Source organism: Cyanistes caeruleus, chromosome 4 (assembly GCF_971803275.1).
Source record: "Cyanistes caeruleus chromosome 4, bCyaCae1.hap1.1, whole genome shotgun sequence".
Taxonomy (NCBI): domain Eukaryota; kingdom Metazoa; phylum Chordata; class Aves; order Passeriformes; family Paridae; genus Cyanistes; species Cyanistes caeruleus.
The window spans coordinates 72,169,313-72,241,401 of NC_141704.1; positions in this window are offsets into that span (position 1 = coordinate 72,169,313).

A 72,089-nucleotide genomic window follows, 5' to 3' on the forward strand; every position below is an offset into this window, starting at 1 on the left:
ACATCTCACAAAATCTCAACAAATTTCCACAAAATTCAAGAAGACTCTCACAAAATACTTGAAAGCTGCTGAAAATTCCACGAAAATCCCACAAAAATCCCTAAATCTTCTCAAAACCCAACCACATTCCTGCAGCATCTCACAAAATCTCCACCAATATCCAAAAAATTCAAGAAAATTCCCTCCAAATTCTTCAAGTCTCCTCCAAATCCCACAAAATTCAAGACAAATCCTCAAAATCCCACAAAAATCCCACCAAATTCCAGAACCATCTCACAAAATCTCAACAAATTTCCACTAAATTCAAGAAAACTCTCACAAAGTTCTTGAAAGCCCCTCAAAATTCCAGAAAAATGCCACAAACTTCCCTACATCTTCTCAGAACCCAAACAAACTCCTGCAACATCTCACAAAATCTCCACCAATTTCCAAACAATTCAAGAAAAATCCCGCAAAATTCTTCAAGTCTCGTACAAATCCCAGAAAAATCCCACAAAATTCCAGAAACATCCCACCAAATCACCTCAATATCACCAAACATTCTGGAAAAGCCTCACAAAATTGCAGAAAAATGCCACAAAATTCCCTAAACCTTCTCAAAACCCTACCCAATTCCTGCAACATCCCACAAAACCTCCAACAATTTCCACAAAATTCAAGAAAAATCCCTCAAAATTCACTGAATTTCCTCAATATCCCACCAAACTCCAGAACCATCTCACAAAATCTCAACAAATTTCCACAAAATCTAAGAAAATTCCGCAAAATTCTTCAAGTCTCCTCCAAATCCCACAAAATTCAAGACAAATCCTCAAAATTCCAGAAAATCCAACAAAATTCCTTCCATCTTCTCAGAACGCAAACAAACTCCTGCAACATCTCACAAAATCTCCACCAATTTCCAAACAATTCAAGAAAAATCCCGCAAAATTCTTCAAGTCTCCTCCAAATACCACAAACATCTCACAAACATCCCACAAACATCCCACAAACATCCCACAAAATTCAAGAGAAATCCCACAAAATTCAAAAGAAATCGCACAAAATCCTGTACAAGCCCCACACAATTCCCTAAATCTTCTCAGAACCCAACCACATTCCTGCAACATCCCACAAAATCTCTGGAAATTTCCGCAAAATTCAAGAAGACTCACACAAAAAACTTGAAAGCTGCTGAAAATTCCACGAAAATCCCACAAAAATCCCTAAATCTTCTCAAAACCCAACCACATTCCTGCAGCATCTCACAAAATCTCCACCAATATCCAAAAAATTCAAGAAAATTCCCTCCAAATTCTTCAAGTCTCCTCCAAATCCCAAAAAATTCAAGACAAATCCTCAAAATCCCACAAAAATCCCACCAAATTCCAGAACCATCTCACAAAATCTCAACAAATTTCCACTAAATTCAAGAAAACTCTCACAAAGTTCTTGAAAGCCCCTCAAAATTCCAGAAAAATGCCACAAACTTCCCTACATCTTCTCAAAACCCAAACAAACTCCTGCAACATCTCACAAAATCTCCACCAATTTCCAAACATTTCAAGAAAAATCCCGCAAAATTCTTCAAGTCTCCTCCAAATACCACAAACATCCTACAAACATCTCACAAACATCCCACAAACATCCCATAAAATTCAATAGAAATCCCACAAAATTCAAGAGAAATCCCACCAAATTCTGTACAATCCCCACACAATTCCCTAAATCTTCTCAGAACCCAACCACATTCCTGCAACATCCCACAAAATCTCCAACAATTTCCACAAAATTCAAGAAAATTCCCTCCAAATTCACTGAATTTCCTCAATATCCCACCAAACTCCAGAACCATCTCACAAAATCTCAACAGATTTCCAAAAAATTCAAAAAAACTCTCACAAATTTCTTGAAAGACCCTCAAAATTCCAGAAAAATGCCACAAAATTCCCTACATCTTCTCAAAACATTACAAAATTCTACAGACATCTCACAAAATCTCCACACATTTCCACAAAATCTAAGAAAATTCCCTCCAAATTCTTCAAGTCTCCTCCAAATCCCACAAAATTCAAGAGAAATCCTCAAAATTCCACAAAAAACCAACAAAATTCCCTTCATCTTCTCAAAATCCAAACAAATTCCTGAAACATCTCACAAAATCTCCACCAATTTCCCCAACATTTAGGAAAAATCCCTCCAACTTCTTCAAGTCTCCTCCAAATCCCACAAAATTCAAGAGAATTCCTCAAAATTCCACAAAAATCCCATCAAATTCCTGCAACATCTCACAAAATCTCAACAAATTTCCACAAAATTCAAGAAGACTCTCACAAAATACTTGAAAGCTGCTGAAAATTCCACGAAAATCCCACAAAAATCCCTAAATCTTCTCAAAACCCAACCACATTCCTGCAGCATCTCACAAAATCTCCACCAATATCCAAAAAATTCAAGAAAATTCCCTCCAAATTCTTCAAGTCTCCTCCAAATCCCACAAAATTCAAGACAAATCCTCAAAATCCCACAAAAATCCCACCAAATTCCAGAACCATCTCACAAAATCTCAACAAATTTCCACTAAATTCAAGAAAACTCTCACAAAGTTCTTGAAAGCCCCTCAAAATTCCAGAAAAATGCCACAAACTTCCCTACATCTTCTCAGAACCCAAACAAACTCCTGCAACATCTCACAAAATCTCCACCAATTTCCAAACAATTCAAGAAAAATCCCGCAAAATTCTTCAAGTCTCGTACAAATCCCAGAAAAATCCCACAAAATTCCAGAAACATCCCACCATATCACCTCAATATCACCAAACATTCTGGAAAAGCCTCACAAAATTGCAGAAAAATGCCACAAAATTCCCTAAACCTTCTCAAAACCCTACCCAATTCCTGCAACATCCCACAAAACCTCCAACAATTTCCACAAAATTCAAGAAAAATCCCTCAAAATTCACTGAATTTCCTCAATATCCCACCAAACTCCAGAACCATCTCACAAAATCTCAACAAATTTCCAAAAAATTCAAAAAAACTCTCACAAAGTTCTTGAAAGACCCTCAAAATTCCAGAAAAATGCCACAAAATTCCCTACATCTTCTCAAAACATTACAAAATTCTACAGACATCTCACAAAATCTCCACACATTTCCACAAAATTTAAGAAAATTCCCGCAAAATTCTTCAAGTCTCCTCCAAATCCCACAAAATTCAAGAGAAATCCCCAAAATTCCACAAAAAACCAACAAAATTCCCTACATCTTCTCAAAATCCAAACAAATTCCTGAAACATCTCACAAAATCTCCACCAATTTCCCCAACATTTAGGAAAAATCCCTCCAACTTCTTCAAGTCTCCTCCAAATCCCACAAAATTCAAGAGAATTCCTCAAAATTCCACAAAAATCCCACCAAATTCCTGCAACATCTCACAAAATCTCAACAAATTTCCACAAAATTCAAGAAGACTCTCACAAAATACTTGAAAGCTGCTGAAAATTCCACGAATATCCCACAAAAATCCCTAAATCTTCTCAAAACCCAACCACATTCCTGCAGCATCTCACAAAATCTCCACCAATATCCAAAAAATTCAAGAAAATTCCCTCCAAATTCTTCAAGTCTCCTCCAAATCCCACAAAATTCAAGACAAATCCTCAAAATCCCACAAAAATCCCACCAAATTCCAGAACCATCTCACAAAATCTCAACAAATTTCCACTAAATTCAAGAAAACTCTCACAAAGTTCTTGAAAGCCCCTCAAAATTCCAGAAAAATGCCACAAAATTCCCTACATCTTCTCAAAACCCAAACAAACTCCTGCAACATCTCACAAAATCTCCACCGATTTCCAAACAATTCAAGAAAAATCCCGCAAAATTCTTCAAGTCTCGTACAAATCCCAGAAAAATCCCACAAAATTCCAGAAACATCCCACCAAATCACCTCAATATCACCAAACATTCTGGAAAAGCCTCACAAAATTGCAGAAAAATGCCACAAAATTCCCTAAACCTTCTCAAAACCCTACCCAATTCCTGCAACATCCCACAAAATCTCCAACAATTTCCACAAAATTCAAGAAAAATCCCTCAAAATTCACTGAATTTCCTCAATATCCCACCAAATTCCAGAACCATCTCACAAAATCTCAACAAATTTCCACAAAATCTAAGAAAATTCCGCAAAATTCTTCAAGTCTCCTCCAAATCCCACAAAATTCAAGACAAATCCTCAAAATTCCAGAAAATCCAACAAAATTCCTTCCATCTTCTCAGAACGCAAATAAACTCCTGCAACATCTCACAAAATCTCCACCAATTTCCAAACAATTCAAGAAAAATCCCGCAAAATTCTTCAAGTCTCCTCCAAATACCACAAACATCTCACAAACATCCCACAAACATCCCACAAACATCCCACAAAATTCAAGAGAAATCCCACAAAATTCAAAAGAAATCGCACAAAATCCTGTACAAGCCCCACACAATTCCCTAAATCTTCTCAGAACCCAACCACATTCCTGCAACATCCCACAAAATCTCTGGAAATTTCCGCAAAATTCAAGAAGACTCACACAAAAAACTTGAAAGCTGCTGAAAATTCCACGAAAATCCCACAAAAATCCCTAAATCTTCTCAAAACCCAACCACATTCCTGCAGCATCTCACAAAATCTCCACCAATATCCAAAAAATTCAAGAAAATTCCCTCCAAATTCTTCAAGTCTCCTCCAAATCCCACAAAATTCAAGACAAATCCTCAAAATCCCACAAAAATCCCACCAAATTCCAGAACCATCTCACAAAATCTCAACAAATTTCCACTAAATTCAAGAAAACTCTCACAAAGTTCTTGAAAGCCCCTCAAAATTCCAGAAAAATGCCACAAACTTCCCTACATCTTCTCAAAACCCAAACAAACTCCTGCAACATCTCACAAAATCTCCACCAATTTCCAAACATTTCAAGAAAAATCCCGCAAAATTCTTCAAGTCTCCTCCAAATACCACAAACATCCTACAAACATCTCACAAACATCCCACAAACATCCCATAAAATTCAATAGAAATCCCACAAAATTCAAGAGAAATCCCACCAAATTCTGTACAAGCCCCACACAATTCCCTAAATCTTCTCAGAACCCAACCACATTCCTGCAACATCCCACAAAATCTCCAACAATTTCCACAAAATTCAAGAAAATTCCCTCCAAATTCACTGAATTTCCTCAATATCCCACCAAACTCCAGAACCATCTCACAAAATCTCAACAGATTTCCAAAAAATTCAAAAAAACTCTCACAAATTTCTTGAAAGACCCTCAAAATTCCAGAAAAATGCCACAAAATTCCCTACATCTTCTCAAAACATTACAAAATTCTACAGACATCTCACAAAATCTCCACACATTTCCACAAAATCTAAGAAAATTCCCTCCAAATTCTTCAAGTCTCCTCCAAATCCCACAAAATTCAAGAGAAATCCTCAAAATTCCACAAAAAACCAACAAAATTCCCTACATCTTCTCAAAATCCAAACAAATTCCTGAAACATCTCACAAAATCTCCACCAATTTCCCCAACATTTAGGAAAAATCCCTCCAACTTCTTCAAGTCTCCTCCAAATCCCACAAAATTCAAGAGAATTCCTCAAAATTCCACAAAAATCCCACAAAATTCCTGCAACATCTCACAAAATCTCAACAAATTTCCACAAAATTCAAGAAGACTCTCACAAAATACTTGAAAGCTGCTGAAAATTCCACGAAAATCCCACAAAAATCCCTAAATCTTCTCAAAACCCAACCACATTCCTGCAGCATCTCACAAAATCTCCACCAATATCCAAAAAATTCAAGAAAATTCCCTCCAAATTCTTCAAGTCTCCTCCAAATCCCACAAAATTCAAGACAAATCCTCAAAATCCCACAAAAATCCCACCAAATTCCAGAACCATCTCACAAAATCTCAACAAATTTCCACTAAATTCAAGAAAACTCTCACAAAGTTCTTGAAAGCCCCTCAAAATTCCAGAAAAATGCCACAAACTTCCCTACATCTTCTCAGAACCCAAACAAACTCCTGCAACATCTCACAAAATCTCCACCAATTTCCAAACAATTCAAGAAAAATCCCGCAAAATTCTTCAAGTCTCGTACAAATCCCAGAAAAATCCCACAAAATTCCAGAAACATCCCACCAAATCACCTCAATATCACCAAACATTCTGGAAAAGCCTCACAAAATTGCAGAAAAATGCCACAAAATTCCCTAAACCTTCTCAAAACCCTACCCAATTCCTGCAACATCCCACAAAACCTCCAACAATTTCCACAAAATTCAAGAAAAATCCCTCAAAATTCACTGAATTTCCTCAATATCCCACCAAACTCCAGAACCATCTCACAAAATCTCAACAAATTTCCAAAAAATTCAAAAAAACTCTCACAAAGTTCTTGAAAGACCCTCAAAATTCCAGAAAAATGCCACAAAATTCCCTACATCTTCTCAAAACATTACAAAATTCTACAGACATCTCACAAAATCTCCACACATTTCCACAAAATCTAAGAAAATTCCCGCAAAATTCTTCAAGTCTCCTCCAAATCCCACAAAATTCAAGAGAAATCCTCAAAATTCCACAAAAATCCAACAAAATTCCCTACATCTTCTCAAAATCCAAACAAATTCCTGAAACATCTCACAAAATCTCCACCAATTTCCACAACATTTAGGAAAAATCCCTCCAACTTCTTTAAGTCTCCTCCAAATCCCACAAAATTCAAGAGAATTCCTCAAAATTCCACAAAAATCCCACCAAATTCCTGCAACATCTCACAAAATCTCCGGAAATTTCCACAAAATTCAAGAAGACTCTCACAAAATACTTGAAAGCTGCTGAAAATTCCACGAATATCCCACAAAAATCCCTAAATCTTCTCAAAACCCAACCACACTCCTGCAGCATCTCACAAAATCTCCACCAATATCCAAAAAATTCAAGAAAATTCCCTCCAAATTCTTCAAGTCTCCTCCAAATCCCACAAAATTCAAGACAAATCCTCAAAATCCCACAAAAATCCCACCAAATTCCAGAACCATCTCACAAAATCTCAACAAATTTCCACTAAATTCAAGAAAACTCTCACAAAGTTCTTGAAAGCCCCTCAAAATTCCAGAAAAATGCCACAAACTTCCCTACATCTTCTCAAAACCCAAACAAACTCCTGCAACATCTCACAAAATCTCCACCAATTTCCAAACATTTCAAGAAAAATCCCGCAAAATTCTTCAAGTCTCCTCCAAATACCACAAACATCCTACAAACATCTCACAAACATCCCACAAACATCCCATAAAATTCAATAGAAATCCCACAAAATTCAAGAGAAATCCCACCAAATTCTGTACAAGCCCCACACAATTCCCTAAATCTTCTCAGAACCCAACCACATTCCTGCAACATCCCACAAAATCTCCAACAATTTCCACAAAATTCAAGAAAATTCCCTCCAAATTCACTGAATTTCCTCAATATCCCACCAAACTCCAGAACCATCTCACAAAATCTCAACAAATTTCCAAAAAATTCAAAAAAACTCTCACAAAGTTCTTGAAAGCCCCTCAAAATTCCAGAAAAATGCCACAAAATTCCCTACATCTTCTCAAAACATTACAAAATTCTACAGACATCCAACAAAATCTCCACACATTTCCACAAAATCTAAGAAAATTCCCGCAAAATTCTTCAAGTCTCCTCCAAATCCCACAAAATTCAAGAGAAATCCTCAAAATTCCACAAAAATCCAACAAAATTCCCTACATCTTCTCAAAATCCAAACAAATTCCTGAAACATCTCACAAAATCTCCACCAATTTCCACAACATTTAGGAAAAATCCCTCCAACTTCTTCAAGTCTCCTCCAAATCCCACAATATTCAAGAGAATTCCTCAAAATTCCACAAAAATCCCACCAAATTCCTGCAAAATCTCACAAAATCTCCGGAAATTTCCACAAAATTCAAGAAGACTCACACAAAATACTTGAAAGCTGCTGAAAATTCCACGAATATCCCACAAAAATCCCTAAATCTTCTCAAAACCCAACCACACTCCTGCAGCATCTCACAAAATCTCCACCAATATCCAAAAAATTCAAGAAAATTCCCTCCAAATTCTTCAAGTCTCCTCCAAATCCCACAAAATTCAAGACAAATCCTCAAAATCCCACAAAAATCCCACCAAATTCCAGAACCATCTCACAAAATCTCAACAAATTTCCACTAAATTCAAGAAAACTCTCACAAAGTTCTTGAAAGCCCCTCAAAATTCCAGAAAAATGCCACAAACTTCCCTACATCTTCTCAAAACCCAAACAAACTCCTGCAACATCTCACAAAATCTCCACCAATTTCCAAACAATTCAAGAAAAATCCCGCAAAATTCTTCAAGTCTCGCACAAATCCCAGAAAAATCCCACAAAATTCCAGAAACATCCCACCAAATCACCTCAATATCACCAAAAATTCTGGAAAAGCCTCACAAAATTGCAGAAAAATGCCACAAAATTCCCTAAACCTTCTCAAAACCCTACCCAATTCCTGCAACATCCCACAAAATCTCCAACAATTTCCACAAAATTCAAGAAAAATCCCGCAAAATTCACTGAATTTCCTCAATATCCCACCAAATTCCAGAATCATCTCACAAAATCTCAACAAATTTCCACAAAATTCAAGAAAACTCTCACAAAGTTCATGAAAGCCCCTCAAAATTCCAGAAAAATGCCACAAAATTCCTTCCATCTTCTCAAAACCCAAACAAATTCCTGCAACATCTCACAAAATCTCCACCAATTTCCAAACATTTCAAGAAAAATCCCGCAAAATTCTTCAAGTCTCCTCCAAATACCACAAACATCCTACAAACATCTCACAAACATCCCACAAACATCCCATAAAATTCAATAGAAATCCCACAAAATTCAAGAGAAATCCCACCAAATTCTGTACAAGCCCCACACAATTCCCTAAATCTTCTCAGAACCCAACCACATTCCTGCAACATCCCACAAAATCTCCAACAATTTCCACAAAATTCAAGAAAATTCCCTCCAAATTCACTGAATTTCCTCAATATCCCACCAAACTCCAGAACCATCTCACAAAATCTCAACAAATTTCCAAAAAATTCAAAAAAACTCTCACAAAGTTCTTGAAAGCCCCTCAAAATTCCAGAAAAATGCCACAAAATTCCCTACATCTTCTCAAAACATTACAAAATTCTACAGACATCCCACAAAATCTCCACACATTTCCACAAAATCTAAGAAAATTCCCGCAAAATTCTTCAAGTCTCCTCCAAATCCCACAAAATTCAAGAGAAATCCTCAAAATTCCACAAAAATCCAACAAAATTCCCTACATCTTCTCAAAACCCAAACAAACTCCTGCAACATCCCACAAAATCTCTGGAAATTTCCACAACATTTAGGAAAATTCCCTCCAACTTCTTCAAGTCTCCTCCAAATCCCACAAAATTCAAGAGAAATCCTCAAAATTCCACAAAAATCCTACCAAATTCCAGAACCATCTCACAAAATCTCCGGAAATTTCCACAAAATTCAAGAAGACTCTCACAAAGTTCTTGAAAGCCCCTCAAAATTCCAGAAAAATGCCACAAACTTCCCTACATCTTCGCAAAACCCAAACAAACTCCTGCAGCATATCACAAAATCTCCACCAATATCCAAAAAATTCAAGAAAATTCCCTCCAAATTCTTCAAGTCTCCTCCAAATCCCACAAAATTCTAGACAAATCCTCAAAATCCCACAAAAATCCCACCAAATTCCAGAACCATCTCACAAAATCTCAACAAATTTCCACAAAATTCAAGAAGACTCTCACAAAGTTCTTGAAAGCCCCTCAAAATTCCAGAAAAATGCCACAAACTTCCCTACATCTTCTCAAAACCCAAACAAACTCCTGCAACATCTCACAAAATCTCCACCAATTTCCAAACAATTCAAGAAAAATCCCGCGAAATTCTTCAAGTCTCGTACAAATCCCAGAAAAATCCCACAAAATTCCAGAAACATCCCACCAAATCACCTCAATATCACCAAAAATTCTGGAAAAGCCTCACAAAATTGCAGAAAAATGCCACAAAATTCCCTACATCTTCTCAAAACATTACAAAATTCTACAGACATCTCACAAAATCTCCACACATTTCCACAAAATCTAAGAAAATTCCCGCAAAATTCTTCAAGTCTCCTCCAAATCCCACAAAATTCAAGAGAAATCCTCAAAATTCCACAAAAATCCAACAAAATTCCCTACATCTTCTCAAAATCCAAACAAATTCCTGAAACATCTCACAAAATCTCCACCAATTTCCACAACATTTAGGAAAAATCCCTCCAACTTCTTCAAGTCTCCTCCAAATCCCACAAAATTCAAGAGAATTCCTCAAAATTCCACAAAAATCCCACAAAATTCCTGCAACATCTCACAAAATCTCCGTAAATTTCCACAAAATTCAAGAAGACTCTCACAAAATACTTGAAAGCTGCTGAAAATTCCACGAATATCCCACAAAAATCCCTAAATCTTCTCAAAACCCAACCACATTCCTGCAGCATCTCACAAAATCTCCACCAATATCCAAAAAATTCAAGAAAATTCCCTCCAACTTCTTCAAGTCTCCTCCAAATCCCACAAAATTCAAGAGAATTCCTCAAAATTCCACAAAAATCCCACAAAATTCCTGCGACACCTCACAAAATCTCCGGAAATTTCCACAAAATTCAAGAAGACTCTCACAAAAAAATTGAAAGCTGCTGAAAATTCCACGAATATCCCACAAAAATCCCTAAATCTTCTCAAAACCCAACCACATTCCTGCAGCATCTCACAAAATCTCCACCAATATCCAAACAATTCAAGAAAATTCCCTCCAAATTCTTCAAGTCTCCTCCAAATCCCACAAAATTCAAGACAAATCCTCAAAATCCCACAAAAATCCCACCAAATTCCAGAACCATCTCACAAAATCTCAACAAATTTCCACTAAATTCAAGAAAACTCTCACAAAGTTCTTGAAAGCCCCTCAAAATTCCAGAAAAATGCCACAAAATTCCTTCCATCTTCTCAAAACCCAAACAAATTCCTGCAACATCTCACAAAATCTCCACCAATTTCCAAACAATTCAAGAAAAATCCCGCAAAATTCTTCAAGTCTCCTCCAAATACCACAAACATCCTACAAACATCTCACAAACATCCCACAAACATCCCATAAAATTCAAGAGAAATCCCACAAAATTCAAGAGAAATCCCACCAAATTCTGTACAAGCCCCACAAAATTCCCTAAATCTTCTCAGAACCCAACCACATTCCTGCAACATCCCACAAAACCTCCAATAATTTCCACAAAATTCAAGAAAATTCCCTCCAAATTCACTGAATTTCCTCAATATCCCACCAAACTCCAGAACCATCTCACAAAATCTCCGGAAATTTCCACTAAATTCAAGAAAACTCTCACAAATTTCTTGAAAGCCCCACAAAAATCCAGAAAAATGCCACAAACTTCCCTACATCTTTGCAAAACCCAAACAAACTCCTGCAGCATCTCACAAAATCTCCACCCATATCCAAAAAATTCAAGAAAATTCCCTCCAAATTCTTCAAGTCTCCTCCAAATCCCACAAAATTCAAGACAAATCCTCAAAATCCCACAAAAATCCCACCAAATTCCAGAACCATCTCACAAAATCTCAACAAATTTCCACTAAATTCAAGAAAACTCTCACAAAGTTCTTGAAAGCCCCTCAAAATTCCAGAAAAATGCCACAAACTTCCCTACATCTTCTCAAAACCCAAACAAACTCCTGCAACATCTCACAAAATCTCCAACAATTTCCAAACAATTCAAGAAAAATCCCGCAAAATTCTTCAAGTCTCGTACAAATCCCAGAAAAATCCCACAAAATTCCAGAAACATCCCACCAAATCACCTCAATATCACCAAAAATTCTGGAAAAGCCTCACAAAATTGCAGAAAAATGCCACAAAATTCCCTAAACCTTCTCAAAACCCTACCCAATTCCTGCAACATCCCACAAAATCTCCAACAATTTCCACAAAATTCAAGAAAAATCCCTCCAAATTCACTGAATTTCCTCAATATCCCACCAAATTCCAGAACCATCTCACAAAATCTCAACAAATTTCCACAAAATCTAAGAAAATTCCGCAAAATTCTTCAAGTCTCCTCCAAATCCCACAAAATTCAAGACAAATCCTCAAAATTCCACAAAAATCCCACAAAATTCCTCCCATCTTCTCAGAACCCAAACAAACTCCTGCAACATCTCACAAAATCTCCACACATTTCCAAACAATTCAAGAAAAATCCCGCAAAATTCTTCAAGTCTCCTCCAAATACCACAAACATCCCACAAGCATCCCACAAAATTCAAGAGAAATCCCACAAAATTCAAAAGAAATCGCACAAAATCCTGTAGAAGCCCCACACAATTCCCTAAATCTTCTCAAAACCCAACCACATTCCTGCAACATCCCACAAAATCTCTGGAATTTTCCACAAAATTCAAGAAGACTCACACAAAAAACTTGAAAGCTGCTGAAAATTCCACGAAAATCCCACAAAAATCCCTAAATCTTCTCAAAACCCAACCACATTCCTGCAGCATCTCACAAAATCTCCACCAATATCCAAAAAATTCAAGAAAATTCCCTCCAAATTCTTCAAGTCTCCTCCAAATCCCACAAAATTCAAGACAAATCCTCAAAATCCCACAAAAATCCCACCAAATTCCAGAACCATCTCACAAAATCTCAACAAATTTCCACAAAATTCAAGAAGACTCTCACAAAGTTCTTGAAAGCCCCTCAAAATTCCAGAAAAATGCCACAAACTTCCCTACATCTTCTCAAAACCCAAACAAACTCCTGCAACATCTCACAAAATCTCCACCAATTTCCAAACAATTCAAGAAAAATCCCGCAAAATTCTTCAAGTCTCGTACAAATCCCAGAAAAATCCCACAAAATTCCAGAAACATCCCACCAAATCACCTCAATATCACCAAAAATTCTGGAAAAGCCTCACAAAATTGCAGAAAAATGCCACAAAATTCCCTAAACCTTCTCAAAACCCTACCCAATTCCTGCAACATCCCACAAAATCTCCAACAATTTCCACAAAATTCAAGAAAAATCCCTCCAAATTCACTGAATTTCCTCAATATCCCACCAAATTCCAGAACCATCTCACAAAATCTCAACAAATTTCCACTAAATCTAACAAAATTCCCTCCAAATTCTTCAAGTCTCCTCCAAATCCCACAAAATTCAAGACAAATCCTCAAAATCCCACAAAAATCCCACCAAATTCCAGAACCATCTCACAAAATCTCAACAAATTTCCACTAAATTCAAGAAAACTCTCACAAAGTTCTTGAAAGCCCCTCAAAATTCCAGAAAAATGCCACAAACTTCCCTACATCTTCTCAAAACCCAAACAAACTCCTGCAACATCTCACAAAATCTCCACCAATTTCCAAACAATTCAAGAAAAATCCCGCAAAATTCTTCAAGTCTCGTACAAATCCCAGAAAAATCCCACAAAATTCCAGAAACATCCCACCAAATCACCTCAATATCACCAAAAATTCTGGAAAAGCCTCACAAAATTGCAGAAAAATGCCACAAAATACCCTAAACCTTCTCAAAACCCTACCCAATTCCTGCAACATCCCACAAAACCTCCAACAATTTCCACAAAATTCAAGAAAAATCCCTCAAAATTCACTGAATTTCCTCAATATCCCACCAAACTCCAGAACCATCTCACAAAATCTCAACAAATTTCCACAAAATCTAAGAAAATTCCGCAAAATTCTTCAAGTCTCCTCCAAATCCCACAAAATTCAAGACAAATCCTCAAAATTCCACAAAAATCCCACAAAATTCCTTCCATCTTCTCAGAACCCAAACAAACTCCTGCAACATCTCACAAAATCTCCACCAATTTCCAAACAATTCAAGAAAAATCCCGCAAAATTCTTCAAGTCTCCTCCAAATACCACAAACATCCCACAAGCATCCCACAAAATTCAAGAGAAATCCCACAAAATTCAAAAGAAATCGCACAAAATCCTGTACAAGCCCCACACAATTCCCTAAATCTTCTCAGAACCCAACCACATTCCTGCAACATCCCACAAAATCTCTGGAAATTTCCACAAAATTCAAGAAGACTCACACAAAAAACTTGAAAGCTGCTGAAAATTCCACGAAAATCCCACAAAAATCCCTAAATCTTCTCAAAACCCAACCACATTCCTGCAGCATCTCACAAAATCTCCACCAATATCCAAAAAATTCAAGAAAATTCCCTCCAAATTCTTCAAGTCTCCTCCAAATCCCACAAAATTCAAGACAAATCCTCAAAATCCCACAAAAATCCCACCAAATTCCAGAACCATCTCACAAAATCTCAACAAATTTCCACAAAATTCAAGAAGACTCTCACAAAGTTCTTGAAAGCCCCTCAAAATTCCAGAAAAATGCCACAAACTTCCCTACATCTTCTCAAAACCCAAACAAACTCCTGCAACATCTCACAAAATCTCCACCAATTTCCAAACAATTCAAGAAAAATCCCGCAAAATTCTTCAAGTCTCGTACAAATCCCAGAAAAATCCCACAAAATTCCAGAAACATCCCACCAAATCACCTCAATATCACCAAAAATTCTGGAAAAGCCTCACAAAATTGCAGAAAAATGCCACAAAATTCCCTAAACCTTCTCAAAACCCTACCCAATTCCTGCAACATCCCACAAAATCTCCAACAATTTCCACAAAATTCAAGACAAATCCCTCCAAATTCACTGAATTTCCTCAATATCCCACCAAATTCCAGAACCATCTCACAAAATCTCAACAAATTTCCACTAAATCTAACAAAATTCCCTCCAAATTCTTCAAGTCTCCTCCAAATCCCACAAAATTCAAGACAAATCCTCAAAATCCCACAAAAATCCCACCAAATTCCAGAACCATCTCACAAAATCTCAACAAATTTCCACTAAATTCAAGAAAACTCTCACAAAGTTCTTGAAAGCCCCTCAAAATTCCAGAAAAATGCCACAAACTTCCCTACATCTTCTCAAAACCCAAACAAACTCCTGCAACATCTCACAAAATCTCCACCAATTTCCAAACAATTCAAGAAAAATCCCGCAAAATTCTTCAAGTCTCGTACAAATCCCAGAAAAATCCCACAAAATTCCAGAAACATCCCACCAAATCACCTCAATATCACCAAAAATTCTGGAAAAGCCTCACAAAATTGCAGAAAAATGCCACAAAATTCCCTAAACCTTCTCAAAACCCTACCCAATTCCTGCAACATCCCACAAAACCTCCAACAATTTCCACAAAATTCAAGAAAAATCCCTCAAAATTCACTGAATTTCCTCAATATCCCACCAAACTCCAGAACCATCTCACAAAATCTCAACAAATTTCCACAAAATCTAAGAAAATTCCGCAAAATTCTTCAAGTCTCCTCCAAATCCCACAAAATTCAAGACAAATCCTCAAAATTCCACAAAAATCCCACAAAATTCCTTCCATCTTCTCAGAACCCAAACAAACTCCTGCAACATCTCACAAAATCTCCACCAATTTCCAAACAATTCAAGAAAAATCCCGCAAAATTCTTCAAGTCTCCTCCAAATACCACAAACATCCCACAAGCATCCCACAAAATTCAAGAGAAATCCCACAAAATTCAAAAGAAATCGCACAAAATCCAGTAGAAGCCCCACACAATTCCCTAAATCTTCTCAGAACCCAACCACATTCCTGCAACATCCCACAAAATCTCTGGAAATTTCCACAAAATTCAAGAAGACTCACACAAAAAACTTGAAAGCTGCTGAAAATTCCACGAAAATCCCACAAAAATCCCTAAATCTTCTCAAAACCCAACCACATTCCTGCAGCATCTCACAAAATCTCCACCAATATCCAAAAAATTCAAGAAAATTCCCTCCAAATTCTTCAAGTCTCCTCCAAATCCCACAAAATTCAAGACAAATCCTCAAAATCCCACAAAAATCCCACCAAATTCCAGAACCATCTCACAAAATCTCAACAAATTTCCACAAAATTCAAGAAGACTCTCACAAAGTTCTTGAAAGCCCCTCAAAATTCCAGAAAAATGCCACAAACTTCCCTACATCTTCTCAAAACCCAAACAAACTCCTGCAACATCTCACAAAATCTCCACCAATTTCCAAACAATTCAAGAAAAATCCCGCAAAATTCTTCAAGTCTCGTACAAATCCCAGAAAAATCCCACAAAATTCCAGAAACATCCCACCAAATCACCTCAATATCACCAAAAATTCTGGAAAAGCCTCACAAAATTGCAGAAAAATGCCACAAAATTCCCTAAACCTTCTCAAAACCCTACCCAATTCCTGCAACATCCCACAAAATCTCCAGCAATTTCCACAAAATTCAAGAAAAATCCCTCAAAATTCACTGAATTTTTTCAATATCCCACCAAAATCCAGAACCATCTCACAAAATCTCAACAAATTTCCACAAAATCTAAGAAAATTCCGCAAAATTCTTCAAGTCTCCTCCAAATCCCACAAAATTCAAGACAAATCCTCAAAATCCCACAAAAATCCCACCAAATTCCAGATCCATCTCACAAAATCTCAACAAATTTCCACAAAATTCAAGAAGACTCTCACAAAGTTCTTGAAAGCCCCTCAAAATTCCAGAAAAATGCCACAAACTTCCCTACATCTTCTCAAAACCCAAACAAACTCCTGCAACATCTCACAAAATCTCCACCAATTTCCAAACAATTCAAGAAAAATCCCGCAAAATTCTTCAAGTCTCGTACAAATCCCAGAAAAATCCCACAAAATTCCAGAAACATCCCACCAAATCACCTCAATATCACCAAAAATTCTGGAAAAGCCTCACAAAATTGCAGAAAAATGCCACAAAATTCCCTAAACCTTCTCAAAACCCTACCCAATTCCTGCAACATCCCACAAAATCTCCAACAATTTCCACAAAATTCAAGAAAAATCCCGCAAAATTCACTGAATTTCCTCAATATCCCACCAAATTCCAGAACCATCTCACAAAATCTCAACAAATTTCCACAAAATCTAAGAAAATTCCCTCCAAATTCTTCAAGTCTCCTCCAAATCCCACAAAATTCAAGACAAATCCTCAAAATTCCTCAAAAATCCAACAAAATTCCTTCCATCTTCTCAAAACCCAAACAAATTCCTGCAACATCTCACAAAATCTCCACCAATTTCCAAACATTTCAAGAAAAATCCCGCAAAATTCTTCAAGTCTCCTCCAAATACCACAAACATCCTACAAACATCTCACAAACATCCCACAAACATCCCATAAAATTCAAGAGAAATCCCACAAAATTCAAGAGAAATCCCACCAAATTCTGTACAAGCCCCACACAATTCCCTAAATCTTCTCAGAACCCAACCACATTCCTGCAACATCCCACAAAATCTCCAACAATTTCCACAAAATTCAAGAAAATTCCCTCCAAATTCACTGAATTTCCTCAATATCCCACCAAACTCCAGAACCATCTCAAAAATCTCAACAAATTTCCACAAAATCTAAGAAAATTCCCTCCAAATTCTTCAAGTCTCCTCCAAATCCCACAAAATTCAAGAGAAATCCTCAAAATTCCACAAAAATCCCACAATTTTCCTTCTATCTTCTCAGAACCCAAACAAACTCCTGCAACATCTCACAAAATCTCCACCAATTTCCAAACAATTCAAGAAAAATCCCACAAAATTCTTCAAGTCTCCTCCAAATACCACAAATATCCCACAAACATCCCACAAAATTCAAGAGAAATCCCACAAAATTCAAAAGAAATCCCACAAAATCCTGTACAAGCCCCACACAATTCCCTAAATCTTCTCAGAACTCAACCACATTCCTGCAACATCCCACAAAATCTCCGGAAATTTCCACAAAATTCAAGAAGACTCACACAAAAAACTTGAAAGCTGCTGAAAATTCCACGAAAATCCCACAAAAATCCCTAAATCTTCTCAAAACCCAACCACATTCCTGCAGCATCTCACAAAATCTCCACCAATATCCAAAAAATTCAAGAAAATTCCCTCCAAATTCTTCAAGTCTCCTCCAAATCCCACAAAATTCAAGACAAATCCTCAAAATCCCACAAAAATCCCACCAAATTCCAGAACCATCTCACAAAATCTCAACAAATTTCCACTAAATTCAAGAAAACTCTCACAAAGTTCTTGAAAGCCCCTCAAAATTCCAGAAAAATGCCACAAACTTCCCTACATCTTCTCAAAACCCAAACAAACTCCTGCAACATCTCACAAAATCTCCACCAATTTCCAAACAATTCAAGAAAAATCCCGCAAAATTCTTCAAGTCTCGTACAAATCCCAGAAAAATCCCACAAAATTCCAGAAACATCCCACCAAATCACCTCAATATCACCAAAAATTCTGGAAAAGCCTCACAAAATTGCAGAAAAATGCCACAAAATTCCCTAAACCTTCTCAAAACCCTACCAAATTCCTGCAACATCCCACAAAATCTCCAACAATTTCCACAAAATTCAAGAAAAATCCCGCAAAATTCACTGAAATTCCTCAATATCCCACCAAATTCCACAACCATCTCACAAAATCTCAACAAATTTCCACAAAATCTAAGAAAATTCCCTCCAAATTCTTCAAGTCTCCCCCAAATCCCACAAAATTCAAGACAAATCCTCAAAATTCCACAAAAATCCCACAAAATTCCTTCCATCTTCTCAAAACCCAAACAAATTCCTGCAACATCTCACAAAATCTCCACCAATTTCCAAACATTTCAAGAAAAATCCCGCAAAATTCTTCAAGTCTCCTCCAAATACCACAAACATCCTACAAACATCTCACAAATATCCCACAAACATCCCATAAAATTCAATAGAAATCCCACAAAATTCAAGAGAAATCCCACCAAATTCTGTACAAGCCCCACACAATTCCCTAAATCTTCTCAGAACCCAACCACATTCCTGCAACATCCCACAAAATCTCCAACAATTTCCACAAAATTCAAGAAAATTCCCTCCAAATTCACTGAATTTCCTCAATATCCCACCAAACTCCAGAACCATCTCACAAAATCTCAACAAATTTCCAAAAACTTCAAAAAAAACTCTCACAAAGTTCTTGAAAGCCCCTCAAAATTCCAGAAAAATGCCACAAACTTCCCTACATCTTCTCAAAACCCAAACAAACTCCTGCAACATCTCACAAAATCTCCACCAATTTCCAAACAATTCAAGAAAAATCCCGCAAAATTCTTCAAGTCTCGTACAAATCCCAGAATAATCCCACAAAATTCCAGAAACATCCCACCAAATCACCTCAATATCACCAAAAATTCTGGACAAGCCTCACAAAATTGCAGAAAAATGCCACAAAATTCCCTAAACCTTCTCAAAACCCTACCAAATTCCTGCAACATCCCACAAAATCTCCAACAATTTCCACAAAATTCAAGAAAAATCCCGCAAAATTCACTGAAATTCCTCAATATCCCACCAAATTCCAGAACCATCTAACAAAATCTCAACAAATTTCCACATAATCTAAGAAAATTCCCTCCAAATTCTTCAAGTCTCCCCCAAATCCCACAAAATTCAAGACAAATCCTCAAAATTCCACAAAAATCCCACAAAATTCCTTCCATCTTCTCAAAACCCAAACAAATTCCTGCAACATCTCACAAAATCTCCACCAATTTCCAAACATTTCAAGAAAAATCCCGCAAAATTCTTCAAGTCTCCTCCAAATACCACAAACATCCTACAAACATCTCACAAACATCCCACAAACATCCCATAAAATTCAAGAGAAATCCCACAAAATTCAAGAGAAATCCCACCAAATTCTGTACAAGCCCCACACAATTCCCTAAATCTTCTCAGAACCCAACCACATTTCTGCAACATCCCACAAAATCTCCAACAATTTCCACAAAATTCAAGAAAATTCCCTCCAAATTCACTGAATTTCCTCAATATCCCACCAAACTCCAGAACCATCTCACAAAATCTCAACAAATTTCCAAAAACTTCAAAAAAAACTCTCACAAAGTTCTTGAAAGCCCCTCAAAATTCCAGAAAAATGCCACAAAATTCCCTACATCTTCTCAAAACCCAAACAAACTCCTGCAACATCCCACAAAATCTCTGGAAATTTCCACAAAATTCAAGAAGACTCACACAAAAAACTTGAAAGCTGCTGAAAATTCCACGAAAATCCCACAAAAATCCCTAAATCTTCTCAAAACCCAACCACATTCCTGCAGCATCTCACAAAATCTCCACCAATATCCAAAAAATTCAAGAAAATTCCCTCCAAATTCTTCAAGTCTCCTCCAAATCCCACAAAATTCAAGACAAATCCTCAAAATCCCACAAAAATCCCACCAAATTCCAGAACCATCTCACAAAATCTCAACAAATTTCCACAAAATTCAAGAAGACTCTCACAAAGTTCTTGAAAGCCCCTCAAAATTCCAGAAAAATGCCACAAACTTCCCTACATCTTCTCAAAACCCAAACAAACTCCTGCAACATCTCACAAAATCTCCAACAATTTCCAAACAATTCAAGAAAAATCCCGCAAAATTCTTCAAGTCTCGTACAAATCCCAGAAAAATCCCACAAAATTCCAGAAACATCCCACCAAATCACCTCAATATCACCAAACATTCTGGAAAAGCCTCACAAAATTGCAGAAAAATGCCACAAAATTCCCTAAACCTTCTCAAAACCCTACCCAATTCCTGCAACATCCCAAAAAATCTCCAACAATTTCCACAAAATCCAAGAAAAATCCCGCAAAATTCACTGAATTTCCTCAATATCCCACCAAATTCCAGAACCATCTCACAAAATCTCAACAAATTTCCATTAAATCTAAGAAAATTCCCTCCAAATTCTTCAAGTCTCCTCTAAATCCCACAAAATTCAAGACAAATCCTCAAAATTCCACAAAAATCCCACAAAATTCCCTACATCTTCTCAAAACCCAAACAAATTTCTGCAACATCTCACAAAATCTCCACCAATTTCCAAACATTTCAAGAAAAATCCCGCAAAATTCTTCAAGTCTCCTCCAAATACCACAAACATCCTACAAACATCTCACAAACATCCCACAAACATCCCATAAAATTCAAGAGAAATCCCACAAAATTCAAGAGAAATCCCACCAAATTCTGTACAAGCCCCACACAATTCCCTAAATCTTCTCAGAACCCAACCACATTCCTGCAACATCCCACAAAATCTCCAACAATTTCCACAAAATTCAAGAAAATTCCCTCCAAATTCACTGAATTTCCTCAATATCCCACCAAACTCCAGAACCATCTCACAAAATCTCAACAAATTTCCAAAAAATTCAAAAAAACTCTCACAAAGTTCTTGAAAGCCCCTCAAAATTCCAGAAAAATGCCACAAAATTCCCTACATCTTCTCAAAACATTACAAAATTCTACAGACATCTCACAAAATCTCCACACATTTCCACAAAATCTAAGAAAATTCCCGCAAAATTCTTCAAGTCTCCTCCAAATCCCACAAAATTCAAGAGAAATCCTCAAAATTCCACAAAAATCCAACAAAATTCCCTACATCTTCTCAAAATCCAAACAAATTCCTGAAACATCTCACAAAATCTCCACCAATTTCCACAACATTTAGGAAAAATCCCTCCAACTTCTTCAAGTCTCCTCCAAATCCCACAATATTCAAGAGAATTCCTCAAAATTCCACAAAAATCCCACAAAATTCCTGCAACATCTCACAAAATCTCCGGAAATTTCCACAAAATTCAAGAAGACTCACACAAAAAACTTGAAAGCTGCTGAAAATTCCACGAATATCCCACAAAAATCCCTAAATCTTCTCAAAACCCAACCACATTCCTGCAGCATCTCACAAAATCTCCACCAATATCCAAAAAATTCAAGAAAATTCCCTCCAAATTCTTCAAGTCTCCTCCAAATCCCACAAAATTCAAGACAAATCCTCAAAATCCCACAAAAATCCCACCAAATTCCAGAACCATCTCACAAAATCTCAACAAATTTCCACTAAATTCAAGAAAACTCTCACAAAGTTCTTGAAAGCCCCTCAAAATTCCAGAAAAATGCCACAAACTTCCCTACATCTTCTCAAAACCCAAACAAACTCCTGCAACATCTCACAAAATCTCCAACAATTTCCAAACAATTCAAGAAAAATCCCGCAAAATTCTTCAAGTCTCGTACAAATCCCAGAAAAATCCCACAAAATTCCAGAAACATCCCACCAAATCACCTCAATATCACCAAACATTCTGGAAAAGCCTCACAAAATTGCAGAAAAATGCCACAAAATTCCCTAAACCTTCTCAAAACCCTACCAAATTCCTGCAACATCCCACAAAATCTCCAACAATTTCCACAAAATTCAAGAAAAATCCCTCAAAATTCACTGAATTTCCTCAATATCCCACCAAATTCCAGAACCATCTCACAAAATCTCAACAAATTTCCATTAAATCTAAGAAAATTCCCTCCAAATTCTTCAAGTCTCCTCTAAATCCCACAAAATTCAAGACAAATCCTCAAAATTCCACAAAAATCCCACAAAATTCCCTACATCTTCTCAAAACCCAAATTCCTGCACCATCTCACAAAATCTCCACCAATTTCCAAACATTTCAAGAAAAATCCCGCAAAATTCTTCAAGTCTCCTCCAAATACCACAAACATCCTACAAACATCTCACAAACATCCCACAAACATCCCATAAAATTCAATAGAAATCCCACAAAATTCAAGAGAAATCCCACCAAATTCTGTACAAGCCCCACACAATTCCCTAAATCTTCTCAGAACCCAACCACATTCCTGCAACATCCCACAAAATCTCCAACAATTTCCACAAAATTCAAGAAAATTCCCTCCAAATTCACTGAATTTCCTCAATATCCCACCAAACACCAGAACCATCTCACAAAATCTCAACAAATTTCCAAAAAATTCAAAAAAACTCTCACAAAGTTCTTGAAAGCCCCTCAAAATTCCAGAAAAATGCCACAAAATTCCCTACATCTTCTCAAAACATTACAAAATTCTACAGACATCTCACAAAATCTCCACACATTTCCACAAAATCTAAGAAAATTCCCGCAAAATTCTTCAAGTCTCCTCCAAATCCCACAAAATTCAAGAGAAATCCTCAAAATTCCACAAAAATCCAACAAAATTCCCTACATCTTCTCAAAATCCAAACAAATTCCTGAAACATCTCACAAAATCTCCACCAATTTCCACAACATTTAGGAAAAATCCCTCCAACTTCTTCAAGTCTCCTCCAAATCCCACAATATTCAAGAGAATTCCTCAAAATTCCACAAAAATCCCACAAAATTCCTGCAACATCTCACAAAATCTCCGGAAATTTCCACAAAATTCAAGAAGACTCACACAAAAAACTTGAAAGCTGCTGAAAATTCCACGAATATCCCACAAAAATCCCTAAATCTTCTCAAAACCCAACCACATTCCTGCAGCATCTCACAAAATCTCCACCAATATCCAAAAAATTCAAGAAAATTCCCTCCAAATTCTTCAAGTCTCCTCCAAATCCCACAAAATTCAAGACAAATCCTCAAAATCCCACAAAAATCCCACCAAATTCCAGAACCATCTCACAAAATCTCAACAAATTTCCACTAAATTCAAGAAAACTCTCACAAAGTTCTTGAAAGCCCCTCAAAATTCCAGAAAAATGCCACAAACTTCCCTACATCTTCTCAAAACCCAAACAAACTCCTGCAACATCTCACAAAATCTCCAACAATTTCCAAACAATTCAAGAAAAATCCCGCAAAATTCTTCAAGTCTCGTACAAATCCCAGAAAAATCCCACAAAATTCCAGAAACATCCCACCAAATCACCTCAATATCACCAAACATTCTGGAAAAGCCTCACAAAATTGCAGAAAAATGCCACAAAATTCCCTAAACCTTCTCAAAACCCTACCCAATTCCTGCAACATCCCAAAAAATCTCCAACAATTTCCACAAAATTCAAGAAAAATCCCGCAAAATTCACTGAATTTCCTCAATATCCCACCAAATTCCAGAACCATCTCACAAAATCTCAACAAATTTCCATTAAATCTAAGAAAATTCCCTCCAAATTCTTCAAGTCTCCTCTAAATCCCACAAAATTCAAGACAAATCCTCAAAATTCCACAAAAATCCCACAAAATTCCTTCCATCTTCTCAAAACCCAAATTCCTGCACCATCTCACAAAATCTCCACCAATTTCCAAACATTTCAAGAAAAATCCCGCAAAATTCTTCAAGTCTCCTCCAAATACCACAAACATCCTACAAACATCTCACAAACATCCCACAAACATCCCATAAAATTCAATAGAAATCCCACAAAATTCAAGAGAAATCCCACCAAATTCTGTACAAGCCCCACACAATTCCCTAAATCTTCTCAGAACCCAACCACATTCCTGCAACATCCCACAAAATCTCCAACAATTTCCACAAAATTCAAGAAAATTCCCTCCAAATTCACTGAATTTCCTCAATATCCCACCAAACTCCAGAACCATCTCACAAAATCTCAACAAATTTCCAAAAAATTCAAAAAAACTCTCACAAAGTTCTTGAAAGCCCCTCAAAATTCCAGAAAAATGCCACAAAATTCCCTACATCTTCTCAAAACATTACAAAATTCTACAGACGTCTCACAAAATCTCCACACATTTCCACAAAATCTAAGAAAATTCCCGCAAAATTCTTCAAGTCTCCTCCAAATCCCACAAAATTCAATAGAAATCCTCAAAATTCCACAAAAATCCAACAAAATTCCCTACATCTTCTCAAAATCCAAACAAATTCCTGAAACATCTCACAAAATCTCCACCAATTTCCACAACATTTAGGAAAAATCCCTCCAACTTCTTCAAGTCTCCTCCAAATCCCACAATATTCAAGAGAATTCCTCAAAATTCCACAAAAATCCCACAAAATTCCTGCAACATCTCACAAAATCTCCGGAAATTTCCACAAAATTCAAGAAGACTCTCACAAAATACTTGAAAGCTGCTGAAAATTCCACGAATATCCCACAAAAATCCCTAAATCTTCTCAAAACCCAACCACATTCCTGCAGCATCTCACAAAATCTCCACCAATATCCAAAAAATTCAAGAAAATTCCCTCCAAATTCTTCAAGTCTCCTCCAAATCCCACAAAATTCAAGACAAATCCTCAAAATCCCACAAAAATCCCACCAAATTCCAGAACCATCTCACAAAATCTCAACAAATTTCCACTAAATTCAAGAAAACTCTCACAAAGTTCTTGAAAGCCCCTCAAAATTCCAGAAAAATGCCACAAACTTCCCTACATCTTCTCAAAACCCAAACAAACTCCTGCAACATCTCACAAAATCTCCACCAATTTCCAAACAATTCAAGAAAAATCCCGCAAAATTCTTCAAGTCTCGTACAAATCCCAGAAAAATCCCACAAAATTCCAGAAACATCCCACCAAATCACCTCAATATCACCAAACATTCTGGAAAAGCCTCACAAAATTGCAGAAAAATGCCACAAAATTCCCTAAACCTTCTCAAAACCCTACCCAATTCCTGCAACATCCCACAAAATCTCCAACAATTTCCACAAAATCCAAGAAAAATCCCGCAAAATTCACTGAATTTCCTCAATATCCCACCAAATTCCAGAACCATCTCACAAAATCTCAACAAATTTCCATTAAATCTAAGAAAATTCCCTCCAAATTCTTCAAGTCTCCTCTAAATCCCACAAAATTCAAGACAAATCCTCAAAATTCCACAAAAATCCCACAAAATTCCTTCCATCTTCTCAAAACCCAAATTCCTGCAACATCTCACAAAATCTCCACCAATTTCCAAACATTTCAAGAAAAATCCCGCAAAATTCTTCAAGTCTCCTCCAAATACCACAAACATCCTACAAACATCTCACAAACATCCCACAAACATCCCATAAAATTCAATAGAAATCCCACAAAATTCAAGAGAAATCCCACCAAATTCTGTACAAGCCCCACACAATTCCCTAAATCTTCTCAGAACCCAACCACATTCCTGCAACATCCCACAAAATCTCCAACAATTTCCACAAAATTCAAGAAAATTCCCTCCAAATTCACTGAATTTCCTCAATATCCCACCAAACACCAGAACCATCTCACAAAATCTCAACAAATTTCCAAAAAATTCAAAAAAACTCTCACAAAGTTCTTGAAAGCCCCTCAAAATTCCAGAAAAATGCCACAAAATTCCCTACATCTTCTCAAAACATTACAAAATTCTACAGACATCTCACAAAATCTCCACACATTTCCACAAAATCTAAGAAAATTCCCGCAAAATTCTTCAAGTCTCCTCCAAATCCCACAAAATTCAAGAGAAATCCTCAAAATTCCACAAAAATCCAACAAAATTCCCTACATCTTCTCAAAATCCAAACAAATTCCTGAAACATCTCACAAAATCTCCACCAATTTCCACAACATTTAGGAAAAATCCCTCCAACTTCTTCAAGTCTCCTCCAAATCCCACAATATTCAAGAGAATTCCTCAAAATTCCACAAAAATCCCACAAAATTCCTGCAACATCTCACAAAATCTCCGGAAATTTCCACAAAATTCAAGAAGACTCACACAAAAAACTTGAAAGCTGCTGAAAATTCCACGAATATCCCACAAAAATCCCTAAATCTTCTCAAAACCCAACCACATTCCTGCAGCATCTCACAAAATCTCCACCAATATCCAAAAAATTCAAGAAAATTCCCTCCAAATTCTTCAAGTCTCCTCCAAATCCCACAAAATTCAAGACAAATCCTCAAAATCCCACAAAAATCCCACCAAATTCCAGAACCATCTCACAAAATCTCAACAAATTTCCACAAAATTCAAGAAGACTCTCACAAAGTTCTTGAAAGCCCCTCAAAATTCCAGAAAAATGCCACAAACTTCCCTACATCTTCTCAAAACCCAAACAAACTCCTGCAACATCTCACAAAATCTCCACCAATTTCCAAACAATTCAAGAAAAATCCCGCAAAATTCTTCAAGTCTCGTACAAATCCCAGAAAAATCCCACAAAATTCCAGAAACATCCCACCAAATCACCTCAATATCACCAAACATTCTGGAAAAGCCTCACAAAATTGCAGAAAAATGCCACAAAATTCCCTAAACCTTCTCAAAACCCTACCCAATTCCTGCAACATCCCAAAAAATCTCCAACAATTTCCACAAAATTCAAGAAAAATCCCGCAAAATTCACTGAATTTCCTCAATATCCCACCAAATTCCAGAACCATCTCACAAAATCTCAACAAATTTCCATTAAATCTAAGAAAATTCCCTCCAAATTCTTCAAGTCTCCTCTAAATCCCACAAAATTCAAGACAAATCCTCAAAATTCCACAAAAATCCCACAAAATTCCCTACATCTTCTCAAAACCCAAATTCCTGCAACATCTCACAAAATCTCCACCAATTTCCAAACATTTCAAGAAAAATCCCGCAAAATTCTTCAAGTCTCCTCCAAATACCACAAACATCCTACAAACATCTCACAAACATCCCACAAACATCCCATAAAATTCAATAGAAATCCCACAAAATTCAAGAGAAATCCCACCAAATTCTGTACAAGCCCCACACAATTCCCTAAATCTTCTCAGAACCCAACCACATTCCTGCAACATCCCACAAAATCTCCAACAATTTCCACAAAATTCAAGAAAATTCCCTCCAAATTCACTGAATTTCCTCAATATCCCACCAAACTCCAGAACCATCTCACAAAATCTCAACAAATTTCCAAAAAATTCAAAAAAACTCTCACAAAGTTCTTGAAAGCCCCTCAAAATTCCAGAAAAATGCCACAAAATTCCCTACATCTTCTCAAAACATTACAAAATTCTACAGACGTCTCACAAAATCTCCACACATTTCCACAAAATCTAAGAAAATTCCCGCAAAATTCTTCAAGTCTCCTCCAAATCCCACAAAATTCAATAGAAATCCTCAAAATTCCACAAAAATCCAACAAAATTCCCTACATCTTCTCAAAATCCAAACAAATTCCTGAAACATCTCACAAAATCTCCACCAATTTCCAAAACATTTAGGAAAAATCCCTCCAACTTCTTCAAGTCTCCTCCAAATCCCACAATATTCAAGAGAATTCCTCAAAATTCCACAAAAATCCCACAAAATTCCTGCAACATCTCACAAAATCTCCGGAAATTTCCACAAAATTCAAGAAGACTCTCACAAAATACTTGAAAGCTGCTGAAAATTCCACGAATATCCCACAAAAATCCCTAAATCTTCTCAAAACCCAACCACATTCCTGCAGCATCTCACAAAATCTCCACCAATATCCAAAAAATTCAAGAAAATTCCCTCCAAATTCTTCAAGTCTCCTCCAAATCCCACAAAATTCAAGACAAATCCTCAAAATCCCACAAAAATCCCACCAAATTCCAGAACCATCTCACAAAATCTCAACAAATTTCCACTAAATTCAAGAAAACTCTCACAAAGTTCTTGAAAGCCCCTCAAAATTCCAGAAAAATGCCACAAACTTCCCTACATCTTCTCAAAACCCAAACAAACTCCTGCAACATCTCACAAAATCTCCACCAATTTCCAAACATTTCAAGAAAAATCCCGCAAAATTCTTCAAGTCTCGTACAAATCCCAGAAAAATCCCACAAAATTCCAGAAACATCCCACCAAATCACCTCAATATCACCAAACATTCTGGAAAAGCCTCACAAAATTGCAGAAAAATGCCACAAAATTCCCTAAACCTTCTCAAAACCCTACCCAATTCCTGCAACATCCCACAAAATCTCCAACAATTTCCACAAAATCCAAGAAAAATCCCGCAAAATTCACTGAATTTCCTCAATATCCCACCAAATTCCAGAACCATCTCACAAAATCTCAACAAATTTCCATTAAATCTAAGAAAATTCCCTCCAAATTCTTCAAGTCTCCTCTAAATCCCACAAAATTCAAGACAAATCCTCAAAATTCCACAAAAATCCCACAAAATTCCCTACATCTTCTCAAAACCCAAATTCCTGCAACATCTCACAAAATCTCCACCAATTTCCAAACATTTCAAGAAAAATCCCGCAAAATTCTTCAAGTCTCCTCCAAATACCACAAACATCCTACAAACATCTCACAAACATCCCACAAACATCCCATAAAATTCAATAGAAATCCCACAAAATTCAAGAGAAATCCCACCAAATTCTGTACAAGCCCCACACAATTCCCTAAATCTTCTCAGAACCCAACCACATTCCTGCAACATCCCACAAAATCTCCAACAATTTCCACAAAATTCAAGAAAATTCCCTCCAAATTCACTGAATTTCCTCAATATCCCACCAAACTCCAGAACCATCTCACAAAATCTCAACAAATTTCCAAAAAATTCAAAAAAACTCTCACAAAGTTCTTGAAAGCCCCTCAAAATTCCAGAAAAATGCCACAAAATTCCCTACATCTTCTCAAAACATTACAAAATTCTACAGACATCTCACAAAATCTCCACACATTTCCACAAAATCTAAGAAAATTCCCGCAAAATTCTTCAAGTCTCCTCCAAATCCCACAAAATTCAAGAGAAATCCTCAAAATTCCACAAAAATCCAACAAAATTCCCTACATCTTCTCAAAATCCAAACAAATTCCGGAAACATCTCACAAAATCTCCACCAATTTCCACAACATTTAGGAAAAATCCCTCCAACTTCTTCAAGTCTCCTCCAAATCCCACAATATTCAAGAGAATTCCTCAAAATTCCACAAAAATCCCACAAAATTCCTGCAACATCTCACAAAATCTCCGGAAATTTCCACAAAATTCAAGAAGACTCTCACAAAAAACTTGAAAGCTGCTGAAAATTCCATGAATATCCCACAAAAATCCCTAAATCTTCTCAAAACCCAACCACATTCCTGCAGCATCTCACAAAATCTCCACCAATATCCAAAAAATTCAAGAAAATTCCCTCCAAATTCTTCAAGTCTCCTCCAAATCCCACAAAATTCAAGACAAATCCTCAAAATCCCACAAAAATCCCACCAAATTCCAGAACCATCTCACAAAATCTCAACAAATTTCCACTAAATTCAAGAAAACTCTCACAAAGTTCTTGAAAGCCCCTCAAAATTCCAGAAAAATGCCACAAACTTCCCTACATCTTCTCAAAACCCAAACAAACTCCTGCAACATCTCACAAAATCTCCACCAATTTCCAAACAATTCAAGAAAAATCCCGCAAAATTCTTCAAGTCTCGTACAAATCCCAGAAAAATCCCACAAAATTCCAGAAACATCCCACCAAATCACCTCAATATCACCAAACATTCTGGAAAAGCCTCACAAAATTGCAGAAAAATGCCACAAAATTCCCTAAACCTTCTCAAAACCCTACCCAATTCCTGCAACATCCCAAAAAATCTCCAACAATTTCCACAAAATTCAAGAAAAATCCCTCCAAATTCACTGAATTTCCTCAATATCCCACCAAATTCCAGAACCATCTCACAAAATCTCAACAAATTTCCATTAAATCTAAGAAAATTCCCTCCAAATTCTTCAAGTCTCCTCTAAATCCCACAAAATTCAAGACAAATCCTCAAAATTCCACAAAAATCCCACAAAATTCCTTCCATCTTCTCAAAACCCAAATTCCTGCAACATCTCACAAAATCTCCACCAATTTCCAAACATTTCAAGAAAAATCCCGCAAAATTCTTCAAGTCTCCTCCAAATACCACAAACATCCTACAAACATCTCACAAACATCCCACAAACATCCCATAAAATTCAAGAGAAATCCCACAAAATTCAAGAGAAATCCCACCAAATTCTGTACAAGCCCCACACAATTCCCTAAATCTTCTCAGAACCCAACCACATTCCTGCAACATCCCACAAAATCTCCAACAATTTCCACAAAATTCAAGAAAATTCCCTCCAAATTCACTGAATTTCCTCAATATCCCACCAAACTCCAGAACCATCTCACAAAATCTCAACAAATTTCCAAAAAATTCAAAAAAACTCTCACAAAGTTCTTGAAAGCCCCTCAAAATTCCAGAAAAATGCCACAAAATTCCCTACATCTTCTCAAAACATTACAAAATTCTACAGACATCTCACAAAATCTCCACACATTTCCACAAAATCTAAGAAAATTCCCGCAAAATTCTTCAAGTCTCCTCCAAATCCCACAAAATTCAAGAGAAATCCTCAAAATTCCACAAAAATCCAACAAAATTCCCTACATCTTCTCAAAATCCAAACAAATTCCTGAAACATCTCACAAAATCTCCACCAATTTCCACAACATTTAGGAAAAATCCCTCCAACTTCTTCAAGTCTCCTCCAAATCCCACAATATTCAAGAGAATTCCTCAAAATTCCACAAAAATCCCACAAAATTCCTGCAACATCTCACAAAATCTCCGGAAATTTCCACAAAATTCAAGAAGACTCTCACAAAAAACTTGAAAGCTGCTGAAAATTCCACGAATATCCCACAAAAATCCCTAAATCTTCTCAAAACCCAACCACATTCCTGCAGCATCTCACAAAATCTCCACCAATATCCAAAAAATTCAAGAAAATTCCCTCCAACTTCTTCAAGTCTCCTCCAAATCCCACAAAATTCAAGACAAATCCTCAAAATCCCACAAAAATCCCACCAAATTCCAGAACCATCTCACAAAATCTCAACAAATTTCCACTAAATTCAAGAAAACTCTCACAAAGTTCTTGAAAGCCCCTCAAAATTCCAGAAAAATGCCACAAACTTCCCTACATCTTCTCAAAACCCAAACAAACTCCTGCAACATCTCACAAAATCTCCACCAATTTCCAAACAATTCAAGAAAAATCCCGCAAAATTCTTCAAGTCTCGTACAAATCCCAGAAAAATCCCACAAAATTCCAGAAACATCCCACCAAATCACCTCAATATCACCAAACATTCTGGAAAAGCCTCACAAAATTGCAGAAAAATGCCACAAAATTCCCTAAACCTTCTCAAAACCCTACCCAATTCCTGCAACATCCCAAAAAATCTCCAACAATTTCCACAAAATTCAAGAAAAATCCCGCAAAATTCACTGAATTTCCTCAATATCCCACCAAATTCCAGAACCATCTCACAAAATCTCAACAAATTTCCATTAAATCTAAGAAAATTCCCTCCAAATTCTTCAAGTCTCCTCTAAATCCCACAAAATTCAAGACAAATCCTCAAAATTCCACAAAAATCCCACAAAATTCCCTACATCTTCTCAAAACCCAAATTCCTGCAACATCTCACAAAATCTCCACCAATTTCCAAACATTTCAAGAAAAATCCCGCAAAATTCTTCAAGTCTCCTCCAAATACCACAAACATCCTACAAACATCTCACAAACATCCCACAAACATCCCATAAAATTCAATAGAAATCCCACAAAATTCAAGAGAAATCCCACCAAATTCTGTACAAGCCCCACACAATTCCCTAAATCTTCTCAGAACCCAACCACATTCCTGCAACATCCCACAAAATCTCCAACAATTTCCACAAAATTCAAGAAAATTCCCTCCAAATTCACTGAATTTCCTCAATATCCCACCAAACTCCAGAACCATCTCACAAAATCTCAACAAATTTCCAAAAAATTAAAAAAAACTCTCACAAAGTTCTTGAAAGCCCCTCAAAATTCCAGAAAAATGCCACAAAATTCCCTACATCTTCTCAAAACATTACAAAATTCTACAGACGTCTCACAAAATCTCCACACATTTCCACAAAATCTAAGAAAATTCCCGCAAAATTCTTCAAGTCTCCTCCAAATCCCACAAAATTCAAGAGAAATCCTCAAAATTCCACAAAAATCCAACAAAATTCCCTACATCTTCTCAAAATCCAAACAAATTCCTGAAACATCTCACAAAATCTCCACCAATTTCCACAACATTTAGGAAAAATCCCTCCAACTTCTTCAAGTCTCCTCCAAATCCCACAATATTCAAGAGAATTCCTCAAAATTCCACAAAAATCCCACAAAATTCCTGCAACATCTCACAAAATCTCCGGAAATTTCCACAAAATTCAAGAAGACTCTCACAAAATACTTGAAAGCTGCTGAAAATTCCACGAATATCCCACAAAAATCCCTAAATCTTCTCAAAACCCAACCACATTCCTGCAGCATCTCACAAAATCTCCACCAATATCCAAAAAATTCAAGAAAATTCCCTCCAAATTCTTCAAGTCTCCTCCAAATCCCACAAAATTCAAGACAAATCCTCAAAATCCCACAAAAATCCCACCAAACTCCAGAACCATCTCACAAAATCTCAACAAATTTCCACTAAATTCAAGAAAACTCTCACAAAGTTCTTGAAAGCCCCTCAAAATTCCAGAAAAATGCCACAAACTTCCCTACATCTACTCAAAACCCAAACAAACTCCTGCAACATCTCACAAAATCTCCACCAATTTCCAAACATTTCAAGAAAAATCCCGCAAAATTCTTCAAGTCTCGTACAAATCCCAGAAAAATCCCACAAAATTCCAGAAACATCCCACCAAATCACCTCAATATCACCAAACATTCTGGAAAAGCCTCACAAAATTGCAGAAAAATGCCACAAAATTCCCTAAACCTTCTCAAAACCCTACCCAATTCCTGCAACATCCCAAAAAATCTCCAACAATTTCCACAAAATTCAAGAAAAATCCCGCAAAATTCACTGAATTTCCTCAATATCCCACCAAATTCCAGAACCATCTCACAAAATCTCAACAAATTTCCATTAAATCTAAGAAAATTCCCTCCAAATTCTTCAAGTCTCCTCTAAATCCCACAAAATTCAAGACAAATCCTCAAAATTCCACAAAAATCCCACAAAATTCCCTACATCTTCTCAAAACCCAAATTCCTGCAACATCTCACAAAATCTCCACCAATTTCCAAACATTTCAAGAAAAATCCCGCAAAATTCTTCAAGTCTCCTCCAAATACCACAAACATCCTACAAACATCTCACAAACATCCCACAAACATCCCATAAAATTCAATAGAAATCCCACATAATTCAAGAGAAATCCCACCAAATTCTGTACAAGCCCCACACAATTCCTTAAATCTTCTCAGAACCCAACCACATTCCTGCAACATCCCACAAAATCTCCAACAATTTCCACAAAATTCAAGAAAATTTCCTCCAAATTCACTGAATTTCCTCAATATCCCACCAAACTCCAGAACCATCTCACAAAATCTCAACAAATTTCCAAAAAATTAAAAAAAAACTCTCACAAAGTTCTTGAAAGCCCCTCAAAATTCCAGAAAAATGCCACAAACTTCCCTACATCTTCTCAAAACCCAAACAAACTCCTGCAACATCCCACAAAATCTCCAGAAATTTCCACAAAATTCAAGAAGACTCTCACAAAATACTTGAAAGCTGCTGAAAATTCCACGAATATCCCACAAAAATCCCTAAATCTTCTCAAAAACCAACCACATTCCTGCAGCATCTCACAAAATCTCCACCAATATCCAAAAAATTCAAGAAAATTCCCTCCAAATTCTTCAAGTCTCCTCCAAATCCCACAAAATTCAAGACAAATCCTCAAAATTCCACAAAAATCCAACAAAATTCCTTCCATCTTCTCAAAACCCAAACAAATTCCTGCAACATCTCACAAAATCTCCACCAATTTCCAAACATTTCAAGAAAAATCCCGCAAAATTCTTCAAGTCTCCTCCAAATACCACAAACATCCTACAAACATCTCACAAACATCCCACAAACATCCCATAAAATTCAATAGAAATCCCACAAAATTCAAGAAAAATCCCACCAAATTCTGTACAAGCCCCACACAATTCCTTAAATCTTCTCAGAACCCAACCACATTCCTGCAACATCCCACAAAATCTCCAACAATTTCCACAAAATTCAAGAAAATTTCCTCCAAATTCACTGAATTTCCTCAATATCCCACCAAACTCCAGAACCATCTCACAAAATCTCAACAAATTTCCAAAAAATTAAAAAAAAACTCTCACAAACTTCTTGAAAGCCCCTCAAAATTCCAGAAAAATGCCACAAAATTCCCTACATCTTCTCAAAACCCAAACAAACTCCTGCAACATCCCACAAAATCTCTGGAAATTTCCACAAAATTCAAGAAGACTCTCACAAAATACTTGAAAGATGCTGAAAATTCCACGAAAACCCCACAAAAATCCCTAAATCTTCTCAAAACATTACAAAATTCTACAGACATCTCACAAAATCTCCACACATTTCCACAAAATCTAAGAAAATTCCCGCAAAATTCTTCAAGTCTCCTCCAAATCCCACAAAATTCAAGAGAAATCCTCAAAATTCCACAAAAATCCAACAAAATTCCCTACATCTTCTCAAAATCCAAACAAATTCCTGAAACATCTCACAAAATCTCCACCAATTTCCACAACATTTAGGAAAAATCCCTCCAACTTCTTCAAGTCTCCTCCAAATCCCACAATATTCAAGAGAATTCCTCAAAATTCCACAAAAATCCCACAAAATTCCTGCAACATCTCACAAAATCTCCGGAAATTTCCACAAAATTCAAGAAGACTCTCACAAAAAACTTGAAAGCTGCTGAAAATTCCACGAATATCCCACAAAAATCCCTAAATCTTCTCAAAACCCAACCACATTCCTGCAGCATCTCACAAAATCTCCACCAATATCCAAAAAATTCAAGAAAATTCCCTCCAAATTCTTCAAGTCTCCTCCAAATCCCACAAAATTCAAGACAAATCCTCAAAATCCCACAAAAATCCCACCAAATTCCAGAACCATCTCACAAAATCTCAACAAATTTCCACTAAATTCAAGAAAACTCTCACAAAGTTCTTGAAAGCCCCTCAAAATTCCAGAAAAATGCCACAAACTTCCCTACATCTTCTCAAAACCCAAACAAACTCCTGCAACATCTCACAAAATCTCCAACAATTTCCAAACAATTCAAGAAAAATCCCGCAAAATTCTTCAAGTCTCGTACAAATCCCAGAAAAATCCCACAAAATTCCAGAAACATCCCACCAAATCACCTCAATATCACCAAACATTCTGGAAAAGCCTCACAAAATTGCAGAAAAATGCCACAAAATTCCCTAAACCTTCTCAAAACCCTACCAAATTCCTGCAAAATCCCACAAAATCTCCAACAATTTCCACAAAATTCAAGAAAAATGCCTCAAAATTCACTGAATTTCCTCAATATCCCACCAAATTCCAGAACCATCTCACAAAATCTCAACAAATTTCCACAAAATCTAAGAAAATTCCGCAAAATTCTTCAAGTCTCCTCCAAATCCCACAAAATTCAAGACAAATCCTCAAAATTCCACAAAAATCCAACAAAATTCCTTCCATCTTCTCAAAACCCAAACAAACTCCTGCAACATCTCACAAAATCTCCACCAATTTCCAAACAATTCAAGAAAAATCCCACAAAATTCTTCAAGTCTCCTCCAAATACCACAAACATCCCACAAACATCCCACAAACATCCCACAAAATTCAAGAGAAATCCCACAAAATTCAAAAGAAATCGCACAAAATCCTGTACAAGCCCCACACAATTCCCTAAATCTTCTCAGAACCCAACCACATTCCTGCAACATCCCACAAAATCTCCAACAATTTCCACAAAATTCAAGAAAATTCCCTCCAAATTCTTCAAGTCTCCTCCAAATCCCACAAAATTCAAGACAAATCCTCAAAATCCCACAAAAATCCCACCAAACTCCAGAACCATCTCACAAAATCTCAACAAATTTCCACTAAATTCAAGAAAACTCTCACAAAGTTCTTGAAAGCCCCTCAAAATTCCAGAAAAATGCCACAAACTTCCCTACATCTACTCAAAACCCAAACAAACTCCTGCAACATCTCACAAAATCTCCACCAATTTCCAAACATTTCAAGAAAAATCCCGCAAAATTCTTCAAGTCTCCTCCAAATACCACAAACATCCTACAAACATCTCACAAACATCCCACAAACATCCCATAAAATTCAATAGAAATCCCACATAATTCAAGAGAAATCCCACCAAATTCTGTACAAGCCCCACACAATTCCTTAAATCTTCTCAGAACCCAACCACATTCCTGCAACATCCCACAAAATCTCCAACAATTTCCACAAAATTCAAGAAAATTTCCTCCAAATTCACTGAATTTCCTCAATATCCCACCAAACTCCAGAACCATCTCACAAAATCTCAACAAATTTCCAAAAAATTAAAAAAAAACTCTCACAAAGTTCTTGAAAGCCCCTCAAAATTCCAGAAAAATGCCACAAAATTCCCTACATCTTCTCAAAACATCTCACAAAATTCTACAGACATCTCACAAAATCTCCACACATTTCCACAAAATCTAAGAAAATTCCCGCAAAATTCTTCAAGTCTCCTCCAAATCCCACAAAATTCAAGAGAAATCCTCAAAATTCCACAAAAATCCAACAAAATTCCCTACATCTTCTCAAAATCCAAACAAATTCCTGAAACATCTCACAAAATCTCCACCAATTTCCACAACATTTAGGAAAAATCCCTCCAACTTCTTCAAGTCTCCTCCAAATCCCACAATATTCAAGAGAATTCCTCAAAATTCCACAAAAATCCCACAAAATTCCTGCAACATCTCACAAAATCTCCGGAAATTTCCACAAAATTCAAGAAGACTCTCACAAAAAACTTGAAAGCTGCTGAAAATTCCACGAATATCCCACAAAAATCCCTAAATCTTCTCAAAACCCAACCACATTCCTGCAGCATCTCACAAAATCTCCACCAATATCCAAAAAATTCAAGAAAATTCCCTCCAAATTCTTCAAGTCTCCTCCAAATCCCACAAAATTCAAGACAAATCCTCAAAATCCCACAAAAATCCCACCAAATTCCAGAACCATCTCACAAAATCTCAACAAATTTCCACAAAATTCAAGAAGACTCTCACAAAGTTCTTGAAAGCCCCTCAAAATTCCAGAAAAATGCCACAAACTTCCCTACATCTTCTCAAAACCCAAACAAACTCCTGCAACATCTCACAAAATCTCCAACAATTTCCAAACAATTCAAGAAAAATCCCACAAAATTCTTCAAGTCTCGTACAAATCCCAGAAAAATCCCACAAAATTCCAGAAACATCCCACCAAATCACCTCAATATCACCAAAAATTCTGGAAAAGCCTCACAAAATTGCAGAAAAATGCCACAAAATTCCCTAAACCTTCTCAAAACCCTACCCAATTCCTGCAACATCCCACAAAATCTCCAACAATTTCCACAAAATTCAAGAAAAATCCCGCAAAATTCACTGAATTTCCTCAATATCCCACCAAATTCCAGAACCATCTCACAAAATCTCAACAAATTTCCACAAAATCTAAGAAAATTCCCTCCAAATTCTTCAAGTCTCCCCCAAATCCCACAAAATTCAAGACAAATCCTCAAAATTCCACAAAAATCCAACAAAATTCCTTCCATCTTCTCAAAACCCAAACAAATTCCTGCAACATCTCACAAAATCTCCACCAATTTCCAAACATTTCAAGAAAAATCCCGCAAAATTCTTCAAGTCTCCTCCAAATACCACAAACATCCTACAAACATCTCACAAACATCCCACAAACATCCCATAAAATTCAATAGAAATCCCACAAAATTCAAGAAAAATCCCACCAAATTCTGTACAAGCCCCACACAATTCCTTAAATCTTCTCAGAACCCAACCACATTCCTGCAACATCCCACAAAATCTCCAACAATTTCCACAAAATTCAAGAAAATTTCCTCCAAATTCACTGAATTTCCTCAATATCCCACCAAACTCCAGAACCATCTCACAAAATCTCAACAAATTTCCAAAAAATTCAAAAAAAACTCTCACAAACTTCTTGAAAGCCCCTCAAAATTCCAGAAAAATGCCACAAAATTCCCTACATCTTCTCAAAACCCAAACAAACTCCTGCAACATCCCACAAAATCTCTGGAAATTTCCACAAAATTCAAGAAGACTCTCACAAAATACTTGAAAGCTGCTGAAAATTCCACGAAAACCCCACAAAAATCCCTAAATCTTCTCAAAACCCAACCACATTCCTGCAGCATCTCACAAAATCTCCACCAATATCCAAAAAATTCAAGAAAATTCCCTCCAAATTCTTCAAGTCTCCTCCAAATCCCACAAAATTCAAGAGAAATCCTCAAAATTCCACAAAAATCCAACAAAATTCCCTACATCTTCTCAAAATCCAAACAAATTCCTGAAACATCTCACAAAATCTCCACCAATTTCCACAACATTTAGGAAAAATCCCTCCAACTTCTTCAAGTCTCCTCCAAATCCCACAATATTCAAGAGAATTCCTCAAAATTCCACAAAAATCCCACAAAATTCCTGCAACATCTCACAAAATCTCCGGAAATTTCCACAAAATTCAAGAAGACTCTCACAAAAAACTTGAAAGCTGCTGAAAATTCCACGAATATCCCACAAAAATCCCTAAATCTTCTCAAAACCCAACCACATTCCTGCAGCATCTCACAAAATCTCCACCAATATCCAAAAAATTCAAGAAAATTCCCTCCAAATTCTTCAAGTCTCCTCCAAATCCCACAAAATTCAAGACAAATCCTCAAAATCCCACAAAAATCCCACCAAATTCCAGAACCATCTCACAAAATCTCAACAAATTTCCACTAAATTCAAGAAAACTCTCACAAAGTTCTTGAAAGCCCCTCAAAATTCCAGAAAAATGCCACAAACTTCCCTACATCTTCTCAAAACCCAAACAAACTCCTGCAACATCTCACAAAATCTCCAACAATTTCCAAACAATTCAAGAAAAATCCCGCAAAATTCTTCAAGTCTCGTACAAATCCCAGAAAAATCCCACAAAATTCCAGAAACATCCCACCAAATCACCTCAATATCACCAAACATTCTGGAAAAGCCTCACAAAATTGCAGAAAAATGCCACAAAATTCCCTAAACCTTCTCAAAACCCTACCAAATTCCTGCAAAATCCCACAAAATCTCCAACAATTTCCACAAAATTCAAGAAAAATGCCTCAAAATTCACTGAATTTCCTCAATATCCCACCAAATTCCAGAACCATCTCACAAAATCTCAACAAATTTCCACAAAATCTAAGAAAATTCCGCAAAATTCTTCAAGTCTCCTCCAAATCCCACAAAATTCAAGACAAATCCTCAAAATTCCACAAAAATCCAACAAAATTCCTTCCATCTTCTCAAAACCCAAACAAACTCCTGCAACATCTCACAAAATCTCCACCAATTTCCAAACAATTCAAGAAAAATCCCACAAAATTCTTCAAGTCTCCTCCAAATACCACAAACATCCCACAAACATCCCACAAACATCCCACAAAATTCAAGAGAAATCCCACAAAATTCAAAAGAAATCGCACAAAATCCTGTACAAGCCCCACACAATTCCCTAAATCTTCTCAGAACCCAACCACATTCCTGCAACATCCCACAAAATCTCCAACAATTTCCACAAAATTCAAGAAAATTCCCTCCAAATTCTTCAAGTCTCCTCCAAATCCCACAAAATTCAAGACAAATCCTCAAAATCCCACAAAAATCCCACCAAACTCCAGAACCATCTCACAAAATCTCAACAAATTTCCACTAAATTCAAGAAAACTCTCACAAAGTTCTTGAAAGCCCCTCAAAATTCCAGAAAAATGCCACAAACTTCCCTACATCTACTCAAAACCCAAACAAACTCCTGCAACATCTCACAAAATCTCCACCAATTTCCAAACATTTCAAGAAAAATCCCGCAAAATTCTTCAAGTCTCCTCCAAATACCACAAACATCCTACAAACATCTCACAAACATCCCACAAACATCCCATAAAATTCAATAGAAATCCCACATAATTCAAGAGAAATCCCACCAAATTCTGTACAAGCCCCACACAATTCCTTAAATCTTCTCAGAACCCAACCACATTCCTGCAACATCCCACAAAATCTCCAACAATTTCCACAAAATTCAAGAAAATTTCCTCCAAATTCACTGAATTTCCTCAATATCCCACCAAACTCCAGAACCATCTCACAAAATCTCAACAAATTTCCAAAAAATTAAAAAAAAACTCTCACAAAGTTCTTGAAAGCCCCTCAAAATTCCAGAAAAATGCCACAAACTTCCCTACATCTTCTCAAAACCCAAACAAACTCCTGCAACATCCCACAAAATCTCCAGAAATTTCCACAAAATTCAAGAAGACTCTCACAAAATACTTGAAAGCTGCTGAAAATTCCACGAATATCCCACAAAAATCCCTAAATCTTCTCAAAAACCAACCACATTCCTGCAGCATCTCACAAAATCTCCACCAATATCCAAAAAATTCAAGAAAATTCCCTCCAAATTCTTCAAGTCTCCTCCAAATCCCACAAAATTCAAGACAAATCCTCAAAATCCCACAAAAATCCCACCAAATTCCAGAACCATCTCACAAAATCTCAACAAATTTCCACAAAATTCAAGAAGACTCTCACAAAGTTCTTGAAAGCCCCTCAAAATTCCAGAAAAATGCCACAAACTTCCCTACATCTTCTCAAAACCCAAACAAACTCCTGCAACATCTCACAAAATCTCCACCAATTTCCAAACAATTCAAGAAAAATCCCGCAAAATTCTTCAAGTCTCGTACAAATCCCAGAAAAATCCCACAAAATTCCAGAAACATCCCACCAAATCACCTCAATATCACCAAAAATTCTGGAAAAGCCTCACAAAATTGCAGAAAAATGCCACAAAATTCCCTAAACCTTCTCAAAACCCTACCCAATTCCTGCAACATCCCACAAAATCTCCAACAATTTCCACAAAATTCAAGAAAAATCCCGCAAAATTCACTGAATTTCCTCAATATCCCACCAAATTCCAGAACCATCTCACAAAATCTCAACAAATTTCCACAAAATCTAAGAAAATTCCCTCCAAATTCTTCAAGTCTCCCCCAAATCCCACAAAATTCAAGACAAATCCTCAAAATTCCACAAAAATCCAACAAAATTCCTTCCATCTTCTCAGAACCCAAACAAATTCCTGCAACATCTCACAAAATCTCCACCAATTTCCAAACATTTCAAGAAAAATCCCGCAAAATTCTTCAAGTCTCCTCCAAATACCACAAACATCCTACAAACATCTCACAAACATCCCACAAACATCCCATAAAATTCAATAGAAATCCCACAAAATTCAAGAGAAATCCCACCAAATTCTGTACAAGCCCCACACAATTCCTTAAATCTTCTCAGAACCCAACCACATTCCTGCAACATCCCACAAAATCTCCAACAATTTCCACAAAATTCAAGAAAATTTCCTCCAAATTCACTGAATTTCCTCAATATCCCACCAAACTCCAGAACCATCTCACAAAATCTCAACAAATTTCCAAAAAATTCAAAAAAAACTCTCACAAACTTCTTGAAAGCCCCTCAAAATTCCAGAAAAATGCCACAAAATTCCCTACATCTTCTCAAAACCCAAACAAACTCCTGCAACATCCCACAAAATCTCTGGAAATTTCCACAAAATTCAAGAAGACTCTCACAAAATACTTGAAAGATGCTGAAAATTCCACGAAAACCCCACAAAAATCCCTAAATCTTCTCAAAACCCAACCACATTCCTGCAGCATCTCACAAAATCTCCACCAATATCCAAAAAATTCAAGAAAATTCCCTCCAAATTCTTCAAGTCTCCTCCAAATCCCACAAAATTCAAGACAAATCCTCAAAATCCCACAAAAATCCCACCAAATTCCAGAACCATCTCACAAAATCTCAACAAATTTCCACTAAATTCAAGAAAACTCTCACAAAGTTCTTGAAAGCCCCTCAAAATTCCAGAAAAATGCCACAAACTTCCCTACATCTTCTCAAAACCCAAACAAACTCCTGCAACATCTCACAAAATCTCCAACAATTTCCAAACAATTCAAGAAAAATCCCGCAAAATTCTTCAAGTCTCGTACAAATCCCAGAAAAATCCCACAAAATTCCAGAAACATCCCACCAAATCACCTCAATATCACCAAACATTCTGGAAAAGCCTCACAAAATTGCAGAAAAATGCCACAAAATTCCCTAAACCTTCTCAAAACCCTACCAAATTCCTGCAACATCCCACAAAATCTCCAACAATTTCCACAAAATTCAAGAAAAATCCCTCAAAATTCACTGAATTTCCTCAATATCCCACCAAATTCCAGAACCATCTCACAAAATCTCAACAAATTTCCATTAAATCTAAGAAAATTCCCTCCAAATTCTTCAAGTCTCCTCCAAATCCCACAAAATTCAAGACAAATCCTCAAAATTCCACAAAAATCCAACAAAATTCCTTCCATCTTCTCAAAACCCAAACAAACTCCTGCAACATCTCACAAAATCTCCACCAATTTCCAAACAATTCAAGAAAAATCCCACAAAATTCTTCAAGTCTCCTCCAAATACCACAAACATCCCACAAACATCCCACAAACATCCCACAAAATTCAAGAGAAATCCCACAAAATTCAAAAGAAATCGCACAAAATCCTGTACAAGCCCCACACAATTCCCTAAATCTTCTCAGAACCCAACCACATTCCTGCAACATCCCACAAAATCTCCAACAATTTCCACAAAATTCAAGAAAATTCCCTCCAAATTCTTCAAGTCTCCTCCAAATCCCACAAAATTCAAGACAAATCCTCAAAATCCCACAAAAATCCCACCAAACTCCAGAACCATCTCACAAAATCTCAACAAATTTCCACTAAATTCAAGAAAACTCTCACAAAGTTCTTGAAAGCCCCTCAAAATTCCAGAAAAATGCCACAAACTTCCCTACATCTACTCAAAACCCAAACAAACTCCTGCAACATCTCACAAAATCTCCACCAATTTCCAAACATTTCAAGAAAAATCCCGCAAAATTCTTCAAGTCTCCTCCAAATACCACAAACATCCTACAAACATCTCACAAACATCCCACAAACATCCCATAAAATTCAAGAGAAATCCCACAAAATTCAAGAGAAATCCCACCAAATTCTGTACAAGCCCCACACAATTCCTTAAATCTTCTCAGAACCCAACCACATTCCTGCAACATCCCACAAAATCTCCAACAATTTCCACAAAATTCAAGAAAATTTCCTCCAAATTCACTGAATTTCCTCAATATCCCACCAAACTCCAGAACCATCTCACAAAATCTCAACAAATTTCCAAAAAATTCAAAAAAAACTCTCACAAAGTTCTTGAAAGCCCCTCAAAATTCCAGAAAAATGCCACAAACTTCCCTACATCTTCTCAAAACCCAAACAAACTCCTGCAACATCCCACAAAATCTCTGGAAATTTCCACAAAATTCAAGAAGACTCTCACAAAATACTTGAAAGCTGCTGAAAATTCCACGAATATCCCACAAAAATCCCTAAATCTTCTCAAAACCCAACCACATTCCTGCAGCATCTCACAAAATCTCCACCAATATCCAAAAAATTCAAGAAAATTCCCTCCAAATTCTTCAAGTCTCCTCCAAATCCCACAAAATTCAAGACAAATCCTCAAAATCCCACAAAAATCCCACCAAATTCCAGAACCATCTCACAAAATCTCAACAAATTTCCACTAAATTCAAGAAAACTCTCACAAAGTTCTTGAAAGCCCCTCAAAATTCCAGAAAAATGCCACAAACTTCCCTACATCTTCTCAAAACCCAAACAAACTCCTGCAACATCTCACAAAATCTCCACCAATTTCCAAACAATTCAAGAAAAATCCCGCAAAATTCTTCAAGTCTCGTACAAATCCCAGAAAAATCCCACAAAATTCCAGAAACATCCCACCAAATCACCTCAATATCACCAAACATTCTGGAAAAGCCTCACAAAATTGCAGAAAAATGCCACAAAATTCCCTAAACCTTCTCAAAACCCTACCCAATTCCTGCAACATCCCAAAAAATCTCCAACAATTTCCACAAAATTCAAGAAAAATCCCTCCAAATTCACTGAATTTCCTCAATATCCCACCAAATTCCAGAACCATCTCACAAAATCTCAACAAATTTCCATTAAATCTAAGAAAATTCCCTCCAAATTCTTCAAGTCTCCTCTAAATCCCACAAAATTCAAGACAAATCCTCAAAATTCCACAAAAATCCCACAAAATTCCTTCCATCTTTTCAAAACCCAAATTCCTGCAACATCTCACAAAATCTCCACCAATTTCCAAACATTTCAAGAAAAATCCCGCAAAATTCTTCAAGTCTCCTCCAAATACCACAAACATCCTACAAACATCTCACAAACATCCCACAAACATCCCATAAAATTCAAGAGAAATCCCACAAAATTCAAGAGAAATCCCACCAAATTCTGTACAAGCCCCACACAATTCCCTAAATCTTCTCAGAACCCAACCACATTCCTGCAACATCCCACAAAATCTCCAACAATTTCCACAAAATTCAAGAAAATTCCCTCCAAATTCACTGAATTTCCTCAATATCCCACCAAACTCCAGAACCATCTCACAAAATCTCAACAAATTTCCAAAAAATTCAAAAAAACTCTCACAAAGTTCTTGAAAGCCCCTCAAAATTCCAGAAAAATGCCACAAAATTCCCTACATCTTCTCAAAACATTACAAAATTCTACAGACGTCTCACAAAATCTCCACACATTTCCACAAAATCTAAGAAAATTCCCGCAAAATTCTTCAAGTCTCCTCCAAATCCCACAAAATTCAAGAGAAATCCTCAAAATTCCACAAAAATCCAACAAAATTCCCTACATCTTCTCAAAATCCAAACAAATTCCTGAAACATCTCACAAAATCTCCACCAATTTCCACAACATTTAGGAAAAATCCCTCCAACTTCTTCAAGTCTCCTCCAAATCCCACAATATTCAAGAGAATTCCTCAAAATTCCACAAAAATCCCACAAAATTCCTGCAACATCTCACAAAAACTCCGGAAATTTCCACAAAATTCAAGAAGACTCTCACAAAAAACTTGAAAGCTGCTGAAAATTCCACGAATATCCCACAAAAATCCCTAAATCTTCTCAAAACCCAACCACATTCCTGCAGCATCTCACAAAATCTCCACCAATATCCAAAAAATTCAAGAAAATTCCCTCCAACTTCTTCAAGTCTCCTCCAAATCCCACAAAATTCAAGACAAATCCTCAAAATCCCACAAAAATCCCACCAAATTCCAGAACCATCTCACAAAATCTCAACAAATTTCCACTAAATTCAAGAAAACTCTCACAAAGTTCTTGAAAGCCCCTCAAAATTCCAGAAAAATGCCACAAACTTCCCTACATCTTCTCAAAACCCAAACAAACTCCTGCAACATCTCACAAAATCTCCACCAATTTCCAAACAATTCAAGAAAAATCCCGCAAAATTCTTCAAGTCTCGTACAAATCCCAGAAAAATCCCACAAAATTCCAGAAACATCCCACCAAATCACCTCAATATCACCAAACATTCTGGAAAAGCCTCACAAAATTGCAGAAAAATGCCACAAAATTCCCTAAACCTTCTCAAAACCCTACCCAATTCCTGCAACATCCCAAAAAATCTCCAACAATTTCCACAAAATTCAAGAAAAATCCCGCAAAATTCACTGAATTTCCTCAATATCCCACCAAATTCCAGAACCATCTCACAAAATCTCAACAAATTTCCATTAAATCTAAGAAAATTCCCTCCAAATTCTTCAAGTCTCCTCTAAATCCCACAAAATTCAAGACAAATCCTCAAAATTCCACAAAAATCCCACAAAATTCCCTACATCTTCTCAAAACCCAAATTCCTGCAACATCTCACAAAATCTCCACCAATTTCCAAACATTTCAAGAAAAATCCCGCAAAATTCTTCAAGTCTCCTCCAAATACCACAAACATCCTACAAACATCTCACAAACATCCCACAAACATCCCATAAAATTCAATAGAAATCCCACAAAATTCAAGAGAAATCCCACCAAATTCTGTACAAGCCCCACACAATTCCCTAAATCTTCTCAGAACCCAACCACATTCCTGCAACATCCCACAAAATCTCCAACAATTTCCACAAAATTCAAGAAAATTCCCTCCAAATTCACTGAATTTCCTCAATATCCCACCAAACTCCAGAACCATCTCACAAAATCTCAACAAATTTCCAAAAAATTCAAAAAAACTCTCACAAAGTTCTTGAAAGCCCCTCAAAATTCCAGAAAAATGCCACAAAATTCCCTACATCTTCTCAAAACATTACAAAATTCTACAGACATCTCACAAAATCTCCACACATTTCCACAAAATCTAAGAAAATTCCCGCAAAATTCTTCAAGTCTCCTCCAAATCCCACAAAATTCAAGAGAAATCCTCAAAATTCCACAAAAATCCAACAAAATTCCCTACATCTTCTCAAAATCCAAACAAATTCCTGAAACATCTCACAAAATCTCCACCAATTTCCACAACATTTAGGAAAAATCCCTCCAACTTCTTCAAGTCTCCTCCAAATCCCACAATATTCAAGAGAATTCCTCAAAATTCCACAAAAATCCCACAAAATTCCTGCAACATCTCACAAAATCTCCGGAAATTTCCACAAAATTCAAGAAGACTCTCACAAAAAACTTGAAAGCTGCTGAAAATTCCACGAATATCCCACAAAAATCCCTAAATCTTCTCAAAACCCAACCACATTCCTGCAGCATCTCACAAAATCTCCACCAATATCCAAAAAATTCAAGAAAATTCCCTCCAACTTCTTCAAGTCTCCTCCAAATCCCACAAAATTCAAGACAAATCCTCAAAATCCCACAAAAATCCCACCAAATTCCAGAACCATCTCACAAAATCTCAACAAATTTCCACTAAATTCAAGAAAACTCTCACAAAGTTCTTGAAAGCCCCTCAAAATTCCAGAAAAATGCCACAAACTTCCCTACATCTTCTCAAAACCCAAACAAACTCCTGCAACATCTCACAAAATCTCCAACAATTTCCAAACAATTCAAGAAAAATCCCGCAAAATTCTTCAAGTCTCGTACAAATCCCAGAAAAATCCCACAAAATTCCAGAAACATCCCACCAAATCACCTCAATATCACCAAACATTCTGGAAAAGCCTCACAAAATTGCAGAAAAATGCCACAAAATTCCCTAAACCTTCTCAAAACCCTACCAAATTCCTGCAAAATCCCACAAAATCTCCAACAATTTCCACAAAATTCAAGAAAAATGCCTCAAAATTCACTGAATTTCCTCAATATCCCACCAAATTCCAGAACCATCTCACAAAATCTCAACAAATTTCCACAAAATCTAAGAAAATTCCGCAAAATTCTTCAAGTCTCCTCCAAATCCCACAAAATTCAAGACAAATCCTCAAAATTCCACAAAAATCCAACAAAATTCCTTCCATCTTCTCAAAACCCAAACAAACTCCTGCAACATCTCACAAAATCTCCACCAATTTCCAAACAATTCAAGAAAAATCCCACAAAATTCTTCAAGTCTCCTCCAAATACCACAAACATCCCACAAACATCCCACAAACATCCCACAAAATTCAAGAGAAATCCCACAAAATTCAAAAGAAATCGCACAAAATCCTGTACAAGCCCCACACAATTCCCTAAATCTTCTCAGAACCCAACCACATTCCTGCAACATCCCACAAAATCTCCAACAATTTCCACAAAATTCAAGAAAATTCCCTCCAAATTCTTCAAGTCTCCTCCAAATCCCACAAAATTCAAGACAAATCCTCAAAATCCCACAAAAATCCCACCAAACTCCAGAACCATCTCACAAAATCTCAACAAATTTCCACTAAATTCAAGAAAACTCTCACAAAGTTCTTGAAAGCCCCTCAAAATTCCAGAAAAATGCCACAAACTTCCCTACATCTACTCAAAACCCAAACAAACTCCTGCAACATCTCACAAAATCTCCACCAATTTCCAAACATTTCAAGAAAAATCCCGCAAAATTCTTCAAGTCTCCTCCAAATACCACAAACATCCTACAAACATCTCACAAACATCCCACAAACATCCCATAAAATTCAATAGAAATCCCACATAATTCAAGAGAAATCCCACCAAATTCTGTACAAGCCCCACACAATTCCTTAAATCTTCTCAGAACCCAACCACATTCCTGCAACATCCCACAAAATCTCCAACAATTTCCACAAAATTCAAGAAAATTTCCTCCAAATTCACTGAATTTCCTCAATATCCCACCAAACTCCAGAACCATCTCACAAAATCTCAACAAATTTCCAAAAAATTAAAAAAAAACTCTCACAAAGTTCTTGAAAGCCCCTCAAAATTCCAGAAAAATGCCACAAACTTCCCTACATCTTCTCAAAACCCAAACAAACTCCTGCAACATCCCACAAAATCTCCAGAAATTTCCACAAAATTCAAGAAGACTCTCACAAAATACTTGAAAGCTGCTGAAAATTCCACGAATATCCCACAAAAATCCCTAAATCTTCTCAAAAACCAACCACATTCCTGCAGCATCTCACAAAATCTCCACCAATATCCAAAAAATTCAAGAAAATTCCCTCCAAATTCTTCAAGTCTCCTCCAAATCCCACAAAATTCAAGACAAATCCTCAAAATCCCACAAAAATCCCACCAAATTCCAGAACCATCTCACAAAATCTCAACAAATTTCCACAAAATTCAAGAAGACTCTCACAAAGTTCTTGAAAGCCCCTCAAAATTCCAGAAAAATGCCACAAACTTCCCTACATCTTCTCAAAACCCAAACAAACTCCTGCAACATCTCACAAAATCTCCACCAATTTCCAAACAATTCAAGAAAAATCCCGCAAAATTCTTCAAGTCTCGTACAAATCCCAGAAAAATCCCACAAAATTCCAGAAACATCCCACCAAATCACCTCAATATCACCAAAAATTCTGGAAAAGCCTCACAAAATTGCAGAAAAATGCCACAAAATTCCCTAAACCTTCTCAAAACCCTACCCAATTCCTGCAACATCCCACAAAATCTCCAACAATTTCCACAAAATTCAAGAAAAATCCCGCAAAATTCACTGAATTTCCTCAATATCCCACCAAATTCCAGAACCATCTCACAAAATCTCAACAAATTTCCACAAAATCTAAGAAAATTCCCTCCAAATTCTTCAAGTCTCCCCCAAATCCCACAAAATTCAAGACAAATCCTCAAAATTCCACAAAAATCCAACAAAATTCCTTCCATCTTCTCAGAACCCAAACAAATTCCTGCAACATCTCACAAAATCTCCACCAATTTCCAAACATTTCAAGAAAAATCCCGCAAAATTCTTCAAGTCTCCTCCAAATACCACAAACATCCTACAAACATCTCACAAACATCCCACAAACATCCCATAAAATTCAATAGAAATCCCACAAAATTCAAGAGAAATCCCACCAAATTCTGTACAAGCCCCACACAATTCCTTAAATCTTCTCAGAACCCAACCACATTCCTGCAACATCCCACAAAATCTCCAACAATTTCCACAAAATTCAAGAAAATTTCCTCCAAATTCACTGAATTTCCTCAATATCCCACCAAACTCCAGAACCATCTCACAAAATCTCAACAAATTTCCAAAAAATTCAAAAAAAACTCTCACAAACTTCTTGAAAGCCCCTCAAAATTCCAGAAAAATGCCACAAAATTCCCTACATCTTCTCAAAACCCAAACAAACTCCTGCAACATCCCACAAAATCTCTGGAAATTTCCACAAAATTCAAGAAGACTCTCACAAAATACTTGAAAGATGCTGAAAATTCCACGAAAACCCCACAAAAATCCCTAAATCTTCTCAAAACCCAACCACATTCCTGCAGCATCTCACAAAATCTCCACCAATATCCAAAAAATTCAAGAAAATTCCCTCCAAATTCTTCAAGTCTCCTCCAAATCCCACAAAATTCAAGACAAATCCTCAAAATCCCACAAAAATCCCACCAAATTCCAGAACCATCTCACAAAATCTCAACAAATTTCCACTAAATTCAAGAAAACTCTCACAAAGTTCTTGAAAGCCCCTCAAAATTCCAGAAAAATGCCACAAACTTCCCTACATCTTCTCAAAACCCAAACAAACTCCTGCAACATCTCACAAAATCTCCAACAATTTCCAAACAATTCAAGAAAAATCCCGCAAAATTCTTCAAGTCTCGTACAAATCCCAGAAAAATCCCACAAAATTCCAGAAACATCCCACCAAATCACCTCAATATCACCAAACATTCTGGAAAAGCCTCACAAAATTGCAGAAAAATGCCACAAAATTCCCTAAACCTTCTCAAAACCCTACCAAATTCCTGCAACATCCCACAAAATCTCCAACAATTTCCACAAAATTCAAGAAAAATCCCTCAAAATTCACTGAATTTCCTCAATATCCCACCAAATTCCAGAACCATCTCACAAAATCTCAACAAATTTCCATTAAATCTAAGAAAATTCCCTCCAAATTCTTCAAGTCTCCTCCAAATCCCACAAAATTCAAGACAAATCCTCAAAATTCCACAAAAATCCAACAAAATTCCTTCCATCTTCTCAAAACCCAAACAAACTCCTGCAACATCTCACAAAATCTCCACCAATTTCCAAACAATTCAAGAAAAATCCCACAAAATTCTTCAAGTCTCCTCCAAATACCACAAACATCCCACAAACATCCCACAAACATCCCACAAAATTCAAGAGAAATCCCACAAAATTCAAAAGAAATCGCACAAAATCCTGTACAAGCCCCACACAATTCCCTAAATCTTCTCAGAACCCAACCACATTCCTGCAACATCCCACAAAATCTCCAACAATTTCCACAAAATTCAAGAAAATTCCCTCCAAATTCTTCAAGTCTCCTCCAAATCCCACAAAATTCAAGACAAATCCTCAAAATCCCACAAAAATCCCACCAAACTCCAGAACCATCTCACAAAATCTCAACAAATTTCCACTAAATTCAAGAAAACTCTCACAAAGTTCTTGAAAGCCCCTCAAAATTCCAGAAAAATGCCACAAACTTCCCTACATCTACTCAAAACCCAAACAAACTCCTGCAACATCTCACAAAATCTCCACCAATTTCCAAACATTTCAAGAAAAATCCCGCAAAATTCTTCAAGTCTCCTCCAAATACCACAAACATCCTACAAACATCTCACAAACATCCCACAAACATCCCATAAAATTCAAGAGAAATCCCACAAAATTCAAGAGAAATCCCACCAAATTCTGTACAAGCCCCACACAATTCCTTAAATCTTCTCAGAACCCAACCACATTCCTGCAACATCCCACAAAATCTCCAACAATTTCCACAAAATTCAAGAAAATTTCCTCCAAATTCACTGAATTTCCTCAATATCCCACCAAACTCCAGAACCATCTCACAAAATCTCAACAAATTTCCAAAAAATTCAAAAAAAACTCTCACAAAGTTCTTGAAAGCCCCTCAAAATTCCAGAAAAATGCCACAAACTTCCCTACATCTTCTCAAAACCCAAACAAACTCCTGCAACATCCCACAAAATCTCTGGAAATTTCCACAAAATTCAAGAAGACTCTCACAAAATACTTGAAAGCTGCTGAAAATTCCACGAATATCCCACAAAAATCCCTAAATCTTCTCAAAACCCAACCACATTCCTGCAGCATCTCACAAAATCTCCACCAATATCCAAAAAATTCAAGAAAATTCCCTCCAAATTCTTCAAGTCTCCTCCAAATCCCACAAAATTCAAGACAAATCCTCAAAATCCCACAAAAATCCCACCAAATTCCAGAACCATCTCACAAAATCTCAACAAATTTCCACAAAATTCAAGAAGACTCTCACAAAGTTCTTGAAAGCCCCTCAAAATTCCAGAAAAATGCCACAAACTTCCCTACATCTTCTCAAAACCCAAACAAACTCCTGCAACATCTCACAAAATCTCCAACAATTTCCAAACAATTCAAGAAAAATCCCACAAAATTCTTCAAGTCTCGTACAAATCCCAGAAAAATCCCACAAAATTCCAGAAACATCCCACCAAATCACCTCAATATCACCAAAAATTCTGGAAAAGCCTCACAAAATTGCAGAAAAATGCCACAAAATTCCCTAAACCTTCTCAAAACCCTACCCAATTCCTGCAACATCCCACAAAATCTCCAACAATTTCCACAAAATTCAAGAAAAATCCCGCAAAATTCACTGAATTTCCTCAATATCCCACCAAATTCCAGAACCATCTCACAAAATCTCAACAAATTTCCACAAAATCTAAGAAAATTCCCTCCAAATTCTTCAAGTCTCCCCCAAATCCCACAAAATTCAAGACAAATCCTCAAAATTCCACAAAAATCCAACAAAATTCCTTCCATCTTCTCAAAACCCAAACAAATTCCTGCAACATCTCACAAAATCTCCACCAATTTCCAAACATTTCAAGAAAAATCCCGCAAAATTCTTCAAGTCTCCTCCAAATACCACAAACATCCTACAAACATCTCACAAACATCCCACAAACATCCCATAAAATTCAATAGAAATCCCACAAAATTCAAGAAAAATCCCACCAAATTCTGTACAAGCCCCACACAATTCCTTAAATCTTCTCAGAACCCAACCACATTCCTGCAACATCCCACAAAATCTCCAACAATTTCCACAAAATTCAAGAAAATTTCCTCCAAATTCACTGAATTTCCTCAATATCCCACCAAACTCCAGAACCATCTCACAAAATCTCAACAAATTTCCAAAAAATTAAAAAAAAACTCTCACAAACTTCTTGAAAGCCCCTCAAAATTCCAGAAAAATGCCACAAAATTCCCTACATCTTCTCAAAACCCAAACAAACTCCTGCAACATCCCACAAAATCTCTGGAAATTTCCACAAAATTCAAGAAGACTCTCACAAAATACTTGAAAGATGCTGAAAATTCCACGAAAACCCCACAAAAATCCCTAAATCTTCTCAAAACCCAACCACATTCCTGCAGCATCTCACAAAATCTCCACCAATATCCAAAAAATTCAAGAAAATTCCCTCCAAATTCTTCAAGTCTCCTCCAAATCCCACAAAATTCAAGACAAATCCTCAAAATCCCACAAAAATCCCACCAAATTCCAGAACCATCTCACAAAATCTCAACAAATTTCCACTAAATTCAAGAAAACTCTCACAAAGTTCTTGAAAGCCCCTCAAAATTCCAGAAAAATGCCACAAACTTCCCTACATCTTCTCAAAACCCAAACAAACTCCTGCAACATCTCACAAAATCTCCAACAATTTCCAAACAATTCAAGAAAAATCCCGCAAAATTCTTCAAGTCTCGTACAAATCCCAGAAAAATCCCACAAAATTCCAGAAACATCCCACCAAATCACCTCAATATCACCAAAAATTCTGGAAAAGCCTCACAAAATTGCACAAAAATGCCACAAAATTCCCTAAACCTTCTCAAAACCCTACCCAATTCCTGCAACATCCCACAAAATCTCCAACAATTTCCACAAAATTCAAGAAAAATCCCGCAAAATTCACTGAATTTCCTCAATATCCCACCAAATTCCAGAACCATCTCACAAAATCTCAACAAATTTCCAAAAAATTAAAAAAAAACTCTCACAAACTTCTTGAAAGCCCCTCAAAATTCCAGAAAAATGCCACAAAATTCCCTACATCTTCTCAAAACCCAAACAAACTCCTGCAACATCCCACAAAATCTCTGGAAATTTCCACAAAATTCAAGAAGACTCTCACAAAATACTTGAAAGATGCTGAAAATTCCACGAAAACCCCACAAAAATCCCTAAATCTTCTCAAAACCCAACCACATTCCTGCAGCATCTCACAAAATCTCCACCAATATCCAAAAAATTCAAGAAAATTCCCTCCAAATTCTTCAAGTCTCCTCCAAATCCCACAAAATTCAAGACAAATCCTCAAAATCCCACAAAAATCCCACCAAATTCCAGAACCATCTCACAAAATCTCAACAAATTTCCACTAAATTCAAGAAAACTCTCACAAAGTTCTTGAAAGCCCCTCAAAATTCCAGAAAAATGCCACAAACTTCCCTACATCTTCTCAAAACCCAAACAAACTCCTGCAACATCTCACAAAATCTCCAACAATTTCCAAACAATTCAAGAAAAATCCCGCAAAATTCTTCAAGTCTCGTACAAATCCCAGAAAAATCCCACAAAATTCCAGAAACATCCCACCAAATCACCTCAATATCACCAAAAATTCTGGAAAAGCCTCACAAAATTGCACAAAAATGCCACAAAATTCCCTAAACCTTCTCAAAACCCTACCCAATTCCTGCAACATCCCACAAAATCTCCAACAATTTCCACAAAATTCAAGAAAAATCCCGCAAAATTCACTGAATTTCCTCAATATCCCACCAAATTCCAGAACCATCTCACAAAATCTCAACAAATTTCCACAAAATCTAAGAAAATTCCCTCCAAATTCTTCAAGTCTCCCCCAAATCCCACAAAATTCAAGACAAATCCTCAAAATTCCACAAAAATCCAACAAAATTCCTTCCATCTTCTCAAAACCCAAACAAATTCCTGCAACATCTCACAAAATCTCCACCAATTTCCAAACATTTCAAGAAAAATCCCGCAAAATTCTTCAAGTCTCCTCCAAATACCACAAACATCCTACAAACATCTCACAAACATCCCACAAACATCCCATAAAATTCAATAGAAATCCCACAAAATTCAAGAGAAATCCCACCAAATTCTGTACAAGCCCCACACAATTCCTTAAATCTTCTCAGAACCCAACCACATTCCTGCAACATCCCACAAAATCTCCAACAATTTCCACAAAATTCAAGAAAATTTCCTCCAAATTCACTGAATTTCCTCAATATCCCACCAAACTCCAGAACCATCTCACAAAATCTCAACAAATTTCCAAAAAATTCAAAAAAAACTCTCACAAACTTCTTGAAAGCCCCTCAAAATTCCAGAAAAATGCCACAAAATTCCCTACATCTTCTCAAAACCCAAACAAACTCCTGCAACATCCCACAAAATCTCTGGAAATTTCCACAAAATTCAAGAAGACTCTCACAAAATACTTGAAAGCTGCTGAAAATTCCACGAAAACCCCACAAAAATCCCTAAATCTTCTCAAAACCCAACCACATTCCTGCAGCATCTCACAAAATCTCCACCAATATCCAAAAAATTCAAGAAAATTCCCTCCAAATTCTTCAAGTCTCCTCCAAATCCCACAAAATTCAAGACAAATCCTCAAAATCCCACAAAAATCCCACCAAATTCCAGAACCATCTCACAAAATCTCAACAAATTTCCACTAAATCTAAGAAAATTCCGCAAAATTCTTCAAGTCTCCTCCAAATCCCACAAAATTCAAGACAAATCCTCAAAATTCCACAAAAATCCAACAAAATTCCTTCCATCTTCTCAGAACCCAAACAAAATCCTGCAACATCTCACAAAATCTCCACCAATTTCCAAACAATTCAAGAAAAATCCCGCAAAATTCTTCAAGTCTCGTACAAATCCCAGAAAAATCCCACAAAATTCCAGAAACATCCCACCAAATCACCTCAATATCACCAAACATTCTGGAAAAGCCTCACAAAATTGCAGAAAAATGCCACAAAATTCCCTAAACCTTCTCAAAACCCTACCAAATTCCTGCAACATCCCACAAAATCTCCAACAATTTCCACAAAATTCAAGAAAAATCCCTCAAAATTCACTGAATTTCCTCAATATCCCACCAAATTCCAGAACCATCTCACAAAATCTCAACAAATTTCCACAAAATCTAAGAAAATTCCCTCCAAATTCTTCAAGTCTCCTCCAAATCCCACAAAATTCAAGACAAATCCTCAAAATTCCACAAAAATCCAACAAAATTCCTTCCATCTTCTCAAAACCCAAACAAACTCCTGCAACATCTCACAAAATCTCCAACAATTTCCAAACAATTCAAGAAAAATCCCACAAAATTCTTCAAGTCTCCTCCAAATACCACAAACATCCCACAAACATCCCACAAACATCCCACAAAATTCAAGAGAAATCCCACAAAATTCAAAAGAAATCGCACAAAATCCTGTACAAGCCCCACACAATTCCCTAAATCTTCTCAGAACCCAACCACATTCCTGCAACATCCCACAAAATCTCCAACAATTTCCACAAAATTCAAGAAAATTCCCTCCAAATTCTTCAAGTCTCCTCCAAATCCCACAAAATTCAAGACAAATCCTCAAAATCCCACAAAAATCCCACCAAACTCCAGAACCATCTCACAAAATCTCAACAAATTTCCACTAAATTCAAGAAAACTCTCACAAAGTTCTTGAAAGCCCCTCAAAATTCCAGAAAAATGCCACAAACTTCCATACATCTACTCAAAACCCAAACAAACTCCTGCAACATCTCACAAAATCTCCACCAATTTCCAAACATTTCAAGAAAAATCCCGCAAAATTCTTCAAGTCTCCTCCAAATACCACAAACATCCTACAAACATCTCACAAACATCCCACAAACATCCCATAAAATTCAAGAGAAATCCCACAAAATTCAAGAGAAATCCCACCAAATTCTGTACAAGCCCCACACAATTCCTTAAATCTTCTCAGAACCCAACCACATTCCTGCAACATCCCACAAAATCTCCAACAATTTCCACAAAATTCAAGAAAATTTCCTCCAAATTCACTGAATTTCCTCAATATCCCACCAAACTCCAGAACCATCTCACAAAATCTCAACAAATTTCCAAAAAATTCAAAAAAAACTCTCACAAAGTTCTTGAAAGCCCCTCAAAATTCCAGAAAAATGCCACAAACTTCCCTACATCTTCTCAAAACCCAAACAAACTCCTGCAACATCCCACAAAATCTCTGGAAATTTCCACAAAATTCAAGAAGACTCTCACAAAATACTTGAAAGCTGCTGAAAATTCCACGAATATCCCACAAAAATCCCTAAATCTTCTCAAAACCCAACCACATTCCTGCAGCATCTCACAAAATCTCCACCAATATCCAAAAAATTCAAGAAAATTCCCTCCAAATTCTTCAAGTCTCCTCCAAATCCCACAAAATTCAAGACAAATCCTCAAAATCCCACAAAAATCCCACCAAATTCCAGAACCATCTCACAAAATCTCAACAAATTTCCACAAAATTCAAGAAGACTCTCACAAAGTTCTTGAAAGCCCCTCAAAATTCCAGAAAAATGCCACAAACTTCCCTACATCTTCTCAAAACCCAAACAAACTCCTGCAACATCTCACAAAATCTCCAACAATTTCCAAACAATTCAAGAAAAATCCCGCAAAATTCTTCAAGTCTCGTACAAATCCCAGAAAAATCCCACAAAATTCCAGAAACATCCCACCAAATCACCTCAATATCACCAAAAATTCTGGAAAAGCCTCACAAAATTGCAGAAAAATGCCACAAAATTCCCTAAACCTTCTCAAAACCCTACCAAATTCCTGCAACATCCCACAAAATCTCCAACAATTTCCACAAAATTCAAGAAAAATCCCTCAAAATTCGCTGAATTTCCTCAATATCCCACCAAATTCCAGAACCATCTCACAAAATCTCAACAAATTTCCACAAAATCTAAGAAAATTCCCTCCAAATTCTTCAAGTCTCCCCCAAATCCCACAAAATTCAAGACAAATCCTCAAAATTCCACAAAAATCCAACAAAATTCCTTCCATCTTCTCAAAACCCAAACAAATTCCTGCAACATCTCACAAAATCTCCACCAATTTCCAAACATTTCAAGAAAAATCCCGCAAAATTCTTCAAGTCTCCTCCAAATACCACAAACATCCTACAAACATCTCACAAACATCCCACAAACATCCCATAAAATTCAATAGAAATCCCACAAAATTCAAGAGAAATCCCACCAAATTCTGTACAAGCCCCACACAATTCCTTAAATCTTCTCAGAACCCAACCACATTCCTGCAACATCCCACAAAATCTCCAACAATTTCCACAAAATTCAAGAAAATTTCCTCCAAATTCACTGAATTTCCTCAATATCCCACCAAACTCCAGAACCATCTCACAAAATCTCAACAAATTTCCAAAAAATTCAAAAAAAACTCTCACAAACTTCTTGAAAGCCCCTCAAAATTCCAGAAAAATGCCACAAAATTCCCTACATCTTCTCAAAACCCAAACAAACTCCTGCAACATCCCACAAAATCTCTGGAAATTTCCACAAAATTCAAGAAGACTCTCACAAAATACTTGAAAGATGCTGAAAATTCCACGAAAACCCCACAAAAATCCCTAAATCTTCTCAAAAACCAACCACATTCCTGCAGCATCTCACAAAATCTCCACCAATATCCAAAAAATTCAAGAAAATTCCCTCCAAATTCTTCAAGTCTCCTCCAAATCCCACAAAATTCAAGACAAATCCTCAAAATCCCACAAAAATCCCACCAAATTCCAGAACCATCTCACAAAATCTCAACAAATTTCCACAAAATTCAAGAAGACTCTCACAAAGTTCTTGAAAGCCCCTCAAAATTCCAGAAAAATGCCACAAACTTCCCTACATCTTCTCAAAACCCAAACAAACTCCTGCAACATCTCACAAAATCTCCACCAATTTCCAAACATTTCAAGAAAAATCCCGCAAAATTCTTCAAGTCTCCTCCAAATACCACAAACATCCTACAAACATCTCACAAACATCCCACAAACATCCCATAAAATTCAATAGAAATCCCACAAAATTCAAGAGAAATCCCACCAAATTCTGTACAATCCCCACACAATTCCTTAAATCTTCTCAGAACCCAACCACATTCCTGCAACATCCCACAAAATCTCCAACAATTTCCACAAAATTCAAGAAAATTTCCTCCAAATTCACTGAATTTCCTCAATATCCCACCAAACTCCAGAACCATCTCACAAAATCTCAACAAATTTCCAAAAAATTAAAAAAAAACTCTCACAAACTTCTTGAAAGCCCCTCAAAATTCCAGAAAAATGCCACAAAATTCCCTACATCTTCTCAAAACCCAAACAAACTCCTGCAACATCCCACAAAATCTCTGGAAATTTCCACAAAATTCAAGAAGACTCTCACAAAATACTTGAAAGATGCTGAAAATTCCACGAAAACCCCACAAAAATCCCTAAATCTTCTCAAAACCCAACCACATTCCTGCAGCATCTCACAAAATCTCCACCAATATCCAAAAAATTCAAGAAAATTCCCTCCAAATTCTTCAAGTCTCCTCCAAATCCCACAAAATTCAAGACAAATCCTCAAAATCCCACAAAAATCCCACCAAATTCCAGAACCATCTCACAAAATCTCAACAAATTTCCACTAAATTCAAGAAAACTCTCACAAAGTTCTTGAAAGCCCCTCAAAATTCCAGAAAAATGCCACAAACTTCCCTACATCTTCTCAAAACCCAAACAAACTCCTGCAACATCTCACAAAATCTCCAACAATTTCCAAACAATTCAAGAAAAATCCCGCAAAATTCTTCAAGTCTCGTACAAATCCCAGAAAAATCCCAAAAAATTCCAGAAACATCCCACCAAATCACCTCAATATCACCAAAAATTCTGGAAAAGCCTCACAAAATTGCACAAAAATGCCACAAAATTCCCTAAACCTTCTCAAAACCCTACCCAATTCCTGCAACATCCCACAAAATCTCCAACAATTTCCACAAAATTCAAGAAAAATCCCGCAAAATTCACTGAATTTCCTCAATATCCCACCAAATTCCAGAACCATCTCACAAAATCTCAACAAATTTCCACAAAATCTAAGAAAATTCCCTCCAAATTCTTCAAGTCTCCCCCAAATCCCACAAAATTCAAGACAAATCCTCAAAATTCCACAAAAATCCAACAAAATTCCTTCCATCTTCTCAAAACCCAAACAAATTCCTGCAACATCTCACAAAATCTCCACCAATTTCCAAACATTTCAAGAAAAATCCCGCAAAATTCTTCAAGTCTCCTCCAAATACCACAAACATCCTACAAACATCTCACAAACATCCCACAAACATCCCATAAAATTCAATAGAAATCCCACAAAATTCAAGAGAAATCCCACCAAATTCTGTACAAGCCCCACACAATTCCTTAAATCTTCTCAGAACCCAACCACATTCCTGCAACATCCCACAAAATCTCCAACAATTTCCACAAAATTCAAGAAAATTTCCTCCAAATTCACTGAATTTCCTCAATATCCCACCAAACTCCAGAACCATCTCACAAAATCTCAACAAATTTCCAAAAAATTAAAAAAAAACTCTCACAAACTTCTTGAAAGCCCCTCAAAATTCCAGAAAAATGCCACAAAATTCCCTACATCTTCTCAAAACCCAAACAAACTCCTGCAACATCCCACAAAATCTCTGGAAATTTCCACAAAATTCAAGAAGACTCTCACAAAATACTTGAAAGCTGCTGAAAATTCCACGAAAACCCCACAAAAATCCCTAAATCTTCTCAAAACCCAACCACATTCCTGCAGCATCTCACAAAATCTCCACCAATATCCAAAAAATTCAAGAAAATTCCCTCCAAATTCTTCAAGTCTCCTCCAAATCCCACAAAATTCAAGACAAATCCTCAAAATCCCACAAAAATCCCACCAAATTCCAGAACCATCTCACAAAATCTCAACAAATTTCCACTAAATCTAAGAAAATTCCGCAAAATTCTTCAAGTCTCCTCCAAATCCCACAAAATTCAAGACAAATCCTCAAAATTCCACAAAAATCCAACAAAATTCCTTCCATCTTCTCAGAACCCAAACAAAATCCTGCAACATCTCACAAAATCTCCACCAATTTCCAAACAATTCAAGAAAAATCCCGCAAAATTCTTCAAGTCTCGTACAAATCCCAGAAAAATCCCACAAAATTCCAGAAACATCCCACCAAATCACCTCAATATCACCAAACATTCTGGAAAAGCCTCACAAAATTGCAGAAAAATGCCACAAAATTCCCTAAACCTTCTCAAAACCCTACCAAATTCCTGCAACATCCCACAAAATCTCCAACAATTTCCACAAAATTCAAGAAAAATCCCTCAAAATTCACTGAATTTCCTCAATATCCCACCAAATTCCAGAACCATCTCACAAAATCTCAACAAATTTCCACAAAATCTAAGAAAATTCCCTCCAAATTCTTCAAGTCTCCTCCAAATCCCACAAAATTCAAGACAAATCCTCAAAATTCCACAAAAATCCAACAAAATTCCTTCCATCTTCTCAAAACCCAAACAAACTCCTGCAACATCTCACAAAATCTCCAACAATTTCCAAACAATTCAAGAAAAATCCCACAAAATTCTTCAAGTCTCCTCCAAATACCACAAACATCCCACAAACATCCCACAAACATCCCACAAAATTCAAGAGAAATCCCACAAAATTCAAAAGAAATCGCACAAAATCCTGTACAAGCCCCACACAATTCCCTAAATCTTCTCAGAACCCAACCACATTCCTGCAACATCCCACAAAATCTCCAACAATTTCCACAAAATTCAAGAAAATTCCCTCCAAATTCTTCAAGTCTCCTCCAAATCCCACAAAATTCAAGACAAATCCTCAAAATCCCACAAAAATCCCACCAAACTCCAGAACCATCTCACAAAATCTCAACAAATTTCCACTAAATTCAAGAAAACTCTCACAAAGTTCTTGAAAGCCCCTCAAAATTCCAGAAAAATGCCACAAACTTCCATACATCTACTCAAAACCCAAACAAACTCCTGCAACATCTCACAAAATCTCCACCAATTTCCAAACATTTCAAGAAAAATCCCGCAAAATTCTTCAAGTCTCCTCCAAATACCACAAACATCCTACAAACATCTCACAAACATCCCACAAACATCCCATAAAATTCAAGAGAAATCCCACAAAATTCAAGAGAAATCCCACCAAATTCTGTACAAGCCCCACACAATTCCTTAAATCTTCTCAGAACCCAACCACATTCCTGCAACATCCCACAAAATCTCCAACAATTTCCACAAAATTCAAGAAAATTTCCTCCAAATTCACTGAATTTCCTCAATATCCCACCAAACTCCAGAACCATCTCACAAAATCTCAACAAATTTCCAAAAAATTCAAAAAAAACTCTCACAAAGTTCTTGAAAGCCCCTCAAAATTCCAGAAAAATGCCACAAACTTCCCTACATCTTCTCAAAACCCAAACAAACTCCTGCAACATCCCACAAAATCTCTGGAAATTTCCACAAAATTCAAGAAGACTCTCACAAAATACTTGAAAGCTGCTGAAAATTCCACGAATATCCCACAAAAATCCCTAAATCTTCTCAAAACCCAACCACATTCCTGCAGCATCTCACAAAATCTCCACCAATATCCAAAAAATTCAAGAAAATTCCCTCCAAATTCTTCAAGTCTCCTCCAAATCCCACAAAATTCAAGACAAATCCTCAAAATCCCACAAAAATCCCACCAAATTCCAGAACCATCTCACAAAATCTCAACAAATTTCCACAAAATTCAAGAAGACTCTCACAAAGTTCTTGAAAGCCCCTCAAAATTCCAGAAAAATGCCACAAACTTCCCTACATCTTCTCAAAACCCAAACAAACTCCTGCAACATCTCACAAAATCTCCAACAATTTCCAAACAATTCAAGAAAAATCCCGCAAAATTCTTCAAGTCTCGTACAAATCCCAGAAAAATCCCACAAAATTCCAGAAACATCCCACCAAATCACCTCAATATCACCAAAAATTCTGGAAAAGCCTCACAAAATTGCAGAAAAATGCCACAAAATTCCCTAAACCTTCTCAAAACCCTACCAAATTCCTGCAACATCCCACAAAATCTCCAACAATTTCCACAAAATTCAAGAAAAATCCCTCAAAATTCACTGAATTTCCTCAATATCCCACCAAATTCCAGAACCATCTCACAAAATCTCAACAAATTTCCACAAAATCTAAGAAAATTCCCTCCAAATTCTTCAAGTCTCCCCCAAATCCCACAAAATTCAAGACAAATCCTCAAAATTCCACAAAAATCCAACAAAATTCCTTCCATCTTCTCAAAACCCAAACAAATTCCTGCAACATCTCACAAAATCTCCACCAATTTCCAAACATTTCAAGAAAAATCCCGCAAAATTCTTCAAGTCTCCTCCAAATACCACAAACATCCTACAAACATCTCACAAACATCCCACAAACATCCCATAAAATTCAATAGAAATCCCACAAAATTCAAGAAAAATCCCACCAAATTCTGTACAAGCCCCACACAATTCCTTAAATCTTCTCAGAACCCAACCACATTCCTGCAACATCCCACAAAATCTCCAACAATTTCCACAAAATTCAAGAAAATTTCCTCCAAATTCACTGAATTTCCTCAATATCCCACCAAACTCCAGAACCATCTCACAAAATCTCAACAAATTTCCAAAAAATTAAAAAAAAACTCTCACAAACTTCTTGAAAGCCCCTCAAAATTCCAGAAAAATGCCACAAAATTCCCTACATCTTCTCAAAACCCAAACAAACTCCTGCAACATCCCACAAAATCTCTGGAAATTTCCACAAAATTCAAGAAGACTCTCACAAAATACTTGAAAGATGCTGAAAATTCCACGAAAACCCCACAAAAATCCCTAAATCTTCTCAAAAACCAACCACATTCCTGCAGCATCTCACAAAATCTCCACCAATATCCAAAAAATTCAAGAAAATTCCCTCCAAATTCTTCAAGTCTCCTCCAAATCCCACAAAATTCAAGACAAATCCTCAAAATCCCACAAAAATCCCACCAAATTCCAGAACCATCTCACAAAATCTCAACAAATTTCCACTAAATTCAAGAAAACTCTCACAAAGTTCTTGAAAGCCCCTCAAAATTCCAGAAAAATGCCACAAACTTCCCTACATCTTCTCAAAACCCAAACAAACTCCTGCAACATCTCACAAAATCTCCACCAATTTCCAAACATTTCAAGAAAAATCCCGCAAAATTCTTCAAGTCTCCTCCAAATACCACAAACATCCTACAAACATCTCACAAACATCCCACAAACATCCCATAAAATTCAATAGAAATCCCACAAAATTCAAGAGAAATCCCACCAAATTCTGTACAAGCCCCACACAATTCCTTAAATCTTCTCAGAACCCAACCACATTCCTGCAACATCCCACAAAATCTCCAACAATTTCCACAAAATTCAAGAAAATTTCCTCCAAATTCACTGAATTTCCTCAATATCCCACCAAACTCCAGAACCATCTCACAAAATCTCAACAAATTTCCAAAAAATTAAAAAAAAACTCTCACAAACTTCTTGAAAGCCCCTCAAAATTCCAGAAAAATGCCACAAAATTCCCTACATCTTCTCAAAACCCAAACAAACTCCTGCAACATCCCACAAAATCTCTGGAAATTTCCACAAAATTCAAGAAGACTCTCACAAAATACTTGAAAGATGCTGAAAATTCCACGAAAACCCCACAAAAATCCCTAAATCTTCTCAAAACCCAACCACATTCCTGCAGCATCTCACAAAATCTCCACCAATATCCAAAAAATTCAAGAAAATTCCCTCCAAATTCTTCAAGTCTCCTCCAAATCCCACAAAATTCAAGACAAATCCTCAAAATCCCACAAAAATCCCACCAAATTCCAGAACCATCTCACAAAATCTCAACAAATTTCCACAAAATTCAAGAAGACTCTCACAAAGTTCTTGAAAGCCCCTCAAAATTCCAGAAAAATGCCACAAACTTCCCTACATCTTCTCAAAACCCAAACAAACTCCTGCAACATCTCACAAAATCTCCAACAATTTCCAAACAATTCAAGAAAAATCCCGCAAAATTCTTCAAGTCTCGTACAAATCCCAGAAAAATCCCACAAAATTCCAGAAACATCCCACCAAATCACCTCAATATCACCAAAAATTCTGGAAAAGCCTCACAAAATTGCACAAAAATGCCACAAAATTCCCTAAACCTTCTCAAAACCCTACCCAATTCCTGCAACATCCCACAAAATCTCCAACAATTTCCACAAAATTCAAGAAAAATCCCGCAAAATTCACTGAATTTCCTCAATATCCCACCAAATTCCAGAACCATCTCACAAAATCTCAACAAATTTCCACAAAATCTAAGAAAATTCCCTCCAAATTCTTCAAGTCTCCCCCAAATCCCACAAAATTCAAGACAAATCCTCAAAATTCCACAAAAATCCAACAAAATTCCTTCCATCTTCTCAAAACCCAAACAAATTCCTGCAACATCTCACAAAATCTCCACCAATTTCCAAACATTTCAAGAAAAATCCCGCAAAATTCTTCAAGTCTCCTCCAAATACCACAAACATCCTACAAACATCTCACAAACATCCCACAAACATCCCATAAAATTCAAAAGAAATCCCACAAAATTCAAGAGAAATCCCACCAAATTCTGTACAAGCCCCACACAATTCCTTAAATCTTCTCAGAACCCAACCACATTCCTGCAACATCCCACAAAATCTCCAACAATTTCCACAAAATTCAAGAAAATTTCCTCCAAATTCACTGAATTTCCTCAATATCCCACCAAACTCCAGAACCATCTCACAAAATCTCAACAAATTTCCAAAAAATTCAAAAAAAACTCTCACAAACTTCTTGAAAGCCCCTCAAAATTCCAGAAAAATGCCACAAAATTCCCTACATCTTCTCAAAACCCAAACAAACTCCTGCAACATCCCACAAAATCTCTGGAAATTTCCACAAAATTCAAGAAGACTCTCACAAAATACTTGAAAGCTGCTGAAAATTCCACGAAAACCCCACAAAAATCCCTAAATCTTCTCAAAACCCAACCACATTCCTGCAGCATCTCACAAAATCTCCACCAATATCCAAAAAATTCAAGAAAATTCCCTCCAAATTCTTCAAGTCTCCTCCAAATCCCACAAAATTCAAGACAAATCCTCAAAATCCCACAAAAATCCCACCAAATTCCAGAACCATCTCACAAAATCTCAACAAATTTCCACTAAATCTAAGAAAATTCCGCAAAATTCTTCAAGTCTCCTCCAAATCCCACAAAATTCAAGACAAATCCTCAAAATTCCACAAAAATCCAACAAAATTCCTTCCATCTTCTCAGAACCCAAACAAAATCCTGCAACATCTCACAAAATCTCCACCAATTTCCAAACAATTCAAGAAAAATCCCGCAAAATTCTTCAAGTCTCCTCCAAATCCCACAAAATTCAAGACAAATCCTCAAAATTCCACAAAAATCCAACAAAATTCCCTACATCTTCTCAAAATCCAAACAAATTCCTGAAACATCTCACAAAATCTCCACCAATTTCCACAACATTTAGGAAAAATCCCCCCAACTTCTTCAAGTCTCCTCCAAATCCCACAAAATTCATGAGAAATCCTCAAAATTCCACAAAAATCCCACAAAATTCCTGCAACATCTCACAAAATCTCCAGAAATTTCCACAAAATTCAAGAAGACTCTCACAAAATACTTGAAAGCTGCTGAAAATTCCACAAATATCCCACAAAAATCCTTAAATCTTCTCAAAACCCAACCACATTCCTGCAGCATCTCACAAAATCTCCACCAATATCCAAAAAATTCAAGAAAATTCCCTCCAAATTCTTCAAGTCTCCTCCAAATCCCACAAAATTCAAGACAAATCCTCAAAATCCCACAAAAATCCCACCAAATTCCAGAACCTACTCACAAAATCTCAACAAATTTCCACTAAATTCAAGAAAACTCTCACAAAGTTCTTGAAAGCCCCTCAAAATTCCAGAAAAATGCCACAAAATAACCTACATCTTCTCAAAACCCAACCACATTCCTGCAACATCCCACAAAATCTCCAACAATTTCCACAAAATTCAAGAAAAATCCCTCCAAATTCTTCAAGTCTCGTACAAATCCCAGAAAAATCCCACAAAATTCCAGAAACATCCCACCAAATCACCTCAATATCACCAAAAATTCTGGAAAAGCCTCACAAAATTGCAGAAAAATGCCACAAAATTCCCTAAACCTTCTCAAAACCCTACCAAATTCCTGCAACATCCCACAAAATCTCCAACAATTTCCACAAAATTCAAGAAAAATCCCGCAAAATTCACTGAATTTCCTCAATATCCCACCAAATTCCAGAACCATCTCACAAAATCTCAACAAATTTCCACAAAATCTAAGAAAATTCCGCAAAATTCTTCAAGTCTCCTCCAAATCCCACAAAATTCAAGACAAATCCTCAAAATTCCAGAAAATCCAACAAAATTCCTTCCATCTTCTCAGAACCCAAACAAACTCCTGCAACATCTCACAAAATCTCCACCAATTTCCAAACAATTCAAGAAAAATCCCGCAAAATTCTTCAAGTCTCCTCCAAATACCACAAACATCCCACAAACATCCCACAAACATCCCACAAACATCCCACAAAATTCAAGAGAAATCCCACAAAATTCAAAAGAAATCGCACAAAATCCTGTACAAGCCCCACACAATTCCCTAAATCTTCTCAGAACCCAACCACATTCCTGCAACATCCCACAAAATCTCTGGAAATTTCCACAAAATTCAAGAAGACTCACACAAAAAACTTGAAAGCTGCTGAAAATTCCACGAAAATCCCACAAAAATCCCTAAATCTTCTCAAAACCCAACCACATTCCTGCAGCATCTCACAAAATCTCCACCAATATCCAAAAAATCCAAGAAAATTCCCTCCAAATTCTTCAAGTTTCCTCCAAATACCACAAACATCCTACAAACATCTCACAAACATCCCACAAACATCCCATAAAATTCAATAGAAATCCCACAAAATTCAAGAGAAATCCCACCAAATTCTGTACAAGCCCCACACAATTCCCTAAATCTTCTCAGAACCCAACCACATTCCTGCAACATCCCACAAAATCTCCAACAATTTCCACAAAATTCAAGAAAATTCCCTCCAAATTCACTGAATTTCCTCAATATCCCACCAAACTCCAGAACCATCTCACAAAATCTCAACAAATTTCCAAAAAATTCAAAAAAACTCTCAGAAAGTTCTTGGATGCCCCTCAAAATTCCAGAAAAATGCCACAAAATTCCCTACATCTTCTCAAAACATTACAAAATTCTACAGACATCTCACAAAATCTCCACACATTTCCACAAAATCTAAGAAAATTCCCGCAAAATTCTTCAAGTCTCCACCAAATCACACAAAATTCAAGAGAAATCCTCAAAATTCCACAAAAATCCAACAAAATTCCCTACATCTTCTCAAAATCCAAACAAATTCCTGAAACATCTCACAAAATCTCTACCAATTTCCACAACATTTAGGAAAAATCCCTCCAACTTCTTCAAGTCTCCTCCAAATCCCACAAAATTCAAGAGAAATCCTCAAAATTCCACAAAAATCCCACAAAATTCCTGCAACATCTCACAAAATCTCCGGAAATTTCCACAAAATTCTAGAAGACTCTCACAAAATACTTGAAAGCTGCTGAAAATTCCACGAATATCCCACAAAAATCCCTAAATCTTCTCAAAACCCAACCACATTCCTGCAGCATCTCACAAAATCTCCACCAATATCCAAAAAATTCAAGAAAATTCCCTCCAAATTCTTCAAGTCTCCTCCAAATCCCACAAAATTCAAGACAAATCCTCAAAATCCCACAAAAATCCCACCAAATTCCAGAACCATCTCACAAAATCTCAACAAATTTCCACTAAATTCAAGAAAACTCTCACAAAGTTCTTGAAAGCCCCTCAAAATTCCAGAAAAATGCCACAAACTTCCCTACATCTTCTCAAAACCCAAACAAACTCCTGCAACATCTCACAAAATCTCCAACAATTTCCAAACAATTCAAGAAAAATCCCGCAAAATTCTTCAAGTCTCGTACAAATCCCAGAAAAATCCCACAAAATTCCAGAAACATCCCACCAAATCACCTCAATATCACCAAAAATTCTGGAAAAGCCTCACAAAATTGCAGAAAAATGCCACAAAATTCCCTAAACCTTCTCAAAACCCTAACAAATTCCTGCAACATCCCACAAAATCTCCAACAATTTCCACAAAATTCAAGAAAAATCCCTCAAAATTCACTGAATTTCCTCAATATCCCACCAAATTCCAGAACCATCTCACAAAATCTCAACAAATTTCCACAAAATCTAAGAAAATTCCGCAAAATTCTTCAAGTCTCCTCCAAATCCCACAAAATTCAAGACAAATCCTCAAAATTCCAGAAAATCCAACAAAATTCCTTCCATCTTCTCAGAACCCAAACAAACTCCTGCAACATCTCAAAAAATCTCCACCAATTTCCAAACAATTCAAGAAAAATCCCGCAAAATTCTTCAAGTCTCCTCCAAATACCACAAACATCCCACAAACATCCCACAAACATCCCACAAACATCCCACAAAATTCAAGAGAAATCCCACAAAATTCAAAAGAAATCGCACAAAATCCTGTACAAGCCCCACACAATTCCCTAAATCTTCTCAGAACCCAACCACATTCCTGCAACATCCCACAAAATCTCTGGACATTTCCACAAAATTCAAGAAGACTCACACAAAAAACTTGAAAGCTGCTGAAAATTCCACGAAAATCCCACAAAAATCCCTAAATCTTCTCAAAACCCAACCACATTCCTGCAGCATCTCACAAAATCTCCACCAATATCCAAAAAATTCAGGAAAATTCCCTCCAAATTCTTCAAGTCTCCTCCAAATCCCACAAAATTCAAGACAAATCCTCAAAATCCCACAAAAATCCCACCAAATTCCAGAACCATCTCACAAAATCTCAACAAATTTCCACTAAATTCAAGAAAACTCTCACAAAGTTCTTGAAAGCCCCTCAAAATTCCAGAAAATTGCAACAAAGTTCCCTACATCTTCTCAAAACCCAAACAAACTCCTGCAACATCTCACAAAATCTCCACCAATTTCCAAACATTTCAAGAAAAATCCCGCAAAATTTTTCAAGTCTCCTCCAAATACCACAAACATCCCACAAACATCCCACAAACATCCCACAAACATCCCACAAAATTCAAGAGAAATCCCACAAAATTCAAAAGAAATCGCACAAAATCCTGTACAAGCCCCACACAATTCCCTAAATCTTCTCAGAACCCAACCACATTCCTGCAACATCCCACAAAATCTCCAACAATTTCCACAAAATTCAAGAAAATTCCCTCCAAATTCACTGAATTTCCTCAATATCCCACCAAACTCCAGAACCATCTCACAAAATCTCAACAAATTTCCAAAAAATTCAAAAAAACTCTCACAAAGTTCTTGAAAGACCCTCAAAATTCCAGAAAAATGCCACAAAATTCCCTACATCTTCTCAAAACATCTCACAAAATTCTACAGACATCTCACAAAATCTCAACAAATTTCCAAAAAATTCAAAAAAAACTCTCACAAACTTCTTGAAAGCCCCTCAAAATTCCAGAAAAATGCCACAAAATTCCCTACATCTTCTCAAAACCCAAACAAACTCCTGCAACATCCCACAAAATCTCTGGAAATTTC